We start from the raw sequence: 56,506 nt of genomic DNA on the forward strand, positions 1-56,506 counted from the left end.
AAAAGAAAAAAACAAAAAAAACAAGCTGGGCAGTGGTTTCCTCTGGCCACTGGTAGCTCGGTGTCCATTTTGAGGGGCCACTGCTCACATGAATCAGCCAGGACACTGAAGGGCTGCCGTCTGTCTCTGAACAGCAGCCGCCAGTTTAAAATCCCTCATTGTATTGCAACGGGGGTATTATAACATTGCATCTACACGTAAATGTGTGCACCAAAAATCTCAGCGGTCCGAGTCACTCTCCTTGTTTCCTTTTCCTGACTTATTCAACAATCCGCCTGAAGAAGTTAGGACAACGTGGCGGAGCGCAACTGGGACATTTGGTCAGCCGCTTCCATCTTCATCAGGTGACAGAAAGTCATGAGGGAAAGCAAACATGGAGGATTGACCGCACAGGACTGCTGAGATGCACAGAGATTTTAATCCATAAAGACTTCCGAGGATACTGCACGACACATTGCAGTCTTTGCTGTAAAGATGTAGGCAACTCTAACCCCGCCAACAACATTCCGTCGCCAATTTCATTTTCTCATCAATGCTGGTTCTGATCTCTACAAGCAGGTTCTCAGGGTTGTAGCAAACTACATCCACCTGTTTATCCAATTGATATTGGACGAGGCCTGCGTGTAACTGAGCGTGTAATGTGCCAACTTCATCACCTCCCTATGGATGGAAAACAATTATTTGGAAAACACTGAATGAAAGGGATGTTATAGCTGGACACACATTTTGAAAAACTTTCCACTTCTGTCTGAGGTGTTTTTTTGTTGTTTTTTGTTGGGTCAAATCATAAAATGTGAACTTTTAGGCTGAAGGTGTTGCTCATAATCCGTTCTGTTTTGACTGACAGATCAGAGTTGCCATGGCTTAAAGAAAAAGAAATAAAACAATTAGAGTAACAGTACTGAACAAGTCTCAGTAAAAAGTCAAGAATTGTTGGTGGACACTTTTGCCCCCTGTGAAGTGCACCTGCAGAGTGCAAGTCGCTCTCTGGGTGCACTCGATCATGACTGTTTCGGGCGTCTGATTAAAAACCTGTGGTGGCAAGTCATGAGTCTCGATACGTTCTCACACATGTTGCACTATGTCACACACTACACAGACCCAACCACTGACATTAACACCCCCCCGTTCCTTACGTTTCACCGATAGATGTAGAAAACTAGACTTTGAAACATATCAGGGCCTTCGTACAAATACAATGGGGTGTGGGGATGGGGTCGTAGTTCACATGAGTTGGCTTGAGAGTCTGACAGTCAGCAACGTTACTCCGGTCCAACAAGCAGTGTTTAAAATGGAAAAGAACCCCAAACGGAAAATACAAGAGTTGACACGATAATTAGAATAATCCACTTGCATAGTAATAACACCAGCGTGTGTAGTGTTCTGGGCGAGTCACAGCCTTCGACAGTCCTGTCCGTGAGTGTGTGTGTGTGTTTGTGTGACACTGTGTGCTCGCGAAAAACGTTGTACACACACTCCAAGTAAACACAAAGAAAGGCATTGCAAACAATTAGCGGAAGTACCTGGCAATCAAATATACACAAGATTCCTGAATGGAATCAAAATATAGTTCCCTTTCACTAGGGTCCTTAGTTCAGGAAGACCCCCCCAACCCTCCCTCCTTCTCCTTTGTCCAGGACCACAAAAGGAGAAAACCTTATCGCTGAGCATCTCGGTCTGCACTGATTTACAGCTGCGGGCAAGAGCTGACCTCAGCCCTGGAATCAGATTTCCACAACCACATCCCTCATCTACACAGAGTCAGCATACGAGGAGTTTTCTGACCTGGAATCAGTGGCTTTCTGCCCTCTTACCCTAATCTTGATCTTTCAATTCAAGTCAGATAAGCTGTCGCCTTCTTGGCCCCAACACTCCTACAACATGTAATAAAAAGAGACGAGCACAAAAATGAAACACACGAGCATATATGTTGACCAGAACAGGCTCACTCAGGCCAAAGTCCTGCACACTCTGGAAGCTTTTCTTTTAAAAATGACCTCCAGTAGAGTGGAAGCTGGCCAAGACTGAAGTAGCAGGCCACTGCCAGCCTTCCCCTGACTGACAAAATATGGCAACAACACATTCCCGTAAGGGACACACACATTCAGCGATATACACAAACACACAATCTCTAGGTGGCACTGCTAGAGTCTATCTGTTGCCTCTTTCAGGTCAAAACCAGGAGTACATCCTCTCCCCTCATTTCTCAGGATATCCCAGGGTGCAATTTTTATCCCTCCACTTCCCTCCAGCATGTCTTCGACTAACTGGATTGAGGAACAAAACTTCCACTGGGAATTTATTGTTTACCTCGCCCACTTTCACAAGACAAGAGGAGAAAACTGGAAGAACTAACCAGACAAGCGCTCCTGATCCCTTCCTGCCATCGCTTCTCTTAATCAAACAGAACCCCACATTTAAAAGGGGAGATAGGAAGAGGAGGGGGGGCCTTTGAACTGGGGTCCATCTCAACCTGATGACAGACACACACTCCAATGTACACTCACACACACACACACACACAGAACCACACACCAATGAGCACATACACACTCCAGAGATGCTGCCGCGGGAAAGGTTTCGTAAACAAAATTTAAAACTCTACAAAAATAAAATAACAGTATAAAATGCCTTTACATATACACACACAAAATTAAATAAGCTTTTACTTTCGTTTCAAAAAGAGAAATAACATTATTGCACAAAATGAAAAACGGTTTGTTCTTAAGTGAATGAACTGTAAAAAAAAAAAAAAAAAAAAAAAAGTTATGTTGACCCACAGGCAGCTTGGCTGTACGGGTCAAGACGAGGTCAAGTGAACTTGGCAATGCCATCACCACCAAGTCCAACAAAAAACAAAAACAGTAACCCAACTGAAACACAGATGAGGAATACTGAGCGGAAAATAATACTGGAAAAAAAAAAAAAAAACTGTGAACAAAAGTCATGCAGAAATGGAAAGGTACAGATAGAAAGGTAGGAGGAAGATGCAGAGCTGAGGGCTGCTCCGTGATGAGGCAGCCCCAGAGTGAAAACTGCTGGTCTCTAGTTCTCTGTTTGCCTGTCCATCCTCCTTCAAGACGAACGAAGAGCCAGGGTTTGCAGCCAGAGAGGAGGAGGAGGAGGAGGAGGAGGAACAGTTAGGGGACGAGGAGTGGTTTCTATCTGCTGAGGCTGACCGGCAGGCTGTCCCTCTTCCTGCGTCGCCAAGTGTTGCGGTGGTATTGTGTGTGCGTGTGAGCGTGCGTGTGTCCGCGGTTCGCCAGAACAGCGTTGTTGACCAGCGGCGGGTTGTGGAAGCCCTTCACATTGAACTTGGCTCCATTCTGAGGAGGGAGAAGAGAAAAAAAAGTTACTCATGATAGTCCTCTGTGAATCGTTGTGTGTTGAGACACCAGCACGATAAACAAGACTGAAAAAAAAAACAATGAAAAAATAAGTGTGTAATATGATTTTTTTTAAAAAGAAAGAAAGAAAGAAAAACAACAGATACAGCTGACGATTCCACTTTCATGGTCGACCAATCAATAGCACGGCTCATTAGCGGAACTGATGTTTAACATTTTAGTGTTTATTGGTGTCATTTAAAAAAAATAGAAAATAAAAAATCTGATTTCAGATAGTTATTTAAAAATACTCTACTTTGAGACTGATTCAGATGCCTGTGGTCTCGAACAACGTCCTACGAACAGAACACTCCGACTGGTTATATATCGCAAATAACACCCTATCAACTACAAAAGATAAATGCTATGAAGTTCTCTTTTATTTAACTATATGTAAAACATAAATAAACAAAGGCATTTCCATTAAGTTTTGTGTTATTGTAAACTTTGACATCAAGATTTTTATTTTTACTGCAAATGTATATCTTCTCCAAATATCAGTTACTGGTCTCTTGGACTGTTAGTAATTAATGTCGGAATTGGCTTTAAAAACCATATTCGTTGACCACTAGTACACCTGATATGAAGGCAGAGCTAGAAGATAATTAGCTTAGCATAAAGCTCACCCCAAGCAGTCAAGGCAGATGGCTGCTCTCCCTGAGCCCCGTACTGTGTAAGATTTTTTTTTCTCTGTTCTTCCTGTTAAAGGGGAGTTTGTTTTTTTTTAACGTTCTTTTCCACTATTGCAAAGCGCTTGCTAAAAGGGAATACACAGGGAACTTTGGCTTTGTCAGGTTCTCTGTTAAAATTTGTAAGGTCTTCACCGTGCTATGAGATGACGAATTGTGAAACGATATAATTAAAACAGAATTAAATTAGATTGGAAAAGGGAAACAGGTGGCTTGTTCTGTAGAAAGGTGGAAAAAGCTTGTTAAGAGGTGGTACCTAGTTTGTTTAATCTGTGCAAAACCAACAAGCTGCTGTATCAATCTTCTCATTAAACTCTCTGAGAAAGCAACAAAATAAATGCTGTTCTTTTAACTCTTAGCAAGCCATCGGGCAGCAAGAACTCCAAATTGGATGATGCCACTTTGAATCATGTCCCTGTTTTGCAGACTGTTCCGAGTAATTTCCCCTAATAAAAGGTAAACGTCAGATGTTGACACATCCGGCCTCAGAGCAGCAGTGAGGCTGTTGTTGTTTACTGAGCATTTATGGGTTGCAAATGGTAATTTGATGTTTTTATGTAACCTGTTACACAACTAGTCTGAAGAGAGTAATGGAGAGGAAAGAGTCAGCAAACAAAGACAGAAGAAATCTGAAGAGAGACAGAAAATATGAGATGGAAAGAGTGTAAACCCATGTGTGAGACAAGGTTGTCTTGACAGTGCATTTGAGTGTGTTTGTGGCATCCGGCGCCTACCTTGTGTGTGTGGCTGGAGTGGGGGCTGGGCTGAGGCTGGGGGCTGGAGGGGGCAGGGGCATGAGCATGGGCTGGGGGGGGCATGTGGAAGAAGGGGGGGAGCCCGGTGTCTATACACACCTGTCTGCCAGGTATGGAGTGCATTGCTAGACCACCGGGCAGTGAGACGCGAGCCTGAGGGATGGAAGAGACAGCACTTCATTAGGAATTCAGAAAAAATGCAATGAATTACTAATTGTACATATATAGTTCTCTTAACGTTAATCCAAATGTTAACCAGGGCATCATTTTCAATGTTCCAATTTTCCATACAAGATCTAAAGCAAATGCAACCCCTCTTGCCTGCAGCCTCTGCTTTGTGCCTACCTGTGAACCTGGAGGCAGGAGCAGATGGTGTCCTCCCATGCCGGGCTTGCCGGTGCCCATGTTGAGGCCTGGTGGTAAAGCTAGGCCGAGAGCCGGAAAGGACGGGTATGCTGGCAGGGTTGGCGGAGGGAGGGGGCACGGCAACGCTGAATCAGAGTCCTGGCAGATCACAGAGGAGGAGATTGTATTTGCTGTATGCTAGCATCTAAATACTCAAATAAAATTAGACCCCAGCAGGGTGGATTTCTACCAGATAGGTTAGAGGGAACAAAAAAGGCTATCATATCACAGCAAGATGTAGCTACTGGTGTAACTCCACTATGCCGGCTGTCAGTAATCAGAGGAAACTAAACTTGCAATCAATCATTTTCCATGCTTAGAGGTCCCCGGTGTTTGGTACCGGAAAAAGCTGCCCATCACACTGTCTGTAACAGACATATAGGAAATGTGGGGAGAGTGAAATAGGTCTCAGGGATGCAAAAAAGGACCAACAGCTGAGAATAAAACCGTGCACATCAAGTAGTATCTCAACCTTCAGAACTCTTTACGTCTAAGCTCCTACCTTGTTCATTATAAGGGTCACTGATGAGCTGGATTTTATTTTTCCCCCCAACATCCTTGCCTCATCACTAAATATGCTAAAACTTGCATATTTGTCCATATTAGCATTTACATCAAGTAAAAATGTTCTAGTAATATTATGAAACTAAGATTAACAAAAATCCCAACCATGTAGTTCGGATGATGTATGACTTGTAAATTTGAAAAACATGGAATGTCCTAAAGGAGATGGTGCAGAAAAAAAAATCTTGCTAGATACCTTCCCTCTCAGAATTAAAAAAAAAAAAAAAAACATGGAATGTCCTAAAGGAGATGGTGCAGAAAAAAAAATCTTGCTAGATACCTTCCCTCTCAGAATTTAAAAAAAAAAAAAAAAAGTCTAATATTTTCAAAAATATTTCTGTGCACACGAGAACGCAAAAAAAAACTACAACATGCATATCGGGCCAGTCGAAATCAATGATACATCAGATCATCAAATATCAGAGCAGACTGTCATTTCACTGTTTCTGCCAACTTTAAATTGTGGATGCTGTAGCAAACACAGGCTTTTTCGTGCAGGTGAAGATGTCCAGCAACTTCTAGTTAAGCTTGAAACTGACGGTTACAACTAGTATCACCGGTAAGTGTAAGCTCTGCTGTTTATTTTGATGTGTTGTACACGAGCGTAGCCTTCTGACAAATTCAAAAAGTGTTAAAATAGGCCCTGACATTAATCAAGATATGAGGATGCTAATAACTACCATAATTACAAAGCTCCAGTTCTGCTCATCGTCCAATACGTGTTTAATATCTATGCAATTATATGTTCAGGAGAATTTAAATAAAAGAAATGGGTGCAGAGGTGTATGTGGATTGTAATTATGATTAAATCTGATGAAAATTAGAAATCATTTTCCTCACCCAGTCACACAGACAAACAACTGGCATCATTGCAAAGGTCAAGTGGTGCAGTTTTATTTGATGGGTGCTCCACTTCTCAGCAATAAATATTTCAAGGATAAATCAGCTGATCTGAAGGGATGTGACTGTGGACGCAAAGCGCATCTGGTTCTAAGTGTTAAGCATTAGGCTACTGGGATGCCTCCACTGAAAGATACTTTACAAGAAAAACGTGAGCTAACCTGCAGTGACACAAATGTTTTAACTGCTCATTTACAGAGTGCTCTTTTGCTTCTCCTACGTATGTGTTTTCTTACGTTGTCAGATCCAGACAGTGAGGAGACTGATGAGGCTGACGAGTGCTGCTGAGGGCTGGAGATGGACATGGGAGAGTCTGCACTATGGGGGGACACCGAGTCCCTTTGCTGTTCTTCTGACACAACGCCACCCCCCAGCACACAGGACTCCTGCTCCAACACTGGCTCCTTGGGAGGCGACACTAAAGAAAAAATAATAAATGGTAAGGACACTGACAGCTACACTCATCAAAAAGTCAGTAATTCATTTGTTCTCCAAACTTTACTAAGTGGATAACTTCATTTTCATGAGGCATTTCCTACTTTTCAAATTACCAAGAACCTCCTCATACATCTTCTGCATATCTTGAGACATTAAGGTCAACAGTACATTAAAATCTGATGATTTGTACCTCTGTTGTCCGTTCGTGCCAAGTCCCTGCCCCCCCACTTCTTAATGATCCATTCCCTGTAGTCGATCACTTCCTGGGTCAACCTGATTATCCTCCCCAATGTGCTGCAGGGATGAGAGAGAAGCGTTTTAGAAGGAGCAAAACTCGTATCCATGGTTTCTATAACGCTTTTCAATGGACTTGATTCGAACCTTTCACAGTCTTTGTTGGGATATGACCGTGCAAGTGGAGACACAGCATGACTCAGGACAGTGTAGGCATAGTCAAACACCTGCTTGACGTGCATGGCACCGTAGGATCCCCTCCCCACATCATTACCTACATGAAAAAAAGAAACTAAATTAGTTATGTGTGACATTCAAGGAGAGTTTAGACATTTTGTAGAACTGCCACCAATTGTGATATTACTTGCTACTATTGTGTGCAAAATGTGCCGAGCATGGCTTCACCACAACTTCTTATTTAACATCAAACCATATAGTTTATGATCACTGCAGTATATGTCATTTTATTATGTGGGCGCGCATCTTTAAAAATATTCTGATTGCCTGTGCTTTGTTTGGAGACAAAAATGAATCAGTGCAGGCGAAAACTGATGTGGTTGAAACATTTTCATTTGCCTGCCAACGTGTCATTCTTGACATCACCACCAGATGCTGCCAAAATGAGAACACTTCATGAACATGGCTTCTTCAAACTGTTATTTCAATTTAAAAAGTCATGGATTTGTTACAGTATTTCTATTTTAACTGCTTTGAAAGGTGAGGTTGTTGAACTTTGCTGAATCCTTTTCATTAGAATCATTTTTCTTTTTTTTTTTGTGTGCCTAAAACAGGCAATTTCAACGAGTCAGCTTCATCAATGATAAAGCGAAAAATGCATCACGGTTGGACATATTTTTAAAATGATTTTCTGAAATGCTTCAGTTCATGGTAACAAATGTTTTTCCTCAGTATCACTACCTAATGATGCAGGCCATTGGTTGGGTGCAGTGGTGACTGCAGTGGAGTTTGGTCTAAAAGTTCCCAAAGACCCAAGGCTTGGTGAATATGAGAACACTTCTGATGATTACAGAACAACAAAGTGGTCTGTGCAAGGTGCAGAGTTTTGAAGTAGTGGATTGCACAAACAACTGAAGAGAAAACACAAAGACGCTTTTCTGGAAGATGCCAAACCAACTCAAAGTGTTGTTGTTCATTAGCAGGCAGAGCTTTTCAATATCTTTTTGTCCTTGTAGTTGTTAAATACACTCATAAAGCTTAAAACCTCAAAATAAAATAAACTTAAATTAAACAGACAATTTGATATTTTTGAGAAAAATTAGTAATTGGTACAACAGTCGATACATTAATTAATAGAAAAATAGTCTTTAGTGTGGTTATTTGTCTACAGATCCAGCTATTATTTGGGTTGAAAGAATATGTTTTATTCAGCGTAAACAAGTCAAACACACCTGGAAGCAGTGGGTCCTCTATGCAGAGCATGGATGGCCTGTATCCGTTTGTCATGGACTTCATTATCTCCTCTTTGGCTATGTATGCGCCTCGATTTTTTATGCGAATCCCTGTTTTCAAGTAGTTGAAATGGCGGCCATATAACTCAAAGAACTCGATCAGCAGCACCCCCAAGTTCTCACTGGGGATTCTGGCATCAATACGAGGATGGAGCTGAGGAGAGAAGGCAGGAAGACTGGATTAGTATGTGTCCAAGACAAGTGCTATTGCTGAGATTATGATTTATGTCAGCCTACACCACCACGCCTAAACATCTTTATGAATGTTGTTGAAAACAGCAAATTCTACTATGAATATTGTTACTGCTGCTGCTACTACTGTCATACATACTGTATATCAAAAGCAGCAGCGCTACAAAAGGACACGCTCCACCACTGTGAGGCTGTTACTGTACCTGTAGGAAACTGATGACCATGAGGATGAGGCTGTAAGAGCTGATGCCCCCGGTGAAGACCTCGTTTAGATCTCTCTGCAGCAGAAACTGCTTCAGAACAAAGATCAGGTAAGGCAGCACTGGATACTCCTGAAAGTAGACAGCGAAGACAGACGTGGAATGAGAATGGCTGATTCAAACTGTGGATTAAGTACGAGGAACGGAGTACAGCACTGAATCTTAAAAAGAAAAAGCAGATGAAAGACCGACTCAGGCTCCAGTCGTATATGTTCCAGAGGAGAACTAGAGGTTTGTGATGATATACAGTGAGTTAGAGATACGGCTAGACTACATTAAATGTGAAGAGAGGAAATCATCCAAATGACTGTAATGTGTCATTAATTATAATATCATTAGGGGTGTGAATCTTTGGCTAAATAACCGCTCAGCTGAAATCATTACTGAGCAGCAATTCAAAAGCATATAGTCTTTCTATTTAAATTAGGGTCCACTCAATATTGTAAATTATGACTTGATTCAGCAACTATAATCATTAACATGACATAATGTACATGCAACTTGCAGTAGACATTTATGACAGCATCTGGCGTAAGCTGCTCGAGCATAACTTCTACCACAACTACTTGCAGCATCAGTGGTAGATGCAGTGGACATGCTGTCGCTTGAGGTGGTTTTATAAATTTGTCATGTCGACCCGTTTCCATACTCTTGGATCAAGCCGTCTCATTGTTTTTTTTTTTTTTAGAAAGCCATAATGCTGAAAACCACCCAGAGGAAGCCTCGCTAAAGTCATGATTATTGCTGAAAACAAAATGTTGAATAATGCTATTTTTTTGGTACCTAATTGTTATAACACTCTATTTATGTTTTCACCCCTCCACCATTAGACTTCTAAATTCTCAGGACACTTAACAACCCGTTCATACGGTACAAAAATTTGTCTTGGTACAATATGTTTTATTTCAGCTGTGGCAGTGGAATACTGGTTTGAGTATGTATTTATATATTCTTATTTTATTTTTGATTTTTTTAGGCCCTTAGTACAATCTACAATGGTTTCTAGTTATATTTATTCAGGTACCCGTTTTTTCTTTTACTATTTCTAGGTTTTTCAGTTTTTTTTCCTTTTTAGTCTGTGACCTGTGCTTGTAATTTCGTTCTAAATGCATTTTAATATCTTTTAATGTACTGATTGAATTACAATGAAGTAATCTATCTATCTATCTATCTATCTATCTATCTATCTATCTATCTATCTATCTATCTATCTATCTATCTATCTATCTATCTATCTATCTCACATGAATAATTGGGTCAAACTTTCTTAAAGGGTATAAATTTGAGAGTCCTATGAAACCCCAGAGGGGCCTGGAAATTGGAATTACAAATATGTTCAGATATCCTGTTGAAAAGGAGGCATAACCCCCTGGCAGTGTGTGTGTGTGTGTGTGTGTGGGTGCATGTGTGCCAATGGAGCAGCAGCTTGGTTGACATACGAGAATTAACTTTGGGGTGACCTCTCCATGGCAAGACTGCACTGGAGTGTGTCACGCCCACGCATTAACAACATCAACTATTGCTGAGTTGACACTGAGCGAGGTTGTCAACAGCAGGATTTCAAGCTCTGACATGTACTCCCAGAGAATCAGAATACTTACATGCAACGACAACAATGGGTAAATGCCAAAACCTGACAGCTTGCTGGAACGTCAGCACCTGGAATTCCTCTGCTGGATTCACTACTATAACCGTGACTAAAGCAGGCAGAGATCCACCTTCAGCAGGAATTCTGTCAGAGCCACGGGGTGAAATTTACCACCGCTGAGAAGATTTGGCAACCGAGTCTTCAGCAACACACAGACTCAGGTCAAGTTAAGTGGAGATTATACTGAGCACGGTTGCTGGGGTCTGTTCCAGCTTCACTTTGGAAATGAGATGGGCCAGCACAAGATGGGAGTGAAGTGAAGTGTAATGCTTTAAACTGTTGGCTTGCCTGGTTCACAGAGGGAATTTCCAAAGTTCTGTATTTAGACCCCACTGTAAAATGGTAATTATGTGACTCCTCTTGTGGGTTTTTTTTTTTTTTTACAAATTCAAATATGTCTACATGACCTTTTCCTGCTCTGTCCCTTCACTCCTTGTAATGTGCACTGTGGGATGATATCATTTAGTCTGTCTTAAATGGACATCTGTCTGTTGTTTGTTGCTTCCTGGTCAGATTCAACAATTAAAAGCATAGCAAAATAACACATGTAGCTGTAGCCAACAGCCTCCAAAGGCAGAAGGGCCCCTCACCTTCACGTAGTCTTTTATGAAGCTTGCCGCCTTGACTCCGGTCTCTACATTAAAACTGATGTCCACCTTCACCTCAGTCTCCTGGTCTGTCAGCTTGATGATTGGCACCTGAAAGAAGGTAAATGTAATAGCAAACATTACAGTCACCTCAGTATCCATAAACATACTCGCTGTGTGCTGAAATCAAAGAGGTGGTGCATCTGTCACAATTGGCAAGCTTGTAGAAGGAATAGCTTATGCAAAAATGAAAACTGAGCCATTAACTACTTATTATCGTGTCAGTCAAGAAGGCATTGCAGCTTGCCGTGGTTTGCCTGCTTGTGCGCGCACCCCGCAGAATGAGCGTGTGGGTTACTGAGCTATCATTTCTAAAACTACGCTGCGGGACTTGCAGCTATAAACACTTTCACCACAGTAGGTGCACACATTACGCCAAGCTGTGGAACGGTGGCTTATCTTTGATAAAATGTAGGGGAGTTAAGGTAGAATTGGACTGGACTGATCTCAGCTGAACAGATGACGACAATGACAATGGATTTTTTTTTTTTTTTGCTTGCGCTAGAGCTGACATAATATACATTTCAGTATTCACAACACACTGATGGCCAATAAACAACTCATTTTTATCCTGAAAAAAACAGGCATAAAGTTCAACAAAAATGGCAAAATGTGCCCCCTATCAGGCAAACAGATGGAGGACACTAATTGAGCCTCATAGTATATTGCGCTTCCTCTTTTTTTTTCCCTCTCGCATCCTTCCATTGATGACAAAGGGGATGAGTCAAAGCTTTAGAGCTCTAACTGACCATTTGAAGTCCAGGACAACTTTTCTAGAAATGTAAAAAGTGCTGCCAAATGTTGATTTGGCTGGGTGTATTCCAGTTCTCCTCTTGGTTGTAATATTTTATCACTTGTTGTGAAGAATAAAACCTTTACGAGGACTGAAAATGAACTGTCAAACAATCCTATTACACAAATCATTAATCACTGCATCACGATATGGAACAGTCAATCACTATTTTATTCAAGTCTATATTCTATTTCTGTTGATGCAAAGCAGTCTGGCTTTATTTTCAAGACACAACATGAACACAGGATGAAATATGTACGTATGCACAGTTGAGAAACACAGCCTGGTTGCCTCTACTCACTGTAGCCTTGTCCAGCACTTTAATAGAGAAAGGTTCTGCCACATTATGTTTGCGAAGAGCTTGTTCTAGCTCTTGCAGCGGGGGACGTTCCCACTTCCCAAACACCACTAGGTCAATGTCACTGAGGGGGGAAAGAGTGGTAAGAACATTAAATTACTACCCAGCAAGAAAAGCATCAGGACTGAAATTGATACTTGTAGTTTTCTTTACTTATGAATACTACGACTTACCTTGTTGGAAGGTACAGCCCTGTGCTGAAGCTGCCAAAGATTTGGACCTGGAAAACAATGTTCAAGAAATATGAAAACAATGACCAGAATCACTGTAGTTGAACTGCTAGCAATAAACTCAGCTTACATGACATTCTCTCATATTTCCTTCAAACCGTAGACGACTTGGCAACAACTATAGATCCTGTATCAAAAAAAAAAAAACTCTGTATATCCAGTTCGCATGTTTGCAAACTACCAGGAATGAGGTATTTCCGGGTTCCACTTCAGAGACTGTAAACAATGCCAAGTTGAGCATGCTGCCAAATTAAGTATACAATGGCTCAGAAAAAAATTGCTGTGCTTGGGGGCTGCAAGCGAAAGCTCTCTAAAAGGAAGCAGAGTGAAGTTCTTTCCTTTTCCGTCTGGTAAATACGACAAGGCAATAGCACAAGGACAGGACAGGATTAATGGGTTGAAATGAAAAGGGAGGCTGGTACAAATCAGAGACTTGATCCATTTACCTGACAATGTGGCTCACAGTGGAAGTGGGGGAGACTGGCAGCCAACAAATCACTGCTGCGCGTGTTTTACATGATTAAGTAATGAGAGGGGCATTACATCAACCCTACCTCCATGCACTTTTCCAAACTGACTGCAAGATTCTCCATCCCCACTTCTACACGTATAAAGTGCAAGTGCTTTAAAATATAAATGGGCACTCGTTGTTTTTTTAAAGCACACTGATTAATAACTAGTTTTGGGTTAATTACTTTTTAAAATTTCTAATCTGTAGTCTGATTGTTCCTTCTACAGAAACTACAATCAGCTCCAGGTTAGGGACTTGCTGGTTAGCTTTAAAAGAAACTTGGGCACAAACATAGACAAGTGTTTCTTAAATATCAGTGTGACTCTTAACCCTGTGGCCCCTGAAACTTGCCATCAAGCTTGAAAGGAAATAACAGCCCAAAAAAAGGGTAAAATTAGAACCAAAATGTGCAAAAACAGAAATAATCATTGGATTTTTAGCTTTTTGATGATCCTTGAAATGCTCATCTGTAACGCGCTGTTTTGTCAGAAAACTTGACCAAATCTACACTTATGATATTTCATCAAAATCCCTACATGTCACATAAAAGCAAACTGTGGTTTTAGAGGAGTTGGGATGTCATGTGACTAATTCTTGGATGGGCAAAGTAATTTTCTAGAGTTGTCACTTTAAGGTTGCCCATTGTGAAACTGTCCAGCAGATAAAGCACCATTAATAAGGATTGCAATAGATCATAAATCTCACATTCAGATCAAATCGCTGCTTTTGAGTCACAGATTGGATCATTTCTGTCATTAGGAAAGAGAGAAAAAAAAAAAAAGAAACGATAGATACTGCCATGACTGTCACTGTCGACTGCTTTTAACATACCCCGTTCATGTGAACACAACAGCTTAGTATCTTGTCAGTGCCACTCTGCATCAAGATTTGGGGAACTATTCCTCATCGAGGTGGAGGTATGTTGTCAATGCAGTACCAGGAACTGGATCACTTTCTTTAAAACTGTGAGATATGGCACTAGCCTTGGTGGAGGACTGTGCTCTTTAAACCAATCATGGACACGAGCACTACAACTTGTTGAGTTACACTTTAGTAGGTTGTCATTTGTATTAAGCCAATGAGATTTACCATGTTAATTTGCAAGCTTTAGATGCACTAACAGGTAGATTTTGATATCTTTGGACAGTCTTCATGCAAAGCTAAGCTACGCTAAGACCTGCAAGCTGTTTCCGTTTTAACCTCTGACATGACAGTGATCATCGTTTCCCAAAATGTCAAACTAGTCCTTTAAACAATAAAATGTCACTTAATAAACCATCCTTACAGCAGTTGTATAGGAGTAAAATCTTCAGCTGAACTAACCTGAATTCTTACCCACCAGCAATATAACTGAAAGCAAAGTCACATGTTCTTATGACTCATCCATGTGAACACATGCAAAATGCTAAAGAGGATATACAACTAAATGTCAATATAAACTGACGTTATCTTGTACAAATAGTTCTACAATTTTAAAAGAAAAGGTCCATCAAAACATCTCAACGCTGATTTATGAGCAATCTGACATTACAGTTTGTCTTTGTGCCAATAATTCCTCCTCCAAGAGTGAACTGTGTGATTTAAGAGACTGCGCTCTCTAAGATATTAATTTCCTGAAGGGAGGTAATCCAAATGAATAGAGGCACGTGTGTGTGTGTGTGTGTGTGTGTGTGTGTGTGAAGCTCACATCTGCAGTTGGCCAAAGCTCCTTGATGATCATCTCTATCCGGTTCACCACCTCCTTCCTCATAGCTGCCTCCTCTGGCCGAGGAGACATGAAGTTATAGAAGTCCATCACCTCTTCGTGGAGCCTGGACAGAAAGGAGGATGTGCAACAAGGGTTATTCTCACCACTCCGATGCTTCCACAACACACACACACACATAAATAACCGAAAGAATGAAATGGGAACCATCTTAATATATTTCACATTGCTATCTCGAAATGAGTATACAGCTCACAATTTGATCTATCCTTCACTGCGCTGTTTAAAACCCCGATCATGTAAGAGCCAGACCAACCGTTTGAACAGTATGTTCTAGTGGAAATACAATGCATTTTTATCAGCGTCTGAACAGTTACAATACCCCTAAAAACAAACTGAGAAGCACTGCAACAAACTAAGCTGCTGACACTGTACTTGAATGGATCAGGTATCAACCAGACATGACTAATCCATATTGTTTCTTATTAATGTTTGCCATATCCTTAACAGATCCTGAGGTGCCGTGTTGGGGCAGGTCCAGGCATGTTTAAGTCAGAATATGATTGTTCTTTACTCTACTGTGTGTCCACCTCAGCCTGCTAGTTTGGCAGCGCTGCTCTCCCTTAATGACAGCCAGCATCTACACTGCAAGCATTTCACTGCACATGAGAGTGTGAAGTGAGAAATTATTTGGTCACACAGGTCACTGACTCTGTTCCGACACCTGGGTTGGCAAAATTCACGAAGCTCCATTAGTAACAACTCAGTTATCTCACCCTGCTCTTTTCTTTTTTTTATTGGCAGTGTTCAAAACTTTCAGGAATCACCCTTTCATTTAGTCCATCCTGATTACTTTCAACATTTCATATGACAAAAGCTGCCTGTATCAATTGAGATCTGCCATTCTCAGTTAGGTCTATTTTCATGAGTAACTTCATGACAGGCCAAAAAAAAAATAAAAAATCTTGGCTATTGTTTGGTTGTGCTCTCTGCAGATTGTACTCCACCAAAGATTGTTTTCAACAGCATCACTCTGTAACAGAGTATTTCTGCAACTACAAAAGAGTTGATGTGTCTTCTCTGTTGCTAATGGCATTTGTCATTTTCAGAAAACACATTATCCCAGATGGGCTTTTATTACTATCACAGCAGTAATTTAGGTTGATAAAAGTAACAGTTTGGACCAGGAATTAAAAATGGTACATGAAATTTAGAGGCTACAACTCACCAGTGTACCAGATTGATATTTAATCAGTATTTTATATATGCAAATTATCAGTAACCATTGGATTTGATTTAAAGATGTCCTTTAATGAAAGACTTGGATCAGACCCATGGAAAAAAATAAAAAAAGTTGATCAGAACATCTTTAGCAACTGTTCCCAGAACCCATTTTAGCCTGTCACTGACCTCGTTTTTATTTTTTCAGTCTAAATAAATATGATAAAAATATTTCTTCTATCCTTTTAGAGGCAAAAACTAATTGTAATCAAACCCTTTTTCTCTAACCTAGATGTGGCCACATGTATAGTACTCTGTAATTGCAGCCCTTATGGTAACAACTAGCCACAAAATAAGTCAGAACATATTTAGTGATAGTGAGCAGAAGAAACACTTTGCAGAATGCTTTTGATCTTCAGTAAAGGCCATGTGGTTCATGTGCTGACAAAGGTACAACACACACCTGAGATTTTGTAAAAGGGGATTTAGTAGAACACTGAGGGCCACATCATCCAGACTAGGCCCGAAGAGTCCCAGGCTCACTGCTGATACGGTTTCGCGATTGACCGCAGACGGGCACGTTAATGTAAAGATTTCTGACCAGTCAAATGCCTTCGAACAGTGGAAGTCTGTTCATGCCCGTGGCCATTCATTTTTCTAGGAATGCATGCCATGATGTCAGTGTGAAATACAGAACAGGGGGACTGTCACAATCAATTACCAGAGCCCTGGAGGAAATGCACTCAGCCCATGTGCCCACTCCTTGGTGAAAACTCTGCCAGCAAACCAGCCGGACCAGGGCGTGTCTATGTCAACTGTCCAGCACTGATAGAGAACATAGGTATTGCTGGGCACCTCTCTGTCTAAATATGAACTGCAACTACAGCGATCCCTGACAAACTAGCTTAAGGTCAAACATTCTTTATGCTTCCAACTTCAAACACACTTCAACAACTTTAAGGCCCAAGTAATTAATAATATTCCCCGGCACACTCTGCTGTAACAATTTATTTTATTGCATTCACACTTCAACTTTAACCCATTCTCAATCTCTGGTAATCACAAAATTGATCCAGTGTAACAATAAAGCTATTTATATTGCGCTTTGAAGCGCAACTATCTCCCCATGTTGGACTACAAAGGTCACCCCTGAGGGAAAACCAATGCAAGACTAGTCAGTGCACAAGCCAAAACTTGCATAAGAAAACCTGTACAACCAATTATGTTCTGAGGAAAATGAAAGATGATATTAATTCACTCATTGTGGGGACAAAACCATAGCAAGCAACTCAGATTTCCAGTTAACTAAGATTTAGAGGCATTGGGGAAACTTAGCACAGAGCATGTGGAACTGCTTTCCTGACAAACACTGATTCGTTGTACAGAAAATTCCCAGATGGGTGCAAGCAGCCATTACAAATATCACAAGTTCTTGCAACACATTTGGAACTTCTTTGGTCATTTGTTTGGTAGGAAGGCTTCTGTCAGTGCAAAAAATGATCACAGTTATGAAGAAAAAAATAATAATCCCAATATATTCAGTTACACACTTCTTATTACACCAACAGTGGAGGTGTCACACATTTGCACAACACCAACTGAGCATTCACAGGAAACAGAAAGTAAGACTAATCTTGAAATATATGTTCCAGTTAATGTGTGGTCAGTCTGGTCACTTTTATCAGTGGGATCTAAGTACATTAAGACCCACCCATTAATGGTATGCCAGGCTGATGGATAAATAATAACCAGGAACAAGACAGTCCTCTGTGAGTGCACCCAGATTCAAACTTGAGAGAAATTATCCACAACTTTATACATTGGAGTAAACACGTAACTCAACTTTACTTTCAACAAGTGTAGAAAAATTCATTAAAAACTATAAAAACATATAATATTCTCCTTTACGTTTAGGCATACTAACCTACTACTTCTATAATCAAGCAATTAACTCAGGAGCTCGCCTCCGGGTGTCACAGTTCAGTTACTAGCACGAGTTGGTATTTTATATTTATTTGTTTTGCTATTTCGAGTTTATTCTGTTCAATTTCATTTGACAAAAAAAGTCTAGAAATGCAGTTTTAAATTGCTAGCTTCCTGACTTAACGTCGAGGCTAAAGGGAAATCCGTTAGCTAAGTTAGCTGTCATGCTAACAAACGGACTACATAAAAAAAAAAGGCAGCAAATCCGGTGGAAACCTTCTAAAATAAATGACCCAACAAACTTCGACGTTGTGGTTATTACACAACTGCTCACATTAGGCTGTAGTTCTGTGTAGTTTGTTGGAAAATGTGTGTGTTTTTTAAGCGGTGCAGTTTAAACTTTAGGAGACAAATCACAGCCCTGGTCGTCTTCTCGCAGTTATCTAACGGTAGTGATTTAGCTAACCAGCCAACGGCAAAGGAAAAAAAAAAAAGCCCAGCTAACAGCCCAACTGTAAAATATTCTGCAATACTGTGTGCAATTGCGTTAGCAGACAAATAAATACGATTCTATTTGGTAGTAAGAAAATGCAAACAACTTTCAACCATTTAAACGAGCACTGAAAGACAGACGTTACTTAAGTTTAGCCCCCCCCCACCCCCCAGGGGTGTTGTGCTCAGCCACTCACCCAAGGACCCCGGGGTTGTACTTCCTCGTCTTCCAGGGCGTCCAAGTGCTCGCATAATTGCCATTAGTGCAGTTTGAAAGCAAGTAATTCATCCCATAAGTGCTCGCCTTGTTGTCACTTTTCCTTCGGCCTGGATGGTGATTGTGTGTGTGATTTACAGGTACAGAGGGGTGAACCTGATAACGCTTCACGCAAATCTGCTGTAAATTGAAAGCCGGGTGCTCCTGTAGGTGACGGTGGTGGTGGTGGTGGTGGTAAAGGTTGACATTGTTGTCCATGTTGTCGCTCAAGTTGAAGAGAAGGTTGGCACCCCCGACGTTTTTATTCATGTTGCCCGTCACATTTCCACCCATAGTCCTCTCAAGTGAGCAGCTAGAAGGGGGACTGTCCGTCCCGGATTCCTGTGAAGACGAAGAGGAGACGGATCCCGTCTTCTGGGGCAGGATTTTTCCCTCACCTGCTTCGGCGACGTTTGTCGTGGTGAAAGAGTTGTGTACGTTCCCGTTGGACAGCGCTATTCCCAGCGAGGAAATCGCAGTGCCGTTAATACTACTACTGTGTGTAGTGCCGTTCATGATGCTGTGATGGCTGCTGCTGCTGCTGCTGCCGTTGCTCAGGCTGGCAGTAACGTTACCGTTGCTGCTGCTGCTGCTGCTGCAAACGCTCTTGCTCGATGCCACCGCGGTCGCCACATTTTTTAAAACATCCAACGCCGCGTAATTCACACACTGGTTGTGGTTTTGATTGTGGAGCTGCTGCTGAGCGGAGAGCGTCCGTACTCCCTGAGAGGTCTCCCAGACGTGCATCCATAAGGCGTTCGCAGGTCCTTTCTGTTCGGGCTGAATCCAAGCTACCCTCGGATCCATTCAACTTCTTTTCTCTGGTCACCCCCCTACAAGTACCTAACTAACACAGGCGAGCCCGTTGTGAATCTGCGCCGCTCCCTGGACCTTTCAATGGTCGCTACGCTGTCCGGGATTACGAAAAGAGACGAATTTAAACATTAAACCGAATTAGGACCATTGATAAAGTGGCCCCTTTACACCGCTAGCTGGAAAAAATGCTAGCTGATTCCTACGGGAATTCAATATGGCGTATTCTCTTCAAATCCATGCGCATGCGCTCTGGCAGGGGTTTCTTAAACGATGACTGCGCCCCCCATTCGCCCACTCCTTCATCACCCCTCAGCTGGGCGGCTGATGAACTGCACAGAATAAATGTTTGAATTACTTGATATACGTTTAATTGAACAACAACTGAAGCGCACGGTAAAAATGTCAGTGATGAAATAAAGCGATCCTGGAACAGAGGCTTCCGAAGCGGTGCCTGATAACCCAGAGGTCCTTGCGCACACGAGCTCAACTTCCCTGCCATCACCAGTGGGTGGGTAGGGGGGAGGAAAAGGGTGGGTGGGTTCACAGGGGATCCCCCATCAATATAAGGCTGGACAGCGACTGAATTTGGCAGGAATGATAGATAACTGTTAATATCCGAGGTGCACACAGCTGTCATTATTAAACAGAAATTTTAAGGATGAAATATATTTTTATAAATGCAGTGCTGTGGAGCTTGGAGACATTAAGAGTCTGGTGCCCTCTGGGGAATTTCTTTCTTTGTGGCTAATCCACAGCTTCATGTCATAGGAAAGCTCTAACAGGAACAAAAAAAACCCCACTACAAATATTTTAAATCCTTGAAAGAGAGCATTAAAACACTTCAACAAAGCACAATTTACATAAACATTAAACAGAGACTACATCTTGTTGTCAGCTGGCATCTGTAACACAGCAGGGGTCCACAATCACAACCTCTGGCCTTTTAGATGCTGCTCACATACATATGTACGTGCAGCAGTACACTCACACTGCAGTCCACAGGGTAGCACAGAGTTCTGTTTTTTTTCTCACTGTCTAAATGGAGCTCCTTCTTTTTCTGTTTATTATTTCAGATGCAAGCTGCGGCCCCTGAATCCAAATGCTCATTTTTGAAGGGGGTAGTACACAGCAGGTGGTGTTGATCACTCCAGACTCTGTATCAGCCCCAGTAACAGCCGTCTCCTATCCCATTAAGCTCTGTGATGGAGCCGCGGCAGGCTGGATAAGACATAACCAGCACCTTCTGGGATGCGTATGCATGTTAAAGAGAGTGAGGGAGAGGGTGTCTTGCATAATGCCCGCCCCCAACCTCTGCTGCTCACGTGCAGCATGTGACAGAGTCAAGGAAAACCCCCCAGAGCAAACTATGTGTCGGCTAGGATATGTAGCTCTCTGTGTAACACACTCGGGCACACATATACGCAGCTGCTCACTCCCACTGTACGCCTGTAGAAATCCAAGCTTATCTTTCTATCTCCCTCTATCTTACACTGTATGAAGCACGGCCATTTGAGTGACACACTGAATGGGTTACTCCTCTCAAGCCAAATGCCGACACTGTGTACCAGTGTGAGTGTGACTGCAAGGCTGGTTTGCCTCATTGTCAGCTTTTATGGGATTACCACATTGGTGACGACTGGACCATGGCTGACAGATGCCTGACACACACACACACACACACACACACACATGCATAAATAGAGACAGGGCTGGAGAAGTCAACAACACTGCTCATGGGCATAACAGTGATAGGAGATATTATTAAGGAAGCAGGCACTTGTCTGAAGCTGCATGTGGCTTGAATAGTAATGAGGCTGCAGCATGTTCCAGATATTTAACCCACATTAGTGGAAAACTGCATTTACAATGTCAACAGCAAGTTGGAATTTCTACACATGAACATATTGCCTGCGGCGTGTTGCCCTCACTGCACGGTTAGGCACGGTATAACAAGGACACCGACACAATGGACCCAGCTCATGTCATCTAACTGCAGGAGTGCAAATCTGGGCCACAGACTTTATGTACAGTCTGTGATCTGGACCTGCAGCTAAACCGAAATGCAAGAAAACAACTGCAGCTTGGACCTGAAAGATTTAAGCATGCCAGTGTGTGCCATTCACAAGCAAGGAGGAATTCCTCAAACAATATGTTCCTCACCTGCAGGCAGTGACTGTATCAAATTATTTATTGTACACATGTTGTGTTTGTTTTCATGCATTCCTTTCTACGTCACACATTAGCAAACCAACAACAGCTACGGCAATTGGAGTCTGTGAAGAAGAATAAAAGAAAATAAGTGATATAATTTGAATTCTATAATTGGTCACTTATAATAAAAATACAAAATCTTAAAAAGCTAGCATTTAGGGTTATGTAGCCACAATGTGACATCTTAAACACGCAGATAGTTGCCCAGCAGGATTTAAAGGAAACTGTAATTAATGAAATAAAAATAAATTGTAGTTGTAACACTCTTTGCCTGAAGGTGGCACACAAAGCGATTCTTTGTTTGTAGAAGGCAGCATTGTAGACCAAAGCTGCTTTTCCACAGGTTTGGATCTATACATTGAATATTACAGGATAACCCCCCCTTGTATGTGACTGATTATTTTGACTCTGAGAGCCATTTCACAGAGGTGCTTTGCATATAAAAAGAAAATCCATTGCCGCCTGTCTGAAGATGAATGGTTACAGTCAAACGTCGGGCTCGGTAAATAGTGGTCGTGTAATATAGTGATGCAATTACAAGGAGCGTGGATAAAGAGGATACACAGGGGGAAACAGCCTGGAAGAGAGAAGGGGGAGACGGTGAGGACCTGGAACATGAAGGATGTCACTCTGCATAGCCTTCAGCGACACGCAGCCATCATATTTCATCACACTGAGACGCGGCAGTTCTATCATTTATTGACGACATTGTGCGTAAAAATGACGACAAAATAAATTTCCTTTAAATACATGTTTTTAAAATTCCTAATGGCATAACCTTGGTGGTGACTGGTGACAGAAAAGAGAAGAGTTATGGGAAGAAGCTGCAGCTGGCACTGTTTAGAGCAGGTGCACTGTGGAAAGCTTCAGGATATACAGTAGAGGCAAACCAGTGTCGTTTTCATTTGTATCTGAACTTAATTTGCAAAAGATTTCTTTTACCAAAGTGATGAAATATTTGCACTTGCTTTCAGCTTAAAACTATTTGGAGAAACACTGAATCACATTCTTATTATCTACAAAGAAAGACACGATTAAGAAAAGTCCTGGCTCACGCTGACTGAGCTTATCTGGCTCTTGGTAACAGTGAAAAATAACAGAGCAAAAGAGACGTTGAGATCAGTACCAGTGTTTCCGTTTCCTATCTATTCTCCCAGTTTCAATCACACAAACATTCAGTATCAGATAAGCTCCTGCATTCACATGCTGTCTGTGTCTTCCATTTCTTCTCCACCTCTTCTTCTTCTTCTTTCCTTTCCTTCTCAGAAACCCCAACAGGAGTGATGTGTTGAGGCAACTCTCTCGTCTTCTCATTTCAGGCATGGTTGAGTTATTGAGCCACGCTTGATCTCCGTTTGATTTCTCTTGCAGCCCACTTGCTGGAGACAGGCCTGATATGGTCTCAGTCTTTGCAGGCCAACAGACGCAGTTACCTTTTTATTCCAAAGCGGCTTCTCTTCCAGGAGCTTCAGATGATGAGGTCAGTAGAAAAGTCTCTCTGATGACACCCAGAGCAAAACGCAGCAGGCAGACGGGTTGGACTTAATTCACGCCTCCTCACTCGTCTATTTAATTTGAATAAATGTTTTTAAAAAAGATGGATTTTCAACAGATGAGACTCGAGGATTAATGAAAACTTTAAATGTCTGCTTTGCATTCCCAAGTTTATGCTCCATCTGGGAGAATATGCAGATCAGAGGAGAGTCTTAAAGCTGTTTATTGCTGGTGCATAGTGTTATAAATCCAACGTAGTACTGCTGAGGTACACCTCGTTCACTATCTTATTTCCTCTGGAGGAGCACTAAATGCTGCTGCTGCTGCTGCTGCTGCTGCAAGCACAACACTTGCAGTACATTCAGTGCATGCTTGCTGAGGTTCCATGGTGCTTTATGGATATTATTACCAAAGTAATGGCAACAATAAAAATCTTTTTAAGATGATGGCTTTTAACTGTTGCTTGCTCACAGCTCAGATGAGATCATTTACAAGCATCCAAACTGTGTGTGTCTGCTTTCAATGAGAACAATTAGGTTTCTTCAAGGCTTGTTCAGACATCAGAGTTTTCCTGAATTAAAAAAAATAAAAAATTAAGGGAATGTTCCTCTCAACTGCTGCAAGCAAATACAGTACCTTTTCAAGCTTCCGCTTAAGCTCCACGTTTTCTAGAGCAGAAAGGGAATCAACGCCTTCCTGTTTTTAGGGTAGTCTTCAAACTTTGCAATGTACCATCTGCAGAGCAACAAAGACGGGAGAGACATTTTTCTATTAATAAAGCATTTTCTTTAAAGTCTAGAGCTCAGTCCAGGAAAACCTTCTTACTGAGTGTGTGTGTGTGTGTTGTTATTCTTACTTGTGGTGGGCCACAGCCCTGCTGGCGAGGACCACTGTAGTAAAGATGGCAAAAGCTGAACTGTGAACAGAGTGGCCAGCCAGAGCGAAGCCGGCCCACTCTGTTATCTCTCCTAAGAAGTTGGCCCCAGATACGTATTCAAACATTCCGCCTGTGGGTGGAAGACACTGAAATTAGGGAAGGTGGGTTTATCCTGTTATACATTCACTGAAGCAGAAACAACCAGAAATATTTTACATTGGAAGAAAATATAATTCAATAGCTTTTCACAGAGTAAGTAGTGACATTTCCACTATCTGCAAACGTAATTTGGATGCAACACGCTGTTAAAAAAACTCAAAGGGCATTCATACGACTCGCTCCACACTGACCATAGATGGCTGAGCACTCACTATTTGACTGCAGGCCATGTGCTCGACAACGCCGCTACCCTCTATGTGAAAAAGGCAGATTCTTGGCTGAGGGGATTCCAGACGTGCCTGGAAGTTGATTTGGAGCAACAAAGCTCACAGCTTCCTCCCGCCTCGCCTTTTTCCACTTTATTTTCCTTAAGGGTCCAGGACGGATTGTTTCAACAGGTTCACTGCAAGTTCAGGCTCAAGGTGCTATTGTTGTGACTATGTTCTGAGTCAGGGGAGCCACTCTTTCTGTAAAGCTGTTATGATTACTGATTCATTCAGGAAAGGAAGGGAAAAAAAAAAAGCCAACCTATGGCTCGAATTTGCCAAATATACAGCTTTATCTACGTACCTCCCTCCAGGCTATTTGTCGAAAGGAATTTGGAGATGAGCCTAAGCCTTGTTTACCCAACCCCCTCCTCGCATGTCACATCTCATAGAATGCTCATCCATTTTCACATAGTAAAGGTCATGCACTTAAAAAAAATAAAAAATCCCACTTTTATCTGTTTAGCCTGCTTTTAGTTTTTGTTGTCACTGTGATGGTAATATAACATATGCACTGCACACTGATGTTACCAAGAGTCAGTGAATAGAAAATAAAGTTATACATAAAATATTCCCAACGGTAGTTATTTGATCTAGAACAAGTGAAATAAAACAGAGTGCAGAGAACTGTCTTCAGGGTTCTTGTTCCAAGAATTTGCTAAACAAATAAAGGAATGAGCCCCCATTTTTTTTTTTTTTTTTAAAAGAAACAGCTGACATTTTGGGAAAGAAAGTAGTTTGATTTCTGTTCAATCTGAAGCTGGAGTGAGCAGTCCGTTAGCCTAGCTTAATATAAACAGTGGAAACAAGAAGAAACAGCTGACTGGCCTCTGTAAAACCCCGACTGGATGTTTTTACACTTAGATTTTTGCATAAATTGCATGTTTTTTTTTTGTGTGTATGAATACACGAACTATTCCCTCAATTAGATCACAGAAATATGGATATATATATATATATATATATATATATTATCAGTATTCTTTAACCATCTTGTGAAAAAGAAGAATTTACAACCACATATGGGAGTCATATTGACATGAACGCTCTTTACGGCTGAATGCTTTATTTAGCATGAATATTGAATCAGTCTGGCCTGCACATGTACAGACGTATAATGTACGTGTTCCAGCGTAGGCTTGGCTCGCCGTCCAACATGATTACTATCAACACTGTGCGGTTTAGAAAATTGTCAGTGAAAGCAAAACGATACACATTACAAGCACTGCGACTTGGACTATATTAGAGTCCTTTTCTACACTAATGTAAGGGCTCACAGAGGGCAAAGCGGGGAGGAGAAGATAACTAGTGACAACCTGTGATTCTGCTTACAGTGTGATCCTGTATAATCATGCGACCACACTGGAAAATTAGCATCTAGCGTTCGGAGACCGCAGTGCTCAGTGCCACGATGTGATTACTGTTCTTCCTGACTTCCTTGTCACCCCACAGCAGTGCTGGAAAAAAAAACATCCAGACTCTGAAGTTAAGAAGAAGTAACAGCACAATCTAAAATGCACTGTAAAAAAAAAAACACCATTTCTAAAGACTGATTTAATTTCACAGTGCTAAATGTCAGTATTTTAAGCAAGTATGTTTCATTGTAGATTGTTAGGGTGGCTAAAGAAAACACAGTTAAAGTATAATAGTGCAGTGCCACGGCCCTGTAAGTGCCAGCTGCCAGCCAGCTAACTGACTACTCATTCAAGTCCAGCAGCCTACTTCGTTATATTAATTTTTGATTCTAATTAAATAGCTTTGAGTAACAAGTTGCAATTCGCTACGCACGTACATTTTACAACCCCTAGCCTCTACTTCAAAACAAAGCGAGCAAGATGATAGCGGCCCCATCTGTCTGCATCAGTCCCGCCGCCACTTGCCTTGATATGGATGTGTGTGTGTGTGTGTGTGTGTTCTCAGCTGAGAGGTTGTGTCCTGCTGAGCTGAGAATTAAGTCATCTTCAGAGTTTGACAAATATGAGCAAAATAATGGGTGACAAACACATTAAGAACGGCCCTGACTGTACAGACAGGTGACATCCTCATTAGACAGGCTGGATTAGAAAACACTGGTGGCAGCAACTTGATAATTGTGTCGTCAGCATTAAAAAGTCCAGTGGAAGTTTTTCCATGTACATCACACAGATGTTTATGGGCTTAATGAATGAGCAAAATAATGGCTCATCTTAATTTACAAGGTGCGTTTTACAGTAGAACATGATGTTGAGCTGATTTGGTGATTTCACATGATTTGAATCGCGTGATTCACAAGTTTTGGTATTTTAGAGTTATTTGTTGCAAAGGTTTATTTTTTATTTTTTTTATAAATAACTTGGTTTCAAACCAATACACAGGCAGATAAAACGCCAGATTAAAAACGTGGGATTATCAATCAGGGCTCCAGACTACAACCATTTTGGTCTCATTTGCAGCTATTTTTTGAGAGTGTGTGAGTTGAAATTTCAACTGGTGGCATTCGTGTGAGTGCATGATGATCGTTAAGCTGTTTTGGTGTCACTGTAACCAGCGCATGCAGCTACTATGCTAGCCACAGTGGTGGAAAGCAGCACTTTCATAACTTTGGTGGACTGTGGTATTTACACTTAAAAAGGCAGTCTTCTCATGAAATGTGGAGCTCACCTGCATTTGCCGTTTTCTATGAGCTGAACAGCGCATGTAGGTGAGCTACACTTTGTACAAAAGAAATACTTGGTTTCATTCCAGACAAATCTGACACTAGAATGGCCCAGTATAACTCTTCTCTAAGTATTTTTCGGTCATACACCTGTCTGAGCACTGCAGCCACCAAGCAGTAGCTACCACAGCCTGCAACGTGGGGAACATCTGTAAATTGTAGCGTCTAACAATCAGCAGATGTTCAACAAGTGATGTGTTTTGCCTGTGACAAGGTGCGAGATGCAACCAAATCAGAAAGTTGGTCGCACTGGTGCTACCAGTGAAAAAGTTAGTCTGGAGCCCTGTCAGTGTCGTACCCAGTATTTTATTTCAGGTTGCATGTGCTCAAGCTCAGAACCTAAAGAATAAAAAACATATAAATGTCCAAATAAAGTCAAATCTGCTAAATTTATATACATAGATGAACAAAGAAAACACTGGTTTGTTTCAATCTGGTGTATTCCTCATGAATGTGGCAGTGAATGCATCATGCTATTTCTGCACTCGGCTCCTCCATTGTTAAGTTTTTGGGAAATGAGCAGTCGCTCAAAACAACTTGTGAACAGCGTTAAGTGGGATATTTAGTGTGATCTCCCAGCAGTTTTCCAAAGAAAGCAGCTTTTTACATAAATTATTTCAAATGTTTGTTTTCAATCTGATCAAAGTTAAACAAAGAAACTAGCTGCCAGGAATGGACATTGTGCCAAATGCATTAGGAATCACCATGAGGGATACGTGCTGATCTAATTACTGACACATACATCTGCACACATGAGTTTGTTTACATGCGTGAGGCTGAATGTCACTGTGGGGATGAAGACAACAGGATGTCCTAAAAGACAATGTACCCCCTGGAAACTGGTGATGTTTCTGTGCTTGTTTAAAAACAACAACAACAAAAACTTTGCTGCAACGAGTGGGACCTGTTGATGCCAGACAATGAAAGCAATCCCAGCTGTGGAACTACGTCTAATGAATCTGCAGCTTTGATAAACATTGCCATACTGGAGATGGTGTTTCACTTGCCCAAAATCAACTCGAAGAAACGCTCAGTTCTCCATATGGCCAGTAAAAACTAATTCCGTTAGATAAACATGCATTCCATGTGGCTAATTTCTGTATTTACTTTTAGTCAGAATCAAAAACAAACATTTAAAATGATTCATATAAGAATCGACTTGCGTTGGAAAGCTGCAGGGAGTTAATGCTAATTGCCCTCCCGCTAAATGCCGTCTGCCTGAATCTCCACAATGGAGGCAAAGAGTGCAAAGTTAGATGACATTTCGCGCCACAGTAGCCCGATCAATGGGAAGCATAACAGGCTAAAATAAACCAAACCAGTGTCTGGACTGTAGATGTAGTGGACTGACTGAAGCCCTTACCTGTGGGAATCTTGTACCCAGTCTCTCCGGGCTTTCTCAGGTTCCTCAGGATGTGGTCAGAGTGCACATTCACTAGCCAGCCGACCAACCACAGAACAGACCCTGGAGACGAAACCAGAAACTGCTGTACCAAGACATTTTACTGACAAAAACCAGGCAGCAAATCTGTACTTTCACAAAAACATTTAAACATTTTAATGAATACTCTTGTTTGCTTTCTTTCAAAAAGGGACATGAGAAGAACACTAGCATATGCAGTGATAAATTCAGCTGGCTCAGGAGTTTTTCACCACTACGAGGTGTTGGGTCGGGATACAGAGACTGGACTTGGCCCTATAAAACTTTACGGAAGGGTTTAAGGCATCAGATATAGTCTTTCTATCTGCTTTCCACAGTGTAGAGGTGTGGAGGTCTTGGTTTGGAGAGGAATCCTTCACACTAGTATATCAAGAAAAATATATAAAGTCAAATAGTAATAATCAGAAAAGACAGAGCAATTAGCTCAGCTTTGTACAAGCTGAACAAATCCTTTATCAAAAATATACTTAAAGCGCTCCAGCCATAGCTTAAATTAGCATAAAAACCCTAAAATAACAAACAAGCAATGAAGAAAACATTTAACACAAAGTATTTCCTTGGCTTTAAAGGTCCCAAATGGTGAAAATCCATTTTTAATGTGTTTTGTGGTTGTTACAAACGTGGAGTTGTAAAATAAAAAAGCTGTTAAGACACGATGTCGATAACTTCTGCCATTCAGCTCTACAAGCCAGTAGGAATCTGCTGTGTGACACTGAACTAACCGATAGTGTTCCAGCTCAAACGGAGCAGAGGCACACATCGTGTTCTTCCTGAAAGAGGCATGAACAGCAGAAGCTCCTTGGCTTTCTCAGCAAAACAGCTCATTTAGAACAGCCCTAAAACCACGGACATGAAACAACTTTTCTGCAGTATTTTGAGCTGAAAAACTGAGAGATGCACTGTGAGGACATGTGAGACTTATATGGGACCTTCAAAATAGCCACCAAACCAATAGTCCACCTACTTTCTACCATCCATCCATTGGTTTTAAAGACCCACTAGGGACACTACCCACTGGGATTTCTGAGGCCTGTCTGAGCTGGCGTTGCTATGGTAATCTGTTGACTTGTTAACAAACGCACTGCCACAGCCTTTTGTACACCGTCCTAATATCTGTGCAAGTAGTATGCCATGTCTCCAGGGTTCCAATCATTGTGGCATCACATATTTGCGAGCATTTCTAGAAAAAATGACAGCATGTGTTTGGTCTTCATTTCCTGTTCATCAGTACTGTTGCTGCTGTGACCTACAATACCATAATAAATCTGGTACACCACACTACATGGACACAGAGATGTAATTCTGTTTAGTGGGGCACATTAGCACTATATGTGACCTGTATCAAGACAAACAAATTTACTTCAGTGCTGACAATAGTTATTAAAAACAAACAAAAATACATATATGCATGATAATTCATACATTGCACTCAGACATTTTTGCCTTTTGCTATAGACTGTGGAAAGAGTGGGCTAATCACACCAATCAGCCTAATTACAGTATATCAGCCAGGGTGCAGACCTCTGGATTGCCACCCACGTCTCAGACTGAACTGCCATTTGTAATGAAGTGTTGAAAAAGTCTGATTATCAGGCTATTATTATTACAGATTTCAGGCAATGTATTTAGTGAAAAATGGAATATAAATTTCAATCAGTATGAGATTTGTATTGTTGCTAATTCAATACACAGTATTTATCTTCTTGTCCAAATCTAGGTTTACAGAAAATGCTCATTACTTCAGAAAGTCAACGTTGTGTTTAGTTCATATACTGAAACACAGATCAGCCCCTTGAGTCTCCAACAATGTTTAGGGTTAGTGGTGCATGTCAAAGTACCATCCACACCAATGGCAGGACTTAAGGTTTCACAGTAGAACGATGTATTTAAGCGAGGATTAATATTCAGTGGTTTTAATGCTGTGGCTGATCTCTATTGTCGGAGGAATCTTTTCATGTCAAGAGTGGGTCAGAAAATGCTGAAAGTAGATAAGAGCAAAAGCTTCCTTTCTTACTTTAATTTTGAGAGCAATCTTGCACAATGACTCTTCAGCTGTGGCTTCTTTCATTCTGTATCACCTGCCTTTATCTGATATAGATGCAAGGTCTGATAAGGTCTATAACATTTTCTTGAATTTGCTTGAATAGCAAAGAGAAGCCAAGAAAAACTGCTGGCGCTGAGGTTTGAAATGCCTGAGAGGCACCTGTGGTGAAGCATAAGCCAAAAAATGTAAAAAAAATAAATTAAAAAAAACGGGACTGACAATAAAGACAAGAGTGTAAATAAGAGTCATGCTTTTCCTTTTTAAAACCAAATTCTTGCAATCAAATTTAGGAGAAAACAAGAAGAGTATAAGAACTGAGGAGTTAAAGCAGGGGTCTCGAACTCCGGTCCTCAAGGGCCACATACTGCAAGTTTTAGATGTTTCCCTCTTCCAACACACCTGATTCAAATGATCAGGATCGTTATCAGGCTTCTGCAGAGCTTGATGCTGAGCTGATCATTTGAATCAGGTGTGTTGGAAGAAGGAAACATCTAAAACTTGCAGGATTGCGGCCCTCGAGGACCGGAGTTCGAGACCCCTGAGTTAAAGAATATAATTATGAGATGGTAGCAAATAAGGAGCCTGCATCTTCCTAGATTCTTGTCCCAATTCATCAGCTAAAGCACATTTTTTCCAGAACATATTTTTTCACCATTTTATAATAATGTGCATACACAGTTTTTTTTTAAAAACTAAAAACAACAACAACAAAAAAAAACAATGAAAACTTATAAGTAGGGAACCAGACAAAGATCACCTACCAATGATGAAGCACGGATGTGTAACCCAAGATGATGGATACTCAGCGTAATGGCTCAGGTACCTGACCTGCATGTAGCCATTATACATGCAGAAAACAAAGGCCAGGGCGAACGACACAAATGGTGTCGGCTTCCCTCCTCGGATTAAAAATGGATAGATGAGGGCTCTGCAGTGGAGGAAAAAAAATTATTAACAAGCATCAGTTACTTCAAATACTGGCCTTTTATAATGACATGGATCAGTTAACATACTATATAAATACAATGCACCTTTTGACAATCTATTCCTGTGGCATTTGGAAAAATTACAGGTTGATCGATTATCGATTTGGTTGATTATTGGATACAACAACTGACTTCCAGTATAAGATAATCATTTTAAAATGTGTTACCATGGCAGTGATGCAACTGCCTCCTCATATCTATTTTCCTCACTGTGTGGTCTTGAACATTGTCCTGCCTTCAGCACTCTCTGATTGGTTGTAAGTCACGAGCAACATCCAGCAAACAGAAAGCTTCAGGAAATGTTCCCTGAAGGTTCTTGCTTTCTGGGCTGTGTTCACAACAAACTGAAAAACAGTCAGAGAACCTTCAGGGAGCGTTCCCTGATGTTTCCTGTTTGCTGGGATAGCCTTCCAAGACTGAAGGAAAAATATTAATAAAATTCATTCACATTTGTGTTGGAGTTTGCTTTAAATTTTGATTCTATAAATTTTACTTTTACTGTAAATTTTCAGCATCAGCATCCTTGATTATAATAATCTGGACCAATATTAGCCCTGAAAAACACTATCAGTTGAATCCTACTTATAAGGATTCCCATGTTGTGGTACTTAAGTGACACAAACTACAGACTTTAATGACCCCAGCTGTGGTTTCATTCATTGTGGGGGACCTACCTCTGGACGTAGTGGCAGAAGTACATGGCAATGAGCAGCTGGTTTGGCAACAGGGATGTTTTTGCAGAGGACGTCCAAAATACCAGACAGAAAGGCAACAAGAAGGCTGGCAGCTCCTGAACGAACCAGGCAAACCTCACATTGACTGGAAATCCATACCTGCTCGAAGCATATCGACCGTACGGGACGTTTTCGAAAAGCAAACTAACGAAAGTGCAGGCTGCCATGAAAACCATAAAGTAGCCCATGCAGTCCAAAATGTACAGCTCCTCGTCTTCAGAGGAGAAGAGTCTGGAGAGGAGCGCGTCCATTGCGACGAGAGAGAGCTAATATTGCCAAATTAGAAGGCGAAACAATAAAAATGTAATCTTAATTTCAGTCACTACCTAGTTGAATAAGAGCTGCTTCACGAGGCAACACTCCAGTGTGCTATAGATGGCATGCTTGCTCGTGACTGAGACGGACCAATCACAGCTCTTGAACAGATACGACAACAGATCTTATCAGCCAATCACAACGCTCGGTGTTGAATCAACGCTGGTTGTCGTTAAATTATTCATGAATTAATTTGCATAAATCGACTATAAACTTTGTTAGCTGACGGCTCACTACCGCGACATACTAAATTAGAAAAACATACACAACACATCGTTTAACGGAAAAGTTAAGCTGGAACAAATGCAGTAATATAATATATAAATGAACAGAAAAACTAACTTAAAGCGAATTTGGTTAATAGTGTAATCATGCTGCATTACACTTAAGCAATCACAATCATATTTCTGTGTCGTACTATTTAAAATATCCCCCAAAAAATGGCCCCGAAGATGTTTTACTTTCGTTCAGGCACATTTCGCGGCCACCTCGGAGGGGTCCTGCTTCACGTGCGTCAGAGGCAGCACGCTCCGAGGAAACACAGCGCAGCGGCTCATCTCATTGACTTTTTATCCGAGTTATAGGACGCTTTTCTCCGCTTCCATCCACCACGCTTTTCCGCAGACTTTTCTCCAGAGTTGTCTGCTATTCCAAAATGGGGAAAAGAAGCAGACAGAGGCAGAAAAACCAGAGTGCTGCCGGCAGGGACGACAGAGACAAGGCTGTAAGACTCGTACTTCTGCTGCAGCAAACCTTGCTAATGTTAGGTGCTTAGCCAGGCCACGTATAAACATTCAGTACAAGCGACAGGAGATTGTTGACCACAGGAATGTTTTGTCGTTGGTTATCTGTACTGTAGTTGTGCAGTCATGCTGCTGAGACACAGCTACAACACCAGAAAGCTTTGCTGTTAGCTACCGGTGATGTGGCTAGTTTCAAAGCCATGTGTGACCCCCTCCCATTAGTCACCTGTAGTGTAAGGTGTTGTTAGGATCTTGACACGTTGGGGGTTTAGCTTCATCCAGAGATCTCTAGATTTTAACCTGATTATTGCACCACTTTGTAGTTATTTCACTGTAAAGTGAATTTAAGATGTGAGACACTGCTCTGCGCACAGTATGGTCAGTCCAGTGGTTTTTATAACTGTGTGTCTTTAAATAGGTCTGATTTATGTTCATTTATAGGTATACTCATATGTAAAGGTGTACCTTGTACACCTGGTACATTTAATGTGTACATCAAGATGTGAGGAAGTGTAAAGTTCACTTGGCTTTTGTTTTGTTCTGCGTTTATAATGTTTTCTGTTTTCTTGTATATGTAATTCTGTTGGACACTTGGAAGAATAGCTGTGGCTTTGCTGTAGCTTAATAAACTAAACTAAACCTTGTGACAAAAATGTTTGCAAATGACTGAGCTGAACCAGAGCTACCAGTTTTAGCTTCCAGGTTGTTATTACTCTGTAACAGGAGGACGAGATGCAGGTGGAAAAAGTTTACCCACAAAGTAATAATAATCAGACCACATTGGCTGTCTGCGTTGCTGATAAATACGCACTAAAACTTCAGTTCACGCTTAGCCTGACTTGTTTTAATAACAGCAACAGGAGACAACTGTTTTTCCACATCCTCCTTTTCTTTTTGGAAGGGCTTCTTGCATCTGAGGCCGTCCATTCTTGCCTTAGTGAATTTGTTCACTGGCAAGCTCTGTACACCGGTACAGATCATATGTATGCTCATACAAAATGAGCAAGTGCCAAGTAGTTTAAGGTAGATCTGCTGCTTAAATGACCCACACGCTGTTTGAGTTTTTGGTCAACAATATCATCTTACATTTGAGGGCTTTTATGCCTGATAAGAATAATAGGTGAATGATCAGTAGCTATTAATATAATATTTGCAGCTGTAGCTTATGAAGCGACCATGGAGACAAGAGGCAGGCATGTGTACAACAAAAAAAATCTAAATGTTATTGAAATAAGTACTGCATGTTTTCCAAGCTGAATTGAACATCAGACTGTACTAAAATGTAACTGGTTTTATGCAGTTTTCTCTCATTTTTTTTTACTCCTCCTTCAAGCAAAAATTAATTAAATTATCAGATTTGTAAGTGACAAGTTACGTAGCATTTTATCATACCAAAGACTACAGCTGCATTGACCAGTAGAGGATTTTCCCGTTATATCTGTACACAAATGCAGTCATAAAATAATCAGATGTGATCCTCGCCACATCCTCATCATGCGTCCATGTGTTGCAGGGCTGGGGAGCTGGCTACGCTGACATTGTCAAGGAGAACAAGCTGTTCGAGCACTACTACAAGGAGCAGGGCCTGGTGCCTGAGGAAGAGTTCGAACAGTTCATGGACGCAATGAGGGAACCGCTTCCTGCAACCATCCGCATCACTGGATACAAGAGGTGAGGTGGACAGACTTGGATTTCTCTCGTTCATGCTCAAAATTGTGCCAGAGGTTGTCCATTTCATGGGCCACTTACTGGCAAGTGCATACACCTCATAGGTTGTTATTCAAGGTTTTTATGATTTAGTAAGGTTAGTAGTACATGACAGCTGTTATTTTTGAATTCCCACTTTTCAGGGTAAGGAAAACACATAATAAAAAAAAGACTGAATATAAATGTTTAGCTGCGGTGGATATTGAAACCTGGTTATTCGTCTTTAATCACTTATGCTTTTGAGCAGTGCCTTTAATGACACTTCATCAGACAGCAGCAAATGATGATAGAGAAATCATATATGAAAGAATAAGGCAGAAATAAAAGCTTACCCGTTGAAATAAACTCTAGAGTTTCAGCTGAAAAAGGACAACAGTAGGCTAAATTAGTCATATCATGTTGAATCACTGCTGCCTGATGACAATATTTCTAGCTACATAAAGCCAATCTCTCCACGCTTATGTCTTGTTCCAGCCATGCCAAGGAGATCCTTCACTGTCTGAAGGAAAAATACTTCAAGGACATCCAGGAGGTGGATATCGATGGGCAGAAGATAGAAGCTCCACAAGCTCTCAGCTGGTAATAAATGTCACGTGATTTGCCCAACACTAAAAAGACAAAACAGATTCAAACTCAGTATGTGTTCTCTCCAGGTATCCCGATGAGCAGGCCTGGCACACCAACATGAGCAGGAAGATCATCAGGAAGTCTCCTCTGCTGGAGAAGTTCCACCAGTTTTTGGTCAGCGAAACTGAATCAGTGAGTCAAACAGAAAATAAACCAGACCGGCCCGCGGTTTAATACTGGCTGAGTTCATCAGAGTTTTTGCTTCTGTCTCATCTCACTGTGGGCTCATTTTCACTGCAATATAAAGTCCTGCACTTCTATGGAAATGGCACAACCATGGCTAGGAGGAGAGTGAACTTTTGAGATTGTTAAAAAGAAGGGAATAAAAGTAGAATTTCTTTGATTATTCATTTTACAAATTCAAAAACAAATGGAATAACCGTGTTTAACATTTTTCAAAGTGGTGTTACCAATATAGGAAAAAATGGGTTCTCCACTCACTATAGATTATAAACTAAAGAAATGTTTGTAAAGTCTACAAACTAGCCATTTTTTCCCAGTACTTGGACATGGAGATATTTCCCATGCAGAACGTATCTTCCAACAACTTGCTCCCCTGTCACCTCACCAATTTTGAGCCACGGTTAATCTATTTTATTGCTCAAGTATGTTTTATTTTCGACTTCATGTAAATGTGTTAATGTATGTGTCTCCCCTCTGCTCTGTCTAAACACAGCCTGCAGTTCAGCCAAATAATCACAGAATGTTTGTCACATGACTGTTGGTTGCAGATGAAGCACTAGTGGCTTCTCCATGTGCAGAATGTTTAGATTTTCTTTGCACGATCTGATGCAATTAGGCTGCAGGGTGGTGCAGTTGGTAGCACTGTTGCCTCGCAGCAAGAAGGTTGCCGGTTCGCGTCCCAGTGGGGACATCGGAATCTTTCTGCGTGGAGTTTGTATGTTCTCCCCGTGCAGCGTGGGTTCTCTGTGGGTTCTCCAGCTTCCTCCCACAAGTCCAAAAACATGTAGAGGTTAATTGGTGATTCTAAATTGTCCATAGATGTGAATGTGAGTGTGCTTGGTTGTCTGTCTCTAAGTGTAGCCCTGTGATAGGCTGGTGACCTGTCCAGGGTGTCCCCTGCCTTCACCCTGAGTCGGCTGGGATAGACTCCAGCCCCCTGCGACCCTAGTGAGGATTAAGCGGTGTAGATGATGGATGGATGATGCAATTAGTTTCTTAGTGGCCAGTTTTTTTTGTTTTTTTTTTAATGAGACCCAATTTTGATGAAATGTCACAATTTTGAAAAAACATGCCACAGACGATTTGTTCACAAACGGGCAGAAAGCTGAAAATCCAGCTCTGCTAAATGGTGTAATTTATATGGTTTTTACGCTTATTTTGAAGACAACATGCCTCTCAAACCCACTGATGTGTTTTGGTGTTCAGACGGCTAAAGCAAAATGTCAGAAGTCATCAGATGCAAAGAGATGAGTCTAAACTTTGTTTGTCCTTGCAGGGTAACATCAGCCGACAGGAAGCTGTCAGCATGATCCCTCCTCTGCTCCTGAAGATTGAGCCCCATCACAAGGTAAAAACACCGGCCTTTTTAGAGGTTAAAAATAGCAGATCTGACAGTGCTTAATGCATTTTCTATTTTTTTTCTCCCTTGTGCCTCCTTCTAAAAAGCTTTCTTTGTGCATGGAGAGCAAGAAAAAAAAAATATGCATTGCACTTTTGACATGCGTGGATGTCTGTGCAGATCTTGGACATGTGTGCAGCTCCAGGGTCGAAGACCGCACAGCTGATCGAGATGCTCCACGCCGACATGGACGTGCCATTCCCAGGTAACAGAAACACATTCAGAACTGAGAATGCTGTCATGATCACGGCTTTCTGCATCTTTCGCATCAGCTGAATGTCGGTTTAATCTACACCTCCACTCTTCAGAGGGCTTCGTCATCGCCAATGACGTGGACAACAAGCGCTGCTACTTACTTGTGCACCAGGCCAAGCGTCTCAACAGCCCATGCATCATGGTTGTCAACCACGATGCCTCCTGCATTCCCACGCTCCACATAGACTCAGATGGCAAGAAGGACATCCTCTTCTATGACCGCATCCTGTGCGACGTCCCCTGCAGGTCAGCAAATGCACCTGGATTGCGTTGGCACCACTGATGGGGAGAGTCAGGGTTTGGAAGCTGCAACAGAAAAAAACTATATGGCTGAGCTCTGCTGCATGTGTGGGTGTTTGACTGGAGAGGAGATTTTGTGTGACAGATGGAGATGTGGCTTCACCCTGTCTGTCAAATACATAATGTCTTAAAACTCCCTAAAAGTGGCTTTTAATAATGTCTTGGTTTCCTTCGGATTTCACTATAGTGGTAACACATGCAGCCACATCCTTCTTCCCTTGAATTCTAGCATCATTTTGTGGCCAAAACAGAACTGCATTAGTTTGCAAATGCTGCCTGAGTTTGGCCAGCTCGAGCGCTGAAGCCAGGAGGCCCCTGCCAAACACAACATAGGGAGAGGGAGGGGAGGGAAAGCAGTAATGAAGACAGAGGGAGGCAGGCAGCAGTGATGTGAGCAGTCAGCTAAAGCGCAGCGTTTAGACAGTTTGTGCTTTGCAGACATTTTCGCCCTGTGAGAAGTGTCGGGGATCTCTGGTGGTTTCAGTGCCTCGGGCCAAACCGGGGATGTGTCTGACTGGTGCTGCTGTCTGCTCTGTGTTGTGCAGTGGGGACGGCACCATGAGGAAGAACATAGATGTGTGGAAGAAATGGACGACCAGCAACAGCCTGCACCTCCACGGGTGAGTGTGCTCGTACTTATGCGACAAAACAGGAATTCCTGCACTCGTGTGGTAGACCAAATTGACTGAACAACAGGGGAATGGAGTGTGTTCTTTTGGTGCTAATTAAAAAAGTTGGCAGCGTTACAGAGTGTGTGTGTGCGCATGTGCTCACCAGGCTCCAGCTGCGGATCGCAGTGCGCGGCGTTGAACAGCTGGCTGTGGGAGGGAGGATGGTCTACTCCACCTGTTCACTCAACCCTATAGAGGACGAAGCTGTCATAGCAGCACTGCTGGAGAAGAGTGAAGGTAACGAACACAAACCAACTCTCACAGGGTTATACATTATGTGTTCAACATTTATTTCACAACTCTTGGTTGTTTTATGCGTTCCAGTATTTATTTTTAATCTGTTACTCAAAGGATTCTTTATGAGTAGTATGTTTCCTCCACGTCTTTTGTTCAGTCTTCCGTATATTAAACTCAAAGTCAACCCAACACATGTCTGCGTTTTGTGGAGGTCATATGGCTTGACAACAACACATCCACTTGAGATATCAGATTCAGAAAATCTAAAATATCAGAAGACACAAGTTGCAGTCTAAAAGTAAAAACATCATGAGTGAAAGAAAGATGCAACAGAGAATTCATCAAGATTTAAGAAAAGACAACGACAGTGCAAAGAGAATCCAACTAAAACATTTCAATTCCTCTGATGCATAACTACAATGTTTAGGGCTGCAGCTAACAGTTCTTTATAAAATGTAAAAAGCAAACAATGTTCACCTTATCTTATTGTTCTAGTCTTACTCAAGGCATGTAGATTGCAGGTATAAGCCTGCCACTGGCTGCACGTTTCACGCTATATCTACATGTTCCCATTTCAACAAATCCCATCACTTCAGGAAATGAAAACCTCCAGGCAGCAGCCGACCATTTAGACGATATAAGTCTTAATAAGGATTTGGATCGTGCAGTAAGGCAGCACTGGTAGTTTTTTGTTTAGGTTTTTTTCTTTGGTAAATTATCACTTTTAATGACGCCGCTTGTCCCTTTTCATTCAACCAAAACTAATACTCCGTCATCATTTTGAGTGAACGCTGTTGCTGCATCCTTGACTTAATTCTGCACAATACGGTTGTGATTAGTTGAAAGAGCGTTTCTTTCCTCTACAGCAGGATGATAGAGGTGCAGCTGTGTGAGCCTACATAAAGCACTAGAAAGCAATGCACTTCACACTGGAGATCCTTTTTGATACCATTATTTAAAAAAATAAATAAAAGCCTCAAACAATTATTTAGCATTCATCACAAATGATTAATAAACTTATAGATTTGTGATTTGTTGGCCAACAAGTTGACAATCACAAACTAAAAGTAGGTTTTTATCAGACTTATTAAAGCACAAACTCATATCTTTTGATTGCACAAAGCTAATGTGGGAAAGGTTTGGTTTGATCGTACAACATTCTGATATTTATCTACCGTGGTGTCTGAAAGTATGTTGTTTTGAGAGAATCTTCTACAGTTCTGTAGGAATATGACCTAAAACATTATCACATTTCCCCAGTAATTAAAAGTAAATAACAAGAAACCAATAAAAGAAACGCGATAAAGATGTTTCCTGGCTCAGACTAGGTCTTTAGGGGGTGACTATGCACAGTATTAACCATGATCAGTCCATTTGCAGTAAAGGCAATGATTCTGTTACTTGACAGAAATCTAAGAGTTTTTATTCTATTTCAGACCATTTGACAAACGACTACCGTGCTTGAGTAAATTAATTCTTATGATATTCCTTTGATGGTACAAGAACCTCTCTGGGGAACGCCAAATATGCAGAACGAAACCTGCATTGGTTTTAGGAAAAAGTCCCAATGCTACGTATCTGGGAAAAGTATGTGAACCCCGAGAATAACCATTTAATTGAAGGTGATTAGAATTAGAGTCAGATGTTTTCAGTCCATCCAGTGACAATCAGGTGTGAGTGGAGGTGCTGTTTTAATAAAAGAACAGGGATCTATCAAAGTCTCAGCTTCACAACACGTCTGTGGAGGTGTACCCCGGCACAAACAAAAAGAATAAAAAAGAGTTGATGAAACACATCGGGATGGACAATGTTACAAAAGCATCTTCACAAAACCACTGCTCGAGTTTGGACTCCACAAATCCACACTCAGACAAATTCAGGACCACGTTTATGTCCCCAGGAGTGGTTGACAATGACGACCACTTCACAGTTACTTCTAAACAACTAACGGTTTCTCTCACCTTGGCTAGTGTTCCAGTTCATGAGAACACTGAACACCAAAGGTCTGCATACTTTTGCCAGTCTCAGATATATAATAATGGATCATTTTCCTCAATAGATAAAATCACCAATTTGTTTTATTGGCTTTTTAGGACTTGGGTGAAAATGTTAAGGTCATATTTTATGCAGAAATAAAGGTTCACAAACTTGAAAATACTATATGACAAACTAATCTATACTAAAACCCTGCATGCTTGACAGTTTAAATATTTCACAAGAAAATGACGTAGAATTGTAGCCACTTGCTTTTTTTTTTACTGCCAAGTTGTAATTTCTCTTTCTTTCACGGCGCCAGGAGCTTTGGAGCTCGCCGACAGCTCAGCTGACCTGCCAGGGCTGAAGTGGATGCCTGGCGTCACGTCCTGGAAGGTACAATCTTTGGGCCCTCAGTTTTACTGAACTGTGTCTGTCAGTGTCCTGACTTCAGATTGCGAACTTTCCCGTCTAGCTGATGACCAAAGACGGCCAGTGGTTCTCCGACTGGTCCGAGGTTCCGAGCAGTCGTCACACACAGATCCGCCCCACCATGTTCCCGCCGAAGGACTCAGAGAAGCTGGCTGGCATGCATCTGGAGAGATGGTAGGTACACACACACACACACACACACACACACACACACACACATAGAGCTGTCGCAGAGGGTGATTGTAAAGCTAGTCTTTCCATCTTAATAAAAATGTCCCCTTTCTCTCAAGATATTGATTACTATTTGTACTGTGCAGATACTTTCCCCCTAAACCCTCGTCTTAATGTTTCCTCATCTATTAGCGTTTTCTTTTTTTTTTTAAAATAAGGTACATATACTTTTGTTTCAGAATATGCACAGAACCATTTTTTGTGGGATTTTGAAGAACCTTAACTTAACACAGTAGCGCAGAAAAAGAGGGAAAAATACACAAACACAGCACCAGGATGACAGGATCATGTTTAAGTTCCAAGTGTTGGCTGTATACAGTAAAATGTTGTTAATTTGGTGCCACACCGTCCAGTCCAGAGGGGTCTACAGTATTCAAGACTGCCATGTTTTAATATATCCCTCAACATTGTCATAAAGGTTGTAGATCAGGAGGGAGTTTACTCAATACCTTCTTATACCAATCATTCACTGCAGGCCTGCCTTTCTTGCTACATACATACATTTGAGGTTTTTCTTTAAATTGTCCACTTTAACTGCCAAAAACCTGATAACACCAAGTCATATTCAGTCAAGTTAACCACCTTATCCTTCGCTTCTCTCAAAAAGTTTTGTGTTATTGGCACAGATGTGCATACATGCCCATTTCTGAGTCTGTGTAAAACATTTAGGATTTAAAACATTGCTTTCATGTGACAAAAAAAAAATTCTGCAACTTTTTGGATGAACTTCAGGTTGCAGCAAAACGGAGATAAAAAAAGAGAGATTGAGAGGAAGATAAAACATGCATGATCAATAAAATAAACGCAACACAGTTGAAAAGCATGCAAGCAAGTTTAAAGCAAGTTGTTGGAAAGATACCTCGAGCATGGTGAAATGTTTTTCCAGGGTTTCGGTGCAAAGTAGTGGGAAGAATGCCTGATTTATAAACATGTACATTTAGGTAGTGAAACTGCCTATCAGTAGCATGTGGAGCCCCTATCTTTTTCCAGTATTTGTAGCATCTGTAGGCCCTTGGAAAGAATATTATACACATAGATTCTAATAAATAAACAAATCAAAGAAATTCAACTTTAATTTTTTGTATTATATCTGTATGGCACTGTAACCGAGGTATACTTCACAAACGAATTTCTGAGTTGTAGCCATGGCTGTGCTGGACTCCATGGAGGAGCAGGACTTTATATTGCAGCGAAAAAAGAGCACAAAATTAGTGGAGGGGGGGAAAAAAAGCAACTGGAGCAAAACATGCTTGGAATTCAGAGGGTTAAATTGTGTTATTCTATCATTAATGCAGCTCAGAATAGTGTGTGTAATTTCAATAACCAAAGGCCTTTTTCTTTTTTTTTTTATCCATCCATTTTATTGACATGAAAGCAGGAAGGTAGAAGCAAACGCATACTTGCAGCGTTTTCTCTTTTCATTGATGCCAAACTCATTAGCTGAGTAATATGTCTAATTTATACTTCTTTTTTTTTTTGGCAAACCCGTTCCCACCCAGTCTGCATGGCTGCACATACATGAACACACCTGCACTCTGGCATAATAGCAGATGATGTCATTTCTACCCCCACAGCCTCTGCTTTAGTGCTCTCACCAGCCTGGTGTGCTCCAGCAGAGGGCGCTGTTGTCCCACGTTGTCCAAGCACCTCTTATTAAATGCTGAAAAGAAGAAAAAAATCCATCCTTTTTTTTTTTGTTCTCACAGTAGGTGGCACTATAAAACTCCAAGCCATGATTTATGTTTCTGTGTGTCTGTGTTTTAATGCCAGTATGAGGATTCTGCCTCATCACCAGAACACCGGAGGTTTCTTTGTGGCTGTGTTGGTGAAGAAAGCCCCGATGCCTTGGAACAAAAGATACCCCAAGGTACTTCTTCACAAACACACTTAACGGATGAGAGATTTTTATGTCTCACTTGAGGTGGGAAATGGAGCAGACATCTTCCATGTGGGTATGTCTTTTGAACCCCCCTACCCCCTCACAGTACGTCACTCACCTGTTCAGTTTCACTAACCACAGCTGGGACTCCTTCTTTTTCTTCTCTTCTTTGTCCGCTCATCACCCACCCCTCCCCTTCGTCTCCAGCTGAGGAAGGACGTCTCGTCCAGCTCAGCGGCCCAGAGCGAAATCTCCTCGGCGGCCTCGTCACCAGCAGATGCTCCCTGCCTCCTCCCAGAGCGTCCCCTGGAGGAGGTGGAGAAGGGCGGCTCGGAGGGAAAAGTAGACGGGGAGGCAGAGAAGGAGGCGCCCAAAGGAGCGACTCTGGCTCAGGAGGCTGGTGCCAAACAAGAGGGGACGTGTGGGTGAGTCATGCTGGCCTGGCGAGCTAATAAATAAAAGGAAAATTAAAGATCTTGAGCTTTTAGAAATAAAGACAAAAAGACATTTTTGAATAAGAATTTACTCTTTGGATTGACAAACCCATTATTGGTCCTTTAGAAATATGTTTTCTGTAAAAGATCATCCGTCAGGTTGATGATAATTATGTAGTTTATCAATACAAGATGCTGTAAAGTTTGTCTCCTTCTTTTTTTACACTATTGCCATGTGATTTTTTTTATTTTATTTTAACAGCAAACCCAGCTAAATGGATATTTGTAATTTAAGTGAACTAAAGTAAATAATTTGAATCATAAATACCCCTTTCTTCTCTCAGGCCTCCTCCTTCTAAGAAGATGAGGCTGTTTGGGTATAAAGAAGACCCCTTTGTGTTCCTAACTGAGGATGACCCTGTCTTCAACACCATACAGTGAGCGCCTCTTTGTAGTCCATGTTGACATTTTTGCCGTTTGGCCTTTCGGTGTAGCGAAACAATTTTTACCCTGTTTGTTTTTCTTTAGATCTTTTTATGATCTGTCTGGTGACTTCCCCAAGCTCAATGTCCTGACCAGGACCCACGAAGGCAAGAAGAGACACTTGTACATGGTTTCCAAAGAGCTCCGCAACGTGCTGCTCAATAACAGCGAGCGCATGAAGGTGTGTGGGTTTCTGCTTCTTCTTCTTCTCTTCAGGGACAACGTTTTAGATCAGCGCACACTCTGAAAGCCAGGCTGGAGGATGATGATGATGATGAGGATGATGGAGCATTTCAGTCTGATAAAAATAGATGCAACAAATCCATAATCAATTGTTTCCAGGATACAATGTATCTAATATTGATCTGCTTGAAAGGGCATTATGTTTATCTAAGCGCTGATTTATTGGGTTTACATTGAGAGATCAGTTTGTTTTTGCAGTGTGTGTGTGTGTCAGTGTGTGTGTGTGTGTGTGTGTGTCAGCATAAACAGATGGGACTGTCTCCCAAGTCCCTCTGGACCTCCACCCTGTAGCACCTGCACAGGTGGCACTCTGTGTGTGTCTGTGTGAGTGTCTTTTTTTTTTTTTTCTCATCGGCGTTTGATGTTTCTCACTTTTTAGTCATTTTCTCTATCGGCTAAAGTGCACTGAAATATATTCTTGCACATTTGTACAGATTCATTCATTCATTCATACATAGAAATTGAGAAACGGGACCTCTGTCGTTCCTCTGTTTTTTATAACATCTTAAATATCACAAAGAAAATCGATGAAATGGTGTGTTTTTGTCTTTCTGTTTGTGCAAATAGAATATTGTTAAACATCATTTTATCTTGATCTCTTATCAAAATATTACTTAGATTTCCTTCATGCCCTTTAGGTTATAACAGTGTTGGAAGAAACATTTAGATGCTTTATTGAAGTCATAGTACTAATACAGCATTATAAAAATACTCTATTACAAGTAAGTCCTGCATGAAATGTCCTGCTAAAGTAAAAGTGCACAAGTATAGGCAGCAAAATGTAGCTGAGGTAGTAAAGTAAAAGAACTGGTGTTGGTCTCTGATCTATTATTATATCTGACATCATTATATTATTAATGATGAGGCATCGGTGTGTCAGCAGCATGTTACAGGTGAAGCTGCTGCAGGTTTAAATGATTTCATATGCAGTTTTATATACAGGGACAGAAGATAAATCATCACATCATTAATTGAAGAGAAAAATGAAGTTTTGATCCACAAATCTGTTTTCAGATTTAAGACTTTTTTTTCTCTATTTATTGATTTTTTTTTGCTGATGGTGGAGCAGTTCATCACTCAGACATCTGAGTTGTGACACCGACTACACACTGCTTTTTGGAAGAAGCAAAAAACGCACTGGTTTAATCTTCACCCACATTTAAAGTGTGTGTTAAAGCCTCATCTTAAAAGTAACTAAAGCTGTCGGATACATAGTGGAGTAGAAAGTACAATATTTCCTACTAAAATCAAGCCAAAGAGCAAGGTAGCAGAGAATGGAAACACTCAAGCACATTGAAATAAGTAAATGCACTTTTTTTTTCACTACTTCAACTAACAATACAATATTTATAAATGTGTAGTTGGATTTTCCAATGCAAATCACCGACAGTTGCTGCCACCCCCGCTGGGACACCAGAGACCCGCTGCACAGTCTTTTAAGGTCTTATATAGAAGCTGCCTTGAGCAACAGAGTTTGGTATAATTACAAACACATTACCAGTAATACCGCAAGACTACAAGTACAATAATTAGTCACTGACTCTGATTATATTTTCAGAGGTTTAATTTGGCATCATTGTGAACTTTTTTTTTTCTGTACAGAGCCATATGTCAGCCTGCTTTTGTTTATTTATTTTTTGTTTCTCAGGTCATTAACACCGGGGTGAAGGTGTGGTCTCGCAACAGTGATGGCGAGGAGTTTGGCTGTGCCTTCAGACTGGCTCAGGAGGTAACAGACACACACACACACACACACACACACAAAATATGAATTTGTTTGGGCCCAGTTTTTCAGCCAAGCACAATTCATCTGCACACATTAAATCTTCTTCAGTGGAGTGAAAATCATTTTCTGTAAAGCCACTTGTTCTTTGTCGAGCGCAGTCGCATTAATTGAAAGCTGCATTTATCCTGGAATTCTTTCTGAATCTCAGCTGCACGTTTTCACACAACACCCGTAATTCTCTTTTTCTATGCAAATTAAGCCTCATGATGTGAAGTGATGCATGGTGAAATACAAAGCTTATATTTCGAGGACTTCCAACACACTGCGTATTCTTTGAGTGTATAATACATTTAATGTCTTGTGTTCAAACAAAAAATGTCTCCTTGCCATCATTACCGTAGCCGCCACCGAGGCTGAGTAACAAGGGAACCAGACGGCAGAATTCACACTCAAACAAGCTGATAATTAATTCATTTTATATGCACAGTGTCACTGTAAAGAATTCGAATCCATTAGAACGGTTTGCAGATTGTCATCCACGTCTATTCTCTGTCCTGCAGGGTATCTACACTCTACAGCCGTACATTCGCTCCAGGATTATCAGAGTGAGTGTGGAGGACATCAAAGTGCTGCTGACCCAGGAGAACCCGTTCCTCAGCAAACTGGAGGAGGACGCTCACGCTCAGGCCAAGAAAATGGGTACGGTTTCATTCCATAATATTAGACTTATATCCTAACTAAATAGTTACTTCTGGGAGCGCAAAGCTTAAAGATTTTGAGCATTAATATTGCAGCAAACAGTGATCTGCTATATAGAGATAAAGTGGAGTGATGGTTTTGTTGGCAGTGACTGAATTCACAGTCCCTCTTTTCTATGTTTTGGTTGCTACACCAGGCGTGTATTCATGTTAGTGCATGTGAGTCCCTCCCTTTGAACCTGTTGGCCCTTCCTGTGTGGATAAACTGAGGAAAGCCTCCCACACTGCATCAGAAAAATGAAAGTACGGTGTGGTGTTCACGTGGCGCCACAAACACCAAGACAAAGTATTTTATTTCAGCTTTTTACCTAGTTTATGTGCAGTACATTTCAGCTCAGTGTGAGAGTCTCCGCTGTTGTCTTTTGCTGCTTCTCTGCATTAGTGTCGGTGTTTGTGTGTCTTCTCCACACATGCGAACATCGATCCAGTTCACGAGAAGCAGATACAAGATGGACAAAGAAAACTTTAGTTGTTCAGTGTATTTTATCATGCGATGTTGGCTTATGGTTTTGACTGGATTATTATTTTGTTGGCTCTCATGTACTTCTTGTTGTGAAAGAAACGTGAAAGGAGGGCAGAGGTTGAGTCGATGTTTGTTTTGTCTGAGATGTGATATCCACCGATTGTGAAAGTCGCTTTTGTTATTGTTGATACGACCAGACCTCTGACTGATACAAATATTAAACCAGCACAAAGAGTTAAAACAGAATTTAGGGAGGCTGCAGTAGTCTAGCGGAGGAGATTAGTAACCGTAAGAGTCATTGCTCGGCTGGCAACAAGCGAAAGAGGAACATAAATTCTTCAATTATCATCTGAAAAGCTGTACATAGCAAGCTAGGTGAAACATTAAAATCACAGCTACATGATACTGGATTTCTGCTAATATCCAATATGCTGATTTTTTTTTAACTAGTTCTGGCCAGTTGTCGATACCAATATATGCACATGAAGTCTCTCATGTTGTGAAATTAACATATTATCATACCTACCCTTCTCATGATGGACCACCGGCAGATACAGACAGTTCTTTTTTCTAAGTGCTCATTTGCTGGGAACAATTACTCACCTTGTATGTTCAACATGCCATGTTTAGTATTTCAGTGTTCAGCTTGGGCTGATGTGGAGATTCCATTTTAAAGCGTTTATCAGCTGATATCGTTAGCATTGCGCATCATTATTGAAATTGGTTTTGAAAGAATTCGTTGCCACTTCCCAGTCACTCATTGTCTTTGTCCATTGTTGTTCTCTCCACAGGAATGGGTAGCATTGTGCTGAAGTACATTCCAAACCCAAAGTAAGCCATTCGAATATTTTTCAGTGTCTATGTGTGTATCTTATGATGATCATTTTAAGCATAATTAGCAGGGTTTTTGTTTAGCTCTAAAACGTACCGTCACCCTCTGTTTGTCAGTAACCCAGCGGAGCCTCAGTGTCCCATCCAGCTGTGTGGCTGGAGGGGAAAGACGTCCATCCGAGCCTTTGTACCCCGCAACGAGAGGTTTCATTACCTTCGAATGTTAGGTGTGGAGGTCTTCAGAGACAAACAAGGCCTGGGGCAGAAAAGGAAAGATGGAGAAAAGGAGGAGGTAGAGGACGAGGTGGAAAAGGACGCAGAGGAAGAAGAAGAAGGAGCAGGGGAAAATGAGGCAGAGTTGGACTTGGAGAACGGTGATCAAAATGGCTCATCGAAACCAAAGACTGACAGCGGCAGCAAAGCGACTAGTAGCTGAGAATGTAAAGCAGACAATAGAGAGAAGGAGGATTGACTGAAGATGTGCTAGAGCTCCAAGAGCTCTTGACCAGGTCCAAAACCACACTATGTGGCAGAGGAGGGTAATGTGCCTCTTTGGGTATCTCTGTTTGCCACACTGCCAGTGCAGTAGGATTCCCTCTCAGAGATGGACTCCCTTGGGATTTTTCTTTTTTGGATCCCCTCCAGGAGTCCGCTTTTTAGTTAAAAGGCTTGTCTTATTTTATATAGCTGTTTTTGATGTTTTAACAACTGTATGCCACTGAAGAAGTGGCATCAGTATTCTTTCAGTTGCTCATGTTTCGAGATGTTTGTATTAATTGCCAATCTCATTTTCTACCCCTGTAATTAGGCAGAAGTATGGAGCTGATTAAAAGTGTGAACAGTTTTCTGTGTCACTGGTCAAATAACTTCCCTGTAAGATCATTGTGGGCCTGTTGAAGTGTAAAATGCATGCAAAGGGTTGATTAGAACCAAATAGATGCTGATGGTAGCGTGAACCCGTACGGCAGGAGCTGCCAAAGGCTTGCCTTAAGGAGTTTTCACCCCACTTGAAAAACTGAGGCAATATTTACATAACCTACGATTTTAAATGTATAAAAAGTAAAAATGCAAACAAAACAATTCCCTGTTGATGATGCAGCTAAGTCACAGCTAGGATTGGTGGTACAATGCTCACGGTTGATGGATATTGAAGAGTATGGCGTGACCGTTTTCTAAGAAGGGGCTGGTTGTTTTGGTGGTTTGAGTCTGTGCCCATGCTAGCAAGTTTCAAGGCCGTATTTAGGCACAGAGATGCGTAAAGCTAAATGCTAATATCAGCTTGTCAACATGCTTCCAAGGATAACACGAATACGCTGATGTTGAGCAGATAAAATATTCACCATGTTCACAATCTTAGAAAGTAGCTAAAATGATGAGATTGTCATTGGCCTTCCAGGTGTTTGGCAGTGAAGTAACTCATGGAACAAATGAAATGTTTCCCTTCAGGATAGTTCTGGATTAGACAATTAAACCAAAACTTTTAATGCCCCCTTCTGGCAACAAGAGTAATTAAACACTATTACTGTGTATTTATGATGTATGTCGCCATCCGTCGCTTTCTTTTCGGGCTGTAATCTTTCCTCTTAAACACTCGGCCATACTCCAAGTGTGTGTAGCTTACTCCGTCTCCATTGCCACATCTGTTCTCCTTTTGTGCTCTGGCAAGTCAGTCATTGCTGTTTGACATAAAACACATCGCTGCTGGTGTGCTTGTGTCGCCACAGGAACTGGATTTAAAACTGAAGTATACTACAAAACATAGACATGGTGGTGATAGGCCTAATCAGCATTGTGTGGCCTCCTTTGGCATGAGCTTCTATGTAGCCAAGTTGCTATGATTCATCCTGAGGGAGACATGGTTGTATCAAAATTTATGAAAATTTATTAAACGTGTCACTCAAAACCACAAATATTAACTTCATGTTGGTGCTAAAGAAAAATTCATATCCCCCAAGTCTGTACAATACATTGTCTGGGAACCATGAATGTCTACCTACGTTTGTGCTCAACCGTCTAGCCAAGGCGCCGATATTTCAGGTTTCAGTTGACCTGCAGGTGGCGCAAGGATAGAAATCACATTCATAGACTGTATATTAAACATGGGGGCTGCACGATGGTTAGCACCGTCGCCTCCCAGCTGGAAGATCCCTTAGCATCCCAGTAAAGGATTTCTCTGTGTGGAGTTTGCATGTTCTCCCTGTGCAGTGTGGGTTCTCTCCGGGTTCTCCGGGTCCAGAAACATGTTGAGGTTAATTGGTGATTCTGAATTGTCCGAAGGTGTGAATGTGAGTGTGCTTGGTTGTCTGTCTCTAAGTGTAGCCCTGAGATAGACTGGCGACCTGTCCATGGTGTCTCCTGCCTTCACCCTGAGTCAGCTGGGATAGACTCCAGTCCCCCTGCGACCCTAGTGATGATTAAGCGGTGTATAGATAATGGATGGATTGATGGATACAAAACATCAATGTAGCCTCTGGGTCTTAAAAGTAAAGGACATGCCTGAAGCCAGCCTTCTTCCTATTGGTCAGCAGAGGGCTCTGGTTGCAAAAATGAAGTCAGACTGTATTGAAGTGTATCGGTAAATGGTCCTATGTTTTCCCTTGATTTACCACATCAGTGAACATTTTCCTAATATGTTGATGGTCTATGCTATTAGTTTCAAGTGTCCTTCAATACAGCATTAGGTTAATTTAGTAAATTACGGTCCCATTTAGATTGAAATAGTAGATCAAGCAGGGTATGTTTTAGGGTGGGGCTACCTTGTGACTGACAAATCCCTATTACATGGGCATGCACAGTGTCTTTGAGCTCTCAGGAAGATCCACCATTCACTTGTCATTTACAGTTTCAAAAGACAAAGATTGCAACAGCGATAATTAGCCGAAGTGAGAGGTGACATCATGGCTGCTGGCTCCATCTTTTATATCCAATTTATGGCTAGAGAATCACAAAAGTCGTCATAGCTTACCAATGGGGACCATGAGTTCAACTATAGTATTTTTTGCCAGTCCAGTAGTTCGCAACCAAAGTGTTGATCCTACTGATGGACAAAAGAGCCCCAATTCGCTCTGCTGTAAACCCTTTCTTTATGTATGAGACACATGTATTTAAATCGGAGGTCTCATAACCTCAAGGTCGTCCAATTTTCTTACAGAACAATACGTTTAAAATCAAACAATCAAAAACACAAAACTTCCAATGAAAACACATCCACATTCGCTGCATCTTGTCAGCGGTTGCCACGGCAGCTTCACTTCACTAGATGGACGGACATCTCTCCCTCCTGTTTATTATCTAGTCCAGCTGCCATGACAACAGCCGTCATGACAACCAGCCCCCTCACCTCCCTCTGGTGACAGGAGGGAACAGAGGACAGAGGGACCACAGAGAGCATCCTGCACTTTCGTTTTCTTCTCCCAAGTACCTCCTTACTTTCTTCTCTATCCTTTGTTGCCCCTTGTTCCCTCCTTGTTTTTGTTTTTTTCATTTGATCCGTGACCTCAAAAGTGAAAGGCGGTGGGCATTACCATTCAGGAGAGCGGCTGTCATGTCAATTCCCTCGATTGTGGGTATGCGATGACAGCTCTGTTTGTGGGGGCAGAAGGGGACAACGTCTGAGACGAAAGGAGTGAGTGGTTTGGGTATACATGGTAGAGCGGGGAAGTACACCTGTTTGCTTGGGTTTTGTTTTCCTACATTTAGACCAAATTAGGCTGATTACGCAACCTCCGTCACTGCTTATACGATACGGACAGACTGAAATGCTTGAGTGTTGGACAACATGGCTGCGTGAGGTGTTTGAAAAGACAAAAAAAAAAGAGTAAAAGATACTTGAGAGTGTAGCTGAAGTCACAGCGAGGAGGAGAGGAGAGGCTGCTCGTGGAGTCAGTCAAGGATGAACACGGCGAGAAAAACGCTCAATCTTTTCAAGCTGGGTGGAGGATAGCGCACGAAAATGGAAGGAGTTGAAAATGATAAAAAAAAAGCCTCGGGAGGATGAAGTGGGACGAGTGAATGGAGGGTTAGAGAAAGGGTGGCGATGAATAAATTGAATTGGACAGATAGGGAAAGGTTTGGAGATAAGGCAAAAAGTTGTTACTGAGTCACAGGCCTGTCTGCCTGCGTGGGAGTGTGTGTGTGTGTGTTTGAGTTAAGCCAGCGAGCGGATACGTGTGTGTATACTTGAGCTAAGCCTGCCTTTGTGTGGTTAAAGTGTGTGCCGGTTTGTCAGCCTGAGTGATGCCTTCTGCCTTTTAGCTTCAACGTTTACTGCCAACCTACTAATGTTAGTAATGACATCAAGCCTGCTCGGGGACACATGCATTAACTCTTCTCCCCCTTCGTTGTCTGTTGCACCTCCGCTCCTCTCTTCCTCCTGTCTTTTTTGGTTTGTGGTTAAATTTACATCCAGGCCTAACTTTATCCACACTGCTCACGTCTTCTTTCCGTTTTGATTATCTTTCTCCCCGGAAGAGCTTTCTGAAAGCAGCCTCCTAAAGCTCAGACTCTCTAAAATGTTCTCAAACTGTCATCTCAATTTAAGCCGCTGCTTAAAGTCCTCCCTCAATACACCCTTTTTTTTTTTTTATTGGAGCACTGTTGTTCGTCTCCTCTCCGTGTTTGTGTGATACACTGAGCTATCGTAGCAATACAATGTCCCCCTCCTCCCTCCATACACTGAAACTCCAGTTTGTTATATTCCTCCAGCGTCTCCTTCTGGTCTCCTACTTCTGTTTATGAGGTAGATTCACAATGACCTGGGAGAGGCAAGAACGATTTTCAGCTGTCGTAGCCTCAGTTTTGTGCCATCCTGCTTGAATTTGTGTTTATTTGCACGCCATTTACGCCTTTTAGATTATTGTTTTACTTTTACAGTCTGCAAAATCTGGTCCTAAAACCTTCCTCAACCCCAGCAGTTATTTTGGAATTTAATAAAAGCTTTACAGAACAGTCATAAGTCACGACCAAATTGTGTTACGGGGCTGTGCTCTCTGGCTGGTGTTTATCCTCCCCTTTATCAAAGTGATGCATCTGTTAGGTCTTTCCTTGTTTAGAACACAAAACCAGTGTACAGTTCAACCATTCTTGACCTGGAAAACACCTGCATCTAACTTCAGATGCGTAAAGAAATCAACAAATGAATTAAAACGACAGACTTATTGACTTATTTTTTTAATTAATGATGTAATAATGTTTGTAAAGACGGACTTGAGAGGCTTTGAGAGAGATTTTTCACAACGCTGCAACACAAATATTCACCTATTAACTGTGTAAAACCTTTAGAAAAAGTGGTTCAATCACAACAGCAGTGTAATAAATACCAAAGTTGGTGAATTAGCTGCTGCAGAAAGTCTAGCTATCAAAAGGATTTTATAAATTTCTATCACCGCCATACGGAGATTGAATATTGAACTTTGGCATCTATCGGTGGCCACAAACACGACCTCTAAAATGTACTGTAGTATCGCTACAGACTGGGTCTCGTGGATAAAAGCAACACATGATGTGACATCGGACCTCTGGGCTCAGACGTGTCGGCCACCCACAACTCAAAAAATCTCCATCCAGACGTGTGTTATTTAGCACCGTTTCAAAAATAATCTCCATGCGTACTAATACTCTTGAAAAAGCGTCTGAACTCGGGGGTTGGTTGCTTTGATACTTTAAAAAAAGAAAATGCTATGGAGGAAGTACAGCAATAGAAAAATGTGAGACCAGAGACTTCCCTCACTGTGGAACAGCTGCAAGCATCGACAACAAAGTCAGCAACGCCTGTGATTCATTATCCGTGTTGAATTAACCACTGGTAGTCATGGATGATGTCTTTGTTTTCTCCCAGAAAGACAGTCACATGATTGGAGCGTGACGAATCGGGGATAGACGCTATTAAGATCCAGACAGAAAGCAAACATGGGTGTCTCTGATTTGAAACTAAAACAAGTTCTGTTTCCAAAAGTCTCCGTTTGAGGATTCCTGAGAAGCCGGAGTCGTGCGGATGCTGCATAGCAGAAGAAACAAAAATGAATCATGTGGCTGTAGCCTGTGAAACCCAAACAGAAAGTAGGTGGCGACACTTGAAGTTGTTTTGAGTTGCTTTTTTGCATGTTCCTCTCATCGCAGCCTCATGCCTTGTGGTTGTTTTGCATCTTTTCGTAGCTCTTCTAAAAGAAATGTTGACAGTCATTTTAAACTTCTAAGAGGCTCTGGACCCCCCTCTGGGCCTAGTAGGTCCACTCAGTAATCCTTCCATGGCCAGATGTATAAACGCTTATGTATTACTACAACATGACACTGTATTATAATATTCAGTTTACTAAAAAGTTACTACGCCTTAATAGCTTATTTAATCCAGCTTTGCATTGTGACTTCTTAATTTAAAATGCAAGGCTCTGAGTTTAAACCTTTCTGAGTGGAGTTTGCATGTGTAGATCTTCCAGTCCAAAGACATACATGGAAGGATAGATGTTGATTCTACATTAGCAGTAGGTGCAGGCATCAAGCTCTCATTTAGCGTCAGTCGCTCCCAGCCACCTTGCGACCTCCCACAGGGTGAGGCACATATAGCTAATGGATGTATATAACTTCATACATTATTAGACATTTTATCCCTCACCAGCCATTAAAAATAAGAATCCACAGTCTCACCAAGACAATATGAAAATCATTATAAACTGAGGTAACTCCCATCCATGTGCATCACATCCACAGCATGTCAGTCAAACAATACCAGCATCACATCAGGCAGCAGTGCATTATTACCAGTGATACCAATATGTAATGTTGCTGCAGTAAAATATATGACAACAGAGAAACAGGTGAAGGAATATCGTTAAGTAAGATAAAGATAATAAATCAGTCTTACCTAAAGATGTCATGTTAAACTTCCTTGTTGTTTGGATGTGATGAATCAAGTTCAACCAATCCTGATTCATTCTAAGCATACGGCTGAAATACACTGCTGCCCATGAAGTTGGAATAATATATATATATATTTACCTCTTCTCATGAAATGATTGACAATGCAATTTATTCTTGATAAAGTGTATATCTTCTCAAAATTTTATAGATATCACAATATACATACAATACATATCACAGTAAAAAATTAAACCACAATTAACTTTTGCAAACTGTGTTTTCAGGCTTAAACTAAATTGTTGGTACTGAAAAATAGGATTAAGGGTTCTGTTTCAGTTTTTCAGCCTTGGTTAATTTAACAAGAAAAACATATTCGAGGGGATTTCTGTCCAATATTACTCTTTCAAATGTCACTCAGTCACTAATATTGAGTACGGCCACCCCTGACGTAGATCAATGTGTTAAGACATCGTGGCACACTGTCCACAAGCTTGTTGATGGTGTGAATGAGCAGAGCATCCCACTCCCAATGTCAGCATCTGTTTCACTTGGTAACTGGGACTCAGCATGTAATCATTGCACCTGGTCAAACGTGAATACTGATGTGTATAAATAGAAATGAAAAGAGGAATGTGTCTGAAAACAAAAATTATTCCAACTTTGTGTACCAACACGTGACAACACTGGTACCTTTTCCAGCTGTTTGGCTCCAAACTGTAGCTGTAACTGTTGCTGGTTTCTTTCACTTTCGAAAACCACAGAGGAGAGATGCAGATCCAGCTGAGCCACATGTTTCATCCACAGTTCAGGAGTACAAATGTGCAGACAAAACACATTTCTTTCTTTTATATATATACATTGCATGTATTTTTTTTTCCTTTTGCATAAATACATCTTTACATAATTTGTTAATATTACTTGGTTTCAAACATCAGCAGAGACGTGTCCCCAGAGCCCCCCC

The 56,506-nt window shown here is 41.4% G+C and overlaps 3 protein-coding genes across 3 annotated transcripts; 1 reads left to right on the forward strand and 2 right to left on the reverse strand.

Annotated features, from left to right (window-relative positions):
- Positions 1–3,095: 3,095 nt before the first annotated feature.
- Positions 3,096–20,059, reverse strand: tent4a (terminal nucleotidyltransferase 4A). Its single transcript, XM_008295167.1, has 13 exons — positions 19,018–20,059; positions 15,167–15,290; positions 12,912–12,958; positions 12,682–12,802; positions 11,531–11,638; positions 9,236–9,364; positions 8,781–8,994; positions 7,519–7,645; positions 7,328–7,431; positions 6,936–7,117; positions 5,176–5,334; positions 4,810–4,983; positions 3,096–3,326 (listed from the first exon to the last, which is right to left on the reverse strand). The coding sequence occupies exons 1-13, from the start codon at positions 19,881–19,883 to the stop codon at positions 3,162–3,164; spliced, it is 2,520 nt and encodes an 839-aa protein (XP_008293389.1). The 5' UTR covers positions 19,884–20,059; the 3' UTR covers positions 3,096–3,161.
- A 2,707-nt stretch (positions 20,060–22,766) lies between these two features.
- Positions 22,767–33,168, reverse strand: srd5a1 (steroid-5-alpha-reductase, alpha polypeptide 1 (3-oxo-5 alpha-steroid delta 4-dehydrogenase alpha 1)). The gene is made up of 5 exons (XM_008295169.1): positions 32,740–33,168; positions 31,841–32,007; positions 28,958–29,059; positions 24,454–24,604; positions 22,767–24,332 (listed from the first exon to the last, which is right to left on the reverse strand). Exons 1-5 carry the CDS (start codon positions 33,048–33,050, stop codon positions 24,266–24,268), a joined length of 798 nt encoding a protein of 265 aa, XP_008293391.1. The 5' UTR covers positions 33,051–33,168; the 3' UTR covers positions 22,767–24,265.
- A 466-nt stretch (positions 33,169–33,634) lies between these two features.
- On the forward strand, positions 33,635–49,534 carry nsun2 (NOP2/Sun RNA methyltransferase 2). The gene is made up of 19 exons (XM_008295170.1): positions 33,635–33,838; positions 35,371–35,528; positions 36,039–36,143; positions 36,218–36,323; positions 37,651–37,722; positions 37,894–37,978; positions 38,082–38,274; positions 38,874–38,948; positions 39,106–39,236; positions 41,533–41,606; positions 41,686–41,816; positions 43,644–43,740; positions 43,960–44,177; positions 44,531–44,623; positions 44,715–44,850; positions 46,561–46,641; positions 47,199–47,337; positions 48,651–48,690; positions 48,808–49,534. Exons 1-19 carry the CDS (start codon positions 33,770–33,772, stop codon positions 49,124–49,126), a joined length of 2,322 nt encoding a protein of 773 aa, XP_008293392.1. The 5' UTR covers positions 33,635–33,769; the 3' UTR covers positions 49,127–49,534.
- Positions 49,535–56,506: the final 6,972 nt, after the last annotated feature.

Source organism: Stegastes partitus, unplaced genomic scaffold (genome assembly GCF_000690725.1).
Source record: "Stegastes partitus isolate 25-593 unplaced genomic scaffold, Stegastes_partitus-1.0.2 Scaffold1026, whole genome shotgun sequence".
NCBI lineage: Eukaryota > Metazoa > Chordata > Actinopteri > Pomacentridae > Stegastes > Stegastes partitus.

Bases quoted from the DNA above. Each gene is read 5' to 3' on its own strand.
- nsun2 (XM_008295170.1), top strand. From the start codon at position 33,770: ATGGGGAAAAGAAGCAGACAGAGGCAGAAAAACCAGAGTGCTGCCGGC. The intron at 36,144-36,217 runs GTAATAAATGTC...TGTTCTCTCCAG, and splicing joins GCTCCACAAGCTCTCAGCTG to GTATCCCGATGAGCAGGCCT. The intron at 41,817-43,643 runs GTAGGTACACAC...TTTTAATGCCAG, and splicing joins GGCATGCATCTGGAGAGATG to TATGAGGATTCTGCCTCATC.
- srd5a1 (XM_008295169.1), bottom strand. From the start codon at position 33,050: ATGGACGCGCTCCTCTCCAGACTCTTCTCCTCTGAAGACGAGGAGCTG. The intron at 29,060-31,840 runs GTAGGTGATCTT...TTTCGTCTCCAG, and splicing joins ACATCCGTGCTTCATCATTG to GGTCTGTTCTGTGGTTGGTC. The intron at 24,333-24,453 runs GTAAGAATAACA...GTTGCTCTGCAG, and splicing joins AGGGCTGTGGCCCACCACAA to ATGGTACATTGCAAAGTTTG.
- tent4a (XM_008295167.1), bottom strand. From the start codon at position 19,883: ATGGATCCGAGGGTAGCTTGGATTCAGCCCGAACAGAAAGGACCTGCG. The intron at 15,291-19,017 runs GTGAGTGGCTGA...CTTTCTGTCCAG, and splicing joins TACAACCCCGGGGTCCTTGG to GCTCCACGAAGAGGTGATGG. The intron at 9,365-11,530 runs GTGAGGGGCCCT...GTCTACTTTCAG, and splicing joins TCATAAAAGACTACGTGAAG to GAGTATCCAGTGCTGCCTTA.